At 41.3% G+C, this 72,089-nt stretch overlaps 1 protein-coding gene across 3 annotated transcripts; it reads left to right on the forward strand.

The window, feature by feature from the left end:
* The first annotated feature begins 14,561 nt into the window (after positions 1 to 14,561).
* LOC148013044 (putative ABC transporter C family member 15) lies at positions 14,562 to 38,066 on the forward strand. Of its 3 annotated transcripts, none has more exons than XM_087667598.1 (11): positions 14,562 to 14,710; positions 15,371 to 17,769; positions 18,047 to 18,135; positions 18,320 to 18,964; positions 19,207 to 19,371; positions 19,504 to 19,798; positions 19,981 to 20,195; positions 36,087 to 36,392; positions 36,505 to 36,568; positions 36,910 to 37,149; positions 37,377 to 38,066. In XM_087667598.1, exons 2-11 carry the CDS (start codon positions 15,417 to 15,419, stop codon positions 37,484 to 37,486), a joined length of 4,482 nt encoding a protein of 1,493 aa, XP_087523724.1. In that variant the 5' UTR covers positions 14,562 to 14,710; positions 15,371 to 15,416; the 3' UTR covers positions 37,487 to 38,066. The 3 variants fall into 3 exon arrangements, with proteins under 3 accessions (XP_087523724.1, XP_087523723.1, XP_087523725.1); XM_087667597.1 differs by lacking the exon at positions 14,562 to 14,710 and adding an exon at positions 14,717 to 15,073; XM_087667599.1 differs by lacking the exon at positions 14,562 to 14,710 and adding an exon at positions 14,717 to 15,073 and having other exon boundaries at positions 18,329 to 18,964.
* The last annotated feature ends 34,023 nt before the right edge of the window (positions 38,067 to 72,089 follow it).

The raw sequence follows: 72,089 nt of genomic DNA on the forward strand, positions 1-72,089 counted from the left end.
TTGACCTTGGAATGTATTACACCCCATGAGGCATGGAATGGCATGCAGCCCTCCTATGATTACTTAAGGATGTTTGGCTACTAGGCATTTGTACGTATGCCACATGAGCTTATGTCACGTAGATGTATCCTCCTTGGTTATGGAGATGGTGACTTTAAGGCCTACAGGTTATGGGATTTGGATGCCCATTAGGTCATACGCAGTCGTCATCCTTTTTTCTATGAGACGCAGACACCTCTCAGGCCTCTTGATGAGCATTTAATACGCTTTATGGCTAATTTTATAGCAGCTATAGTGCCATTACAACAAGTTGTTTATGCTGAAAATGAGGCACTTATTGGCCCAGATGGCATAGCTATGCATAGTAGTCAGGGTCAAGATGTTGGTGGTCAGTTGCTAGACCCTTGGAGATTCATGAGAGTTGTTTTCTTGTAGTTTTGCAAGCTGGACAGCCAGCCATATGTCGGTTTTCCACTTCACCGAGGCCACATGTAGTCTTGAGACCCCATTGGATGAGTGTACGGGATGTTGGCTCTCTTTCAGTGATTGACTCTAGAGAGTTTGACTGTTCTCTGCTATCTTGTATGCGCCACGGTGATGCTATGCGCGACTTTGATGCTTTACAACCATGCACTGATGAGTTGTGCTTGCTTCATGAGAAGCATTCTTAGATTGCTCCATTGTATGGAGCTGCAGGATCGCTTATCTCCTAGATCTCATGGACTCGGGGATGCTTGACTCTTCTTCTGCAGAGGTTCCTGACACTTCTTGCACTGCTTGCTTTCCGATTGGGTGTTGGGTGAGATGTCATGATTCCTCACCTTGTCTTTTTTTTCTTTTCTTTATTTTCACTCCCCATCCACATTGGCCTTTTAGTGGGAGGTTGTTGGGGTAAAAGGCCTCTGGGCCTACCCGTGTACACTGTGACCACCCATTCTTTATTCATATATAATATGATAGTGCAATAAGGCTGTCAGTTCAGTTGGATAGCATCTACATTGTGTGTGCTCTTCTCTCCTGCATCTTTCTCTTCTCCTCCATTGCCATTGCATATCCCCTTCACACATTGCAAAGGATTGTTACAAGAAGCAGGGAAATATGAAGAAAAAGGGCAAACAGCATGGACACTATGCATCTTCTAGCGGTACTCATGATGAGTAGAATAACAGATTGTTTGCCATGCAACATGTGCCTAAGAATGCATCTAGGTAGAACAGAGATGAGAGATGGTACATTGATTCAGGGGCTTCAAATCATATGACACCCCATGGAGAATGGTTTGATGAAATGGTGGTAGGTTCACATGGTTATGTGTGTATTGGGGATGACACCCAACATGGCATTTAGTACACAGGAATTGTTTCGTTGTTGATGCTTGATGGCAAGAAAAAGAGCATGCATGATACACTACATGTACCTACAACAACCAAGAATCTTTTGTCAATTGGATAGATGGCAGAACAAAATCTGCGAGTGAGATTTAATAGAGATGGATGCTTTGTTGAAGAATATGGTAATGGCTACAAATTAATTGCTAGAGGTCGAAGAGATGGCAGAATGTTTACTCTTGATGTATCAATTCGAGAATTGAAAGCACTCATGTTTGCACATGATGATGGTGCTATACGGGATGTTGAGATATAGCATAAGTGGATTGGCCATGTGAATGTACAAAAGCTGAAATCTATGTAGTAGAGAAGATTGTGCTTGGATTGTCTAAATTCAAGTATCATGACTTTGGACATGTATGTGATGCATGTCAGTTTGGAAAGCAAACAAGGTTTCCATTTATGAGACATGTACGGAATAGTTGTATGTCTATGCATGTCACAACCCTTGTAGTTGGTACATTCAATTGTACGGGGTCTGTCTCATAATGCTTCATTTGGTGGTGCTCGTTACTATGTATCCTTCATTGATGATTTCAACAGGAATACTTGGCTCTAGTTCCATACTTGAAAAGTGGTATCAAATCTACATGATTTTGATCTATTTTCAACCACTTTTTATATCCACTTTATAAATATTTTTCTCAAAAAATCTATTTCACCAAAGGTACAGTAGGTATTGGCCTTGATCTATGGTGGATGGTAGTGACTAACAAGACTTCTACATAGGGTAGTTGACACCATATCTTGTGCCATTTAGTAGAGCTTTGGAGTTTGGTGACATCAAGATCAAAATAGTAGCTCGTCATTCCATTAGATGAAAATTCTAGATTACTTTGATGAAAGGTCTAAAGGAGCTAGACAACATTGAAACTGTAGTTATGTTTTTAATGAGAGATCCTTCTTCTTCTTCCTTCCAAGCTTTCATGGATTTTTCAGCAACAAATCGCTATCAGCAGTGATAGCTTGGATAATGAGTTGGGCATTTCGTCTATTATGACACCTGGAGCAAGGCAGAGTCGTTAAGCTTAGTGTGAGCCACAGTTATGGAGATCTAAGAGAGTCGAAAAACCAGTTGACAAGTTTACATACACTAGTTATTCAGCCTGCCATTATACATTTATGGCTAGCGTGACGGGTTACAAAGAACCTACAAAGTTTGATGATGTAGTTACAGATGATAACTAGTGTGCTGCCATAGATGAGGAGTATGCATCCCTAGCTAAAAATGAGACATGGGAATTGGTTGAGTTGCATGAAGGCAAAGTCCCCATTGGCTACAAATGGGTGTACAATGTTAAGTGCAAGTAAGATGGTTCATTAGAACGCTATAAGGTCAGGCTGGTTGCAAAAGGGTATGCACAGCAATATGGCCTTGGCTATAAGGAGACTTTCAGTCCGGTGGCTAAAATGGTGATAGTCAAAACTATCATTGCTTTGGCAACATGCAAAGGCTAGAAATTATGGCAAATGGACATCAATAATCCTTTCTTGAATGGTGATTTGGTTGAGGAAGTATATATGGAGCAGCCTGAAGGCTATGTTCACCCGAACTTTCCTACACATGTATCTAAGCTGAAAAAGGCTTTATATGGGCTGAAACAGGCACTTAGAGCATGGAATGCTTGAATCAGCAGTTATTTACAACAACATGGATTAGATTGGGTGATGCAGATCACAGTCTGTCACGAAGAAGACAGATCATGGATATGTGTTTCTAGTGGTCTATGTAGATGATCTTATCATCACTGGAGATGACGAAGAGGGCATTGCTGAAATTAAATCATGTTTAAAGGCTGAATTCAAAGTCAAAGACCTTGGTGAACCAAAGTATTTTCTTAGGATTGAGATAGTCTCTATGCCTCAAGGTATATGGTTGCTACAAAAGCAGTATGCTCGTGACATGTTATAGAAGTATGGTATGGCTGAATGCAAGCCTATGGAGACACCTCTTGATCAGAATGTCAAGCTGCAGATTGATGTTGGGAATGACATAGAGAATGTGACAATGTATCGACAGATGGTGGGCAACTTGATATACTTGACTAATACCCATCCTGACTTATGCTATGTAGTGGGGCTGATTAGTCAGTTCATGCAAAAGCCTCACAAACCACATTTAGATGCAGTCAGGAGGATCATCAGATATGTAAAGGGTACTTCAGATTATGGGTTGTTTTATGCATATGGAAAATCTCTTGACTTGATAGGTTTTATGATGTTGATTGGGCTGGTTGTGCCTATGACAGGAGGTCAACCAATGGTTATGAATTTGGATTGGGCAACAGTATGATTAGTTAGCAGAGTAAGAACCAGCCTATTGTTGCATTTTCTAGTACAGAAGAGCTAAGTACAGAGGAGCTGCCTTAGCGGCTTGTGAAGCAGTTTGGTTGATGAAACTGCTGAAAGACTTGGGAATACAACTGGAAAGTAGAGTGAGATTGCATTGTGATAACCTTAGTAGTGTTATGTTGGCTAGCAATCCTATCTACCATGCTAGGTCTAAACATATTGAGGTTCACTACCATTTCATTAGAGAAATGGTTCTTACAAGCCAGACTGACTTGATTCATGTGAAGACTGAAGACCAAGTAGCATATATATTTACCAAGTCTCTTGGTAAAGAAAAGTTCATATACTTCAAACAACTACTTGGAGTTTATTAGATGGTTTGAGCTTGAGGGGGAGTGTTAGAATATCAAGCTCCCGCTACTCTTCAGTTAGTCTATCTTTATTTGTGTGATTGACATTAGCTGGATACAACTGTACACGTGTGTGACATTCAATAAGTTGGTGTAGTCAGTGACTTAACCACAATTGGTCAAGTCATACCTATGTGTGTAAGTCTCTTTTAGTTAGTATGATGGAAGAATAATGAAAGAAGAATAACAATTGCTCATCTTCCACTCCACTCTATCTCTCTCCCTCTCTTCCATAAGAAAGGGTGAGGGACCATTGGAGAAGAATTTCTCTAAATCTTGTTATATTCGATTATTTTTCTCTTCCTTCAGAATCACTTGGATCATAGTTTGATCAAGTGGGACCTATGGTGTAGTGGATTAGGAGTCATCCCACTTGGGTTGTGGAACCATTTCTGAGCCCATTGAGCAATGAGGACTACAACACGATAACTTGAATCTAATATTGCATTTTTCCTCCTTGCAAATTAACTACTAGATTGGATAAAGAAGGAGTGGTTGCCAAGCTAGGTGAGAGATTGCAAATTAGTATGAGTACTGGATTGGATAAAGAAGGAGTGTTTACAGTGCTAGGTGAGAGATAGCATAGCCAACAAGGTTGAGGATTTTGAATGAATAAGAGGTTTGCTGAAATCCCCCCTTTGAGCAAAAGCCCAACATTAACTAGCTCTCTCATAAAGCCACATGAGATTTGGTGCTTGGATACAAAAGTGTCACACATTAGTACTATATGCATCAAAATTTCCTTATGACAATATAGTCAAAAGGAACATTTGGAACCTCACTTCTTCCTTCTAGTCTTTCTGCTTAATCCAACCTCTCTTCTTTCTTGTCATGCTACTTATGGTTATGGATTCTTTGAATGAGAATGATGATGAGGGAGACAGGAGGGCATGTATTAAGTTTAAGAGGAATAGAATTTAGCAACATCAATGTGGTGGGAAGGGTGCAATCTTCATGTATATATATTACTGCTTGCATTTCATAGATTACAACAATAACATGAAAAAATCCCTTGCTTAATAGCCATCAAAGACACACACAATCAAGCATTGCATACAATGAGGTATGTTCTAAGGCTAAACCCTTCGCCATGGACCTGACACTGAGGAGGGGGGGTGTTTGTTTTGGGGGCAAGGACAAAGGGAGAGTAGAGGCATATAATCATCATGCTCTCTTGTTGTCTAACTTTATCCCTATAGTGAAAGTGATGGTGGGAGAGGTAGCAGAGATAATGAGACAATGAGGTGGAGAATGAATCACACACTTGTTGAATTACACTTACATTGTAATGGCTGAAAGTATACACACACACACACACAAGAAATATGTGGATATGGTAGGTTCTCCTGCCGAAGTATCCTCTACATGTTCTAGATCCATCTTATCTAGTTCTCCTACATATCTAGATATCGTCTTTCTATATATTCTCTAAGTACATGTTCATATGAGTACATCCCATCATTCTAACATTCCCCCTCTCTAGAAAAGGTTAAAAATATCTTCTAACATTCTTCCTCCATTCTCAAAAGAAAATAGTATTTTATTTTACAGCATAAAGACTTTCTACCAATCATCTTGGCTACGAGAGAAGTAGGATTACAATGATGAGTATAGCATGGGACCTTGTCCTTGTTGTTGCAAAAGATATACATCAAGCTTTGCTTGCAATGATTCGAGTAATGTAAGCTGATGGTGAATATCTTTGGACTTTGGTTGATGGATACCTTGATGAAGAGCTGATCACCATAGTTTGCTTTATAATAGGCTTGACAAGAGATGAGCTCGTAACATAGATAGATAATGTATTGCAATTGCAACTTGATAGTGGTGGAGTAAAATAATGGTGAGAGAAAATAATGAGATATGATGTTTGTAGATGGAGAGATGGTCCCAGTGTCACTAGATACCATAGTAAGAGTGAGAGGGAGAGACATTCATAGACAATCATTGTAGTAGTGACCCAAAGCTATGTAGAGGCAATCAACCGCCAAGACCCACGGACCGCTTATTGTTTCAAGCGTTCCAAGCCGAGAACTAATGGCTACCTCTTACATAGCCAACGCGCTATCTATCTCCGAGAATAGTGAGCTTACCTCCATGCCTAATCGAGTTGCCTCCTCTCCCAAGCACTCCAGTAGCTCCACGATCCAAGTGCAAGCTTCCTCAAGCTCCACGCTCCAAGCTCCATTGCCACGAGCAAGAGAAGAGAAGAGAAGAGAAGAGAAGAAGAGAGGAGAAGATGGAGAGCTTCTCCACCACGGTCCCTCACCCTCACGCACTCATGCACTCACTCCCTCACACTCTCACACTCCCTCTCTCAACCACAAGCTCAAGCAAGCAAGCAAGAATTATTATTATTATTATTATTATTATTATTATTATAAGAGAGCTCCTTTTGGCCACACACAAGAACGAGCTTCTCATTCACTTTTCAACTTTATATACAAAACCCTAAATCCCTTTTGGGCAGTTATCCCCTTATCCCATTTTTTACATGGTCGCACGTGGCCTAGGCCCTTTTTCCCATTGTCCTCCTATCTTCCTAGCTTCCTTTCTACCACCCATCTACCTTTACAATTTGCACGGGGCGCTCTTAAAATAAATCATAATGTGCCTACTCTTTTACAAAAGTATTGACTTGTACTTTTTCTTGTGCGCCTTTCTCCTTGATTTAGGACTTTTCTACACTTCTTGTGTTTCCATCTTTTTCTTGGCGTGCCTTTCTCCTTGTGTTTCCATATTTTTCTAGCTTGTTAGCCGAATTTTCCACCTTGTTTGTCTGAGGGTTAGCAAGCTAGAAAATGCTTGGATGGATGAGTTGAGAAAATGAGAGAACAAAATGGAAGAGTCATGAGAAAGAGAGGTGGATATGAGGGGTCTTCATCTGGTAGAGGATGGCGTCATCCCATCGAAGAATTTTCTATGTATTCCACTAGTTTACATAAGAGAGTGAACAATGGACTTAATGAGGATATAAGGATGGAACATATGTGTTGCATGATGTGATAAAAATGTTTTATGATGAAAGATGATATAAGAGAAAGACTCTAAAACTCATAGTTTAACAAAAGAAAAGAGAGTAAACATGTGGCAAGGGCAAGGGCTATGGAAGTGTATGAAGTCTATGTATGATGCCACAAAGTAACAGGGTGCTCTGTGTGAGTGAGCATAAGATTAGAGATAATGCAATGATGTGGAAGTTGGACTAGGATCATAAAGATATGAGGACAAAGAAGATTAATGATGTCTTAGATGTAGGTGAGAAATAAATGGAGCATAGATCTAGGGAGAAAGTACCTTGAGGTTAAGGTTGGGTGCCACTTGTGGGGATGGATACCTCAAGGATGAGTGGATAAGATTGGGTGAGAAAGAGATAGTAATGGAGATGTCACCAACCAATATGAAGAGCAAGCTTGAAAAATGTCAATGATGATTGGTGTAGGACCCAAAGTCTAACTTGGAGAGAATGGTATTAAGAACCTTAATGAGGTTGTAAGCTTCTTGTTTAAAAGCTTATTCTGCAATCGCTAATGCTTGGAATGGTCAATGTAGACATCACTGAAGACTAAGTATGCAGTTAGTTGTTGATGCTAGGATAGAGCCTAAGTCGGCAACTTAATTAGCACCATTGATGTTGCTAGTAGTGCCAAATATGATTTACTCTTGAAGTGCTACCTTTTGCATTGACTATGAGTTGGACTTGCGTGTTGCCAAAATTGTGTTGGTTCTCATTGTTATTGTCACCTAGGATGATCTTTAACACAATGAGAGCCCATGATTATCACTTTGGAAGTTGGCGAGTAATGATGATGCCGTTGATGTTAAGCCAGCTCAAGAGCTAGGTGAGATGCAGAATGTATTGGATGTGCTGATGTGAGCTTAATGTCATCAAGCATGAAGCTTGCTAAGGTGGTGACTTCTAGTGATGAAGAGGTTGGAGCTTGGTGGGATTTGTGCACTAAAGATCCATCAATGGGAATTAAATGTTGTCTATTATGCTTGTTGATGTGGAGCTTCAATAGAAGCCATTGGTGATCACCATTGATCATGTTTGTTGTGCTCTAATACCATGTAGTGAAAGTGATGGTGAGAGAAAGAGGGAGAAATAATGAGACAATGAGGTGGAGAACAGATCACACACTTGCTGAATTACACTTACATTGCAATGGTTGAGAGTACACATATATATATAAGAAAGTTGTGGATATGGTAGGTTCTCTTACTGAAGTATCATCCACATGTTCTAGATCCATCTTATCTAGTTCTCCTAATTATCTAGATATTGTCTTCTTAGATATTTTCTAAGTACATGCTCATATGAGTACATCCCATCATTCTAAAACTCCCAACATCTTTATATTTTGATCTTATTGAACATAATTTTTTCTTAAACTTTTGAGTTAGAAAGTCATATTTTCTTCTTGAACCTAAAAGTCTCCTTGCATTGTTTAAGGTCTTTAAGAGCACACAAATAGGGTTGTGGCAATGTATATGAAGACCCATAAGCAATGCCTTTTATAATGCTCTAACAATGGACTTTATTTCTTGAAATTAATACATTTTTATTATTGTTGGATTCAAGAATACACACGAGTAGAGTCATAGCAATGATTGTGTAAGTCCACTATGATGCCAAGCTATTCACAATGCTCTAGAAAGAGTTTTGGAAACAAGGTGCATAAGCAATAATGTTTTTAAGAAAACATTTTCCTTGTAAGCTCTATTTATTTGTTGCATAAAATGTGGCTTCTCCCTCTAACAATCTTGTAAGCATCCTTCAAAACATCTTACTTAGGCAAGAGTGATTACATTAAGGGATGTTCGGTACTCTTGAACTATTTTCACATATTACTCAATGCTAATGACCTTTCTTCATGTGCTATTAAACCTTCTAAAAATATGCACTCACCAAATTTGTGATTTCCACAAACAAAACATTTGATCTTTAAACTTCAAATAAATATGCTAAAAGGTGCATAACATATGGTTACGTCTTAAAGGTACACTACTTTCCCATTTGTTTGAGATGATAATAGAGGCAATGATCACATTCGGCTCTGTGTTTTCGCCAACTTGTGTAGTTGATTATCTATATACAAGTACCTTGTGTCGATGAACATTGAATTGCAAGCATAGAGATGAAGCGACAAGGGAAGTTGCTATGCTAGTGCACAACTTCACTCAACAATCCATTTTTCCTCTTTCTGTCTCCTCTTTTCCCTCTTTGTTTCTAATTTTTTTATCCTCTCTCTCTCTTCCCCCAATTCCTTGTCTAACTCTCTCTCTCTCTCTCTCTCTCTCTCTCTCTCTCTCTCTCTCTCTCTCTCTCTCTCTCTCTCTCTCCTATTTTTTCTTTTTTTTCTTCTCTTTTAAAATTTATCATTCCTCTCTATAATTCTCTCTCTCTTCTTTTTCTTTTTCTTCTTCTTCTTCTTCTTCTTCTCAAAGTGTATGAAAACCTATATCCAAAACACTTTAAATTTAAAAAACTTTTAAAAATGTTTAATTAAAAAGAAAGTTTAATCGAAGAGAGAGAGAGAGAGAGAGAGAGAGAGAGAGAGAGAGAGAGGCTTTTGATTTAAAAAGAAGTTTGATTTGATTGATTGAGAGAGAGAGAGAGAGAGAGAGAGAGAGAGAGAGAGAGAGAGAGAGAGAGAGAGAGAGAGAGAGAGTGTGTGTGTGTGTGTGTGTGTGTGCCCTACACATGAGAGAAAGAGGGGGAAGGAATTTAATTAAAAAGGGGACGGGGAAGAGAAAGGGAGAGATTACAGGTGAGAGAGAGGGAGGGGGTTTTAGAGAGAGAGAGAGAGAGAGAGAGAGAGAGAGTTTAGGCCCTACAAAAGGGGGTGGGGAAGGGGTTTTAATTAAGAAGGGGAGGGGAAAGAGAAAAGGAGAGATTACACCTTGAGAGAGGAGGGAGGGGGTTTTATTTAAAAAAAGGGAGAGGTTAAGATGTTTTGAAAAAAAATAAACAATTTTCATATAAGTACTCGGATGCTCCCTTGAATCTCATAATAGTATTAACTAATGTTATTGTGTTGAAAATGGCTTCTCAAAGAAAAGCTTTTGTACCCCAACATAGAAAAACATTATTCTATGCTGCCATGGTTTGTTGTTGAAGGATGTACGTTGCATTGATTCATGTGGTGGTCCCACTTTCCAGAGCCTCCTTAGATGGATGAGCACAAGCTATAAATGCATGTTATATATGAGTACTTGTTTTTCATTTAGGGTATATACCAATAAGAGTTTTCATCTTGTGCGAGAGTTTACTCCCACTTACTCCGATGCCTTCACTAATTATATTTGCTTTACATAAGTGCTCTTTTTAGCTCTAATTGAAATGACCTAAGATTGAAACATGCTTTTGTGCTTACCATCAATTATGTTTTTGGTTATACAATCCTTTTGCACAATTGATTAGACAAAGTGGACAATAATATTTATAGTGGTTACTTTATCTTTGAAAAAGTAAATTGGAATTGACTATGGAATCAATGATTCTGATTTACCCTTTTTATAGCATCTTGTTTACTATAATGCAAATCATGCATTTATTTGCCTTGTTTGTTATCGTTAATGATCATTATAACCATCACACATTGCTAATAAAAGTGAACTTAGCAATGCACTTTTACTTGTGGTACTACCTCATGCATAAGAAGTTTTTCCTTAGAGGGTATGCTCCATGTAAACCCTATATATCACTTGCGCTCAAGGCTTCATTGGAAAACCCCATATTTGTTGATTTTTCATGAGAGACATACACCCTCTTTCTATGCAATTATGGATACCCTTCCAAATATGCAAAAATGAGTTTTTAAAAATCTCTTTTATTGAACCCACTTGATAGAGTGACCGCACCTAGTGTTTTCCGCCAATCTCACTCATCATACCTTCGATATGCAAAAGTAGAGTCATTGAGAAGATGTGGGAAGTTTTCCCTTTGTTGCTGCACTTTTGGTACGTTAAGCAAGCGACATAAAATCAAGATCCTAGAAGGTTCTTATTTGAGATCTAACCTTTTAATTTAAGTTGATTATTTTGTATCATTATGAGATCCAAAGCTCCTACAAAATCACACATTCTATGCCATGAAATGCATATAGGATGCCTAAGCTTTGATAAGAGTTGGACATTGAATCTCCTCCATGAAAAATCCAATATGGGGTTTCCCTTTGTCCTATGTAGGTTCTTGACATTCATCCAGTTATGCTAAGAACCTGTGCTTGTTTGTTGCAGCACCATGGTCATATGTGGAAGTAGAAGCATTGATGTGGTCAACACCTACTTATTTACTAAGTAACACTGATATAAGAATATTTTCCTCGTAGTGATTAAAGAACTAAGAACAATATAACATGGCATAGACCTGGACTACTTATATCACATGTTGTGGTTTCATCCAAGATGAGCCCATCTAGAAACGTGTGCATGTGCATGTGTTGTGTAGAGAGAGAGAGAGAGAGAGAGAGAGAGAGAGAGAGAGAGAGAGAGAGAGAGAGAGAGAGAGAGAGAGAGAGAGAGAGAGAGAGAGAGAGAGAGAGAGAGAGAGAGAGAGAGAGAGAGAGAGAGAGAGAGAGAGAGAGAGAGAGAGAGAGAGAGAGAGAGAGAGAGACTGTGTGTGTGTAGGGTGTATGTGTGCATGCACACTTGATCAATTGCATACTTCTACATGTATATACATTCAAATATAATACCCATAGTAAGTTATGCACTTGTACACAAACATGTCAACTCTACTAATAAAGGGTATATAATGCTTTTATGACTTACATATTCAACATATCTAGTATGTAGTGCCAAATATGATAATATAGCTAGATTTGGTGAACAAGTTCACAATTCCACCTCCAAGTTCAAGAGCTTTGAAAAGTTTGTTTACACAAGATTTTCTTTTAGAAATTCATTTGGAATTCTTTGTTTTATTACACAATTTTTTTCCAAATTCATTTTGGAATCCTTTATTGCATCACTTTCAAATTTCAAAATTGCTAAACACTTCTTTTGTTCAAGTTAACAAGAACAAGATGTTAAGAATCAAAAAGACACAAACTAGTGTAAATTTGAGGTGTTTTTGCATAATCATCTTACCATGTTGAGTTTGAAAAGTGAGCTAGTTGCGGGGGGATAAGTCCCACCTAAGTGTTTTGCATGGGGGTAGGGATAATGTGTTAAAGTCAATACCAATTAGAATGGTGATGAGTTGATACTTGTAATATATCACATAACACTTTGTTGTAATGCAAAGTACATATGCCCAAGTTGTTCACATGGACATGATCTTAATAGGTTAGTAAATAACTTTAGATCTTTATACATAAGATGCTCAAAAGGCTTATCACAATAAATAGATCTCTATAGAGAAGAAAACACCTAAGGAAAAGTTAATGGGAGCTCTCTTTTAAAATTTAAGGGAAAAACTTCATTTCTATGATATCATTGATTAATAGATGTTGTACATTAGTGAATATCAGTATGGCTTGGCACACATGGTTCAACTTGACACGAATCTAGGAACCATAAAAGTAAAGTGAAAAGTGACAAGACAGTGGAGAGTTGAGGACCATGGAAGATAAAAATCAATTTGTGAGGTGGATGTTTCTCCTCAACATTGTGATTGCATGTGAGAGGGGAGGGGTAAGTAGAGTTCCTTTTCCCCATCAAATGGGAGGTGAGAAGAGTGCTTAAGGATATAAGAAGCTAATAAACCTCTTTGTCCACATTGACATAGAGCTTTTGCACCTCTTAGCTAGGGTAGTTATGCTTCTTACATGCATCCATGTCCTTTTATGATGCACATTTTCCATTGCATGCACAATATGTCAATTAGCCCAGAAGAGCTTTTGTTCCTTTTGAGTCACAATGCTTTGTAAAATATTTGATGTATTTTTAATACAAATGATTCACAAAAATTTCCATTCACATATCGTTTGGCTTCTTCCCAGTGAAAGCAAGCATGCTTTGATGTGACTTAAAGGCTCCCCTGTTGAGTCAACACTATGCTTTTCACCTTTTTTTAGAGCACAAAACTCCAACAATAGATTCTCAAGTGAGTAGGGCTTTTCCTCTTCCCTTTCCATTACTTGTCTCTTTAGAGAGTAAAGGCATGGCCTATCTTTTCTTGGAGTAGAATATGGTTTGCATGCATACAAACAAGATAAAGTGAAAAATGATTTTGCTTGAAAGGCTACACTTGTTCTCTTATTAGAATTCAAGCAGAATCTCTCATAATCGTGGAATATGCCTTATGCACCGTGGGATCATTTATACCATCTAAAAAGTCTTCTTCATTCTCATTCTCTCTCTCTCTCTCTCACAAACACACACACGCACACGCACACGCACATGCACACGCACGCACGCGCGCGCGTGCACACACACACACACACACACACACACACACACACACACACACACACACACACACACACACACACACACACACACACACACACACACACACACACACACACACACACACACACACACACACACAATTTACTACAAGCCCCAAGGTAAAGTTTCAAAAAAAAATGCAAATAGGGCTTGCATGCTTACACAACATACATTTGCTAAAACAAACCTTATGGTAACATTCACTATTGTGTTTGTCATAGAAATGTTGGTATGCTTGCATGTCATTAGGTTCCCCCCGCCCCCCCCCCCCCCCCCCCCGCTCCCCCCGGCCCCAACCAAAAGATAATGCTCTATTCTTTCACTTTGGTTATGCAAGGTCTCATTTTCTTCAAATTGTAATGGTTGTAAAGCACTTACATTCAAGTCCTTTTTATTCGTCATGCTTGGTCTTTTCACTATTTTGCAAGTCTAGACAATACTTAGTCACCACCTTATTGATTATGAGGCAGATAAAACTTTTTACGAGTTATTTGACTCTCTGTTTTGAACATTTTTCTTGGATTCTTGTACCTTTTAACCATTGAAATCATGAAGAAGAATCATAGATCATGCTTACATGACTTCAATGTGTTGTTGTATGGCTATATGATAGCCAATCTTTGGCTCTAGGATAGCAAGTTGTTTTCAATATGCTCTCATATGGCTCTAGGACAGTTGATTTTTGGCTCCTGTTTTGGTTGCACAAGGACTCTCGAGTCTTGAGGTTAGGGTGGCTAGGGAGAAAACTCACACCCACCAGAGATTGTCCAAGTTGAAGGTGTTTGAATAGGTTATCGAAAATGTCGTGTGCGCGGGGGGCGGGGCCCACAACTTGGTGGTGGGGCACCTAGGGGTCCCATCCAACATTGTTGGGCGATGATGATTGGGGGCCACATGGGGGGGATTCCACTCGGAACAGAAAAAGCAAAAAAAAAAGGGGTTTAGTTTTTCGCAATATTCAAAATAAATAAATAAATAAACAGCAAAAAAATCGACATGTTATGCATAAGCTGCGTTATGATGAATAGCAGAGAGAGAGAGAGAGAGAGAGAGAGAGGGGGGGGGGGGGGGGGGGAAGAGGAACAGGCAATTGCACGTAACACTCCTGATGGAAGTGTCATGAAGTACCGTCGAGTGATGACATTCGTATGATGATCAAAGCAAAGTTGGGTCTCTTCCCCCACACAAACAAACAGAATTCATCTCATAACTTCATTTCACGTAAGCCCATATCGACTGCTCTCTCGCTCTCTCTCTCTCTCTCTCTCACTCAGAGCTTCACCTGTCAGATTTTCATTACCAGGCATGTTCCTGTTACATGGCCAGAATACAATCATAACCACATCATTACAATTTTTGAGCTCTTTGAAACATTTGATTACACAGCCAGCCATGATGAAGCTCATCCCTTTGCCAATCGCTAGTTTGCTGTGATCGCCAAAAAAAGAGTGATGCTTTGCAGCTCAACTAATCATGAAAGCTTTCCATTTGTGGCTGAGCTTCCGATCAACTATGCAGCCTGCCAATCAGCTTCACCTGACATCCATGTAGAATAGCTATGTACATTCACATGTGTGCTCGCAGGTGTGTGTGTTTTATATGCTTATACAGATACATGTATAAGGGGAAAAAGGATGTGTGTGTGTGCACGCGCTTGTAATACTTATATGTGTGTATACTTTAAACAAATATATAAGGGAAAAAAAAAGTTCCTTTGGGATGTATATGATTTTACTATCATGTGTGCTAGCATAGCTCCTTTGGAATCTAATGTTGTGTGCTAGCATGGCTCCTTTGGAAGCTAATGCGTCACTTTCCATCGGTGCATGGTACAATTCAGCCCCATGCACAGAGAGTGCTGACCTTGGTTCTAATATGCAGTGCCTGAGAACTTGGAGGAACTCCTTGTGGCTACCTTGCAAAGCTCATGGATCATAGTGGGTACCGAGAACATTTGTTCTGGCATGATGTTTTTGCAATCCGAGGCCTGTGTCAACACTTACCTGTAGCTGGTCCCTGTTTCCAGTATGTCTTGGCACCAGCAGTTCACCTGCTTTTTCTGTTTTCCTTACTGGTAGTTGCAGTGTGGAAGAAATTCAGGGTCCCAAAATGCTCCACACTTGGCTCACCAATTGATCAGCCTATTACTGCCGGACCTCTGTACTCAGCTACTCTTGCTGCCTGCGTACTCCTTTGCCTGGGACATTTCCTTACCACACCATGGAGTTTGCATCATGGTTCAGGCAATGGATGCAACCAGGTCCTTTTGCTGGCTTCATCTGGATTCGTTCAGGCAGTGGCATGGCTTCTCATGTCTGCTGCAACTGTAAGCACAAAAGCAACAAAGAGAACTACCTTTCCTCATCTGTTACGTGCATGGTGGATCGTTTCTTTCTTTCTAGCTGTTTCGAGTTTGTTTTCAAAATACATTTTAGAAGGAAGACACGGGCGAACGCAACTCGACACTTGGTTCGACATAATAGCCCTGCCTCTATCCACGTTCCTATGTATTGTTGCAGTTTATGGTAGGACAGGTCTTTCTCTAGTTGCACTCCATGATTTGCATCAACCACTTTTGAATGTTTGCTCTGACAAGCCAGGAGTGGCAGAGAAGAGGGTGACACACTATGGCACAGCAGGCTTCTGGAGTCTACTGACCTTCTCTTGGTTGGATCCTCTGGTAAAAGTTGGATATCAGAAGCCACTTGAAATCGATGACATACCTCAGCTTGCACAGCTGGATCAAGCATCTTCTGTGTTCCAAATTATCAAAGCCGCTTGGGACAAGATTGAATCCAAGAGCTTGTGGAGATGTCTTATCATGTCATTTTGGAAAAGAGCAGCCTTAAATGCTTGCTTTGCAGGGACAAACGTATGTGCTGCATATGTGGGTCCCTATCTCATTGATGACTTCGTAGAGTATATAGGGGGAAGAAGACGCTTTGCTAATGAAGGTTACATTTTGGCTAGTGTATTTTTTGTGGCAAAGTTTGTAGAGACTCTGGCACAGAGGCACTATTATTTTGGTGCACAGACATTGGGATTGTATGTAACTGAGGGACTCAGTGCCTTGATTTACCGCAAAGGATTGATGCTGTCGAACCTATCACGCCAGAACCATACAAGTGGCGAGATAATTAACTATGTCAGTGTTGATGTTCAGCGTGTAAGTGATTTTTCATGGTATCTGAACCAATTGTGGTTGCTACCTTTTCAGCTCTGTTTGGCCTTAGGCATTCTTTACAAGAATGTGGGCATTGCAGCCCTTGCAGCCCTTGCAGCCACAGCATTGACCATGCTCCTCAACCTGCCACTTTCGGCTACTTTAAAAAAATCTCAAAACTATATCATGGAATGGAAGGACAAGCGCATGCGGGCTACAACGGAAGTTTTGAGGAGCATGAGGATACTCAAATTGCAAGCCTGGGAACTTAGATATCTTAAGAAAATAGAAGACCTGAGAAAAGCAGAATGTGGATGGCTATCTAAATTTCTTTACACTCAAGCAGCTGTAGCAGCATTATTCTGGTCTACACCAGTTGTCGTTGCTGTTTTCACTTTTGGTACATGTGTTCTGGTTGGCATACCTCTTACTGCAGGAAGAGTCTTATCGGCACTTGCCACCTTCAGAGTTTTACAGAACCCAATATACGGAATTCCTGATCTGGTAACGATGCTAGCACAGACAAAAGTGTCACTGGATAGAATCCAAAGCTTCCTTAAAGAGAAAGAATTGGATGCCCATGCTGTTGATCAAGTTCCAACAAAGGACGGAGATGTTGCTGTGGAAATAAATGATGCCTGTTTCAGCTGGGACGGTTCTCCTGAGAAAGCAACCATTACCATATCACAGTTAGTCATTCATAAGGGTATGAAAGTGGCAATATGTGGGGAGGTTGGTTCTGGAAAGTCAAGTTTAATATCATGCATTCTTGGTGAGATTCCAAAGCTCTCAGGTTATGTCAAAGTAAGCGGAAGTAGAGCTTATGTTGCTCAATCGGCTTGGATACAGACTGCAACGATTCAAGATAATATTCTGTTTGGAAAGCCCATGGATACAGAGGAATATGACAAAGTGCTAAGGGCGTGTACACTTGAGAAGGATCTTGAGATTTTTGCACATGGAGACCAGACAGAGATTGGTGAAAGGGGTGTCAACTTAAGCGGTGGACAAAAACAACGTTTACAATTAGCTCGTGCTTTATATCAAGATGCTGACATATATCTGCTTGATGACCCTTTTAGTGCTGTTGATGCTCACACCGGCTCACATCTGTTTAAGGAAAGTGCATTCTTCAAATGTTCTATTGTATACATGTTTAGAAAAAGAAAGTAAAAGTGTGCCCATACTAATCATAGAGCTATGTCTGCAGTGCAAGTGAATCCATAAATGCACTGATATCTTCATGTGCAGGTGAACCCATAAATACTGTTATGTTCTTGATTTCATGAATATGCTTGCCATATCGGTCTAAATGATATGGAAAATAGTGATGATATATGCTCAGTGTTTATACAATTCTAATCTGCATTCATATTGTTTATGGTTTCCTCTGTAGGAATGCGTATTGAACGCACTTGGCTCCAAGACTGTGCTTTTTGTGACCCATCAAGTGGAGTTTTTACCTGCAGTTGACCTTATATTGGTAATTATCTTCTGCACTGCATGTTTATTAGACGTTTGTTTTTTGGGGGTGTTTTGTCCAATGTCATGATAATGATCTACTGCATTGCATGTTTGCAGATGGGTCCCTAATGACCCATTATATCTGCTCATAAAATGTCCATGCCCGTGCACAATGTCCAATCCTTACTGACTGGATTCTATAGTGTTTTCAGGTTCTTGAAGATGGGAAGATTGCTCAAGCGGGCAAATTTGATGATATCCTACTGGCTGGTAGAAGTTTCAGCAGATTGATTGATGCTTACACTAAATCTCTTGGATCCATCGATTTAACACGGACTGGTGATGTGCTTGACAAGAGCAGTGAAACAACAGACAAACATGATTTAGAGCCAAGGGACAACAGTACTTTAGCACAGGAAATGGATGGCAAAACCAATGATCACAAGTCTGGAAGACAAATCATACAGGAAGAAGAGAGAGAGACAGGAAGAGTTAGTGCTGCAGTATACTGGTCTTTTTTAACTGCGGTATACAAAGGTTATCTTTTCCCAATAATTCTCCTGGTTCAAGCCTTCTTTCAGTCCTTACAGATATCCAGTAATTATTGGATGGCCTGGGCAACCCCCGTATCTTTTGAGAAAAACCCCAGGTTCAGTAGCAGAGTTGTTTTTCTGGTCTTTATTGGGCTTGGGGCTTCAAGTGCACTTTGTATCTTTGCCAGAACCTTCCTTCTTGCAATGGCTGTTATTAAAACATCACAAAAATTCTTCACAGACATGTTACATTCTGTATTCCATGCACCCATGTCATTCTTTGATTCAACCCCAGCCGGCCGTATCTTAAACCGGGTAAATTTGGCTTGCACTTCATCTTTTAATGAATGGTATGTGAAGAGGAAAAATAACTTCTATGAGTGGGTTTGTTGAAGATTCAACACTTGCTCGTGTATCAAAATAGTTACAAATTGTGCTTCTCATTTAGTAGCTTTTACTGTGTAGGCCAAAGTTTAGCCTCTAGATTTGATCTCATGCTAGTTGAACTTGTATACCAACAGGAGACTTCTTACATGTCTGGTCTTCTGAATACACAGGCATCAACAGATCAGAGTGCCCTTGATTTAGAAGTGTACAGTCGGTTGGCAGGTCTTGGAATCTCTATCATCCAGCTTATAGGAATCATTGCTGTGATGTCTCAAGTTGCATGGCCAGTCTTCTTTTTGTTCGTCCCAGTGATGGCACTTTCTATATGGCTCCAGGTTCGTTGTCTCATTGGATTTCTCTGGACTCAAGCTGTTTTTATATTTGCCTCATGTATTTGTCAACCGAGGCTTGCTGATCAGAGCTTTCATGTCCCGAGAGTTGACAGCGTTTTAGTTATATATGTGCAGAGATATTATATTGAATCTGCTAGGGAGCTTGCAAGATTAGTTGGAATCCGCAAGTCACCAATCATTCACCATTTTGAGGAGTCGATTTTTGGAGCTGCTACAATCAGAGGATTTGACCAAGAATCCCGCTTTATGGACATGAACTTGCAGTTAATTGACTGTTATGCTAGACCTCTCTTCCACAATTTTGCAGCTATGGAATGGCTTTGCTTAAGATTAAATGTCTTGGGAAACATTGTTTTTGGATTGGCATTGCTATTAGTTGTAAGCCTGCCTGAAGGCATTATTGATCCAAGTATGTTTTACTGAACCTTTTCATGTGTTGGATTGGTAGAGTGATTAGTCAAATCTCACATAAGAAACATATCAATGTTTATTGGATCACTTGGTTAATAACTGAGATGTAAAGGTCGAAATTGGTAAAGATAACCTATATGCACAATGCTTTATGTACATTTATGCTGGCATGCTGTACAGGTATTGCTGGACTTGCGGCAACATATGGGCTCACCTTAAGCTATTGCCAGTATCTAGTTGTATGGAATCTCTGTAATCTGGAGAACAAAATAATATCTGTAGAACGCATTCAACAGTACATACATATTCCTAGTGAAGCCCCATTAATCATAGAAAAGTTTCGGCCTCCACTAAGTTGGCCTTATGAGGGAAACATTACTCTCCAAAACCTACAGGTACGCTACTTAGATGTGGATCCCGGTAAAGGTAATTATCTCAAGTTTTTCTTAAACATGAATCGGGCATTTCATTGTAAGTGTTTCTTTCTAGAGTGTAGCAGAAATATCATTTCAATCCAAAAATGTAAAGCAGTTCCTTGAACCCCTTGTCCACCCTCCCTGCCTCCTGAGCTCTTCTTGCCTGTCAATTTCTTGGGTGTAGGATGGGTGCATTATTTCTGTTTTATATTCTTTTTCCTGTAGCCTGGGAGCTGACCTCTTTGTGACAGCACACCATCATGGGTACCGTGTGTTGGTTCTTCATGTGCTTAAGTGTAACTACCTTGCAGCATTACAACCTAGGTGCCTTTGTATAAAGGACTGTCAGTGCTTATGTCATTTCATGTTGTTCTGTGTCCATCTCCTGGTTGTGAGCCTCCATTTGAGTCAGATGAGGATGCTTGCTCTTGAATTTGCGCATCAGCAGTGTTCAATCTAGGCACATTAGATAGAGGCATGCAATCTTGCAATCCTTCAAGCTGTTGGCTGTTCAGACCTGTGTCTCTGCCACCCACCATGCCATGTGGAGCTCCCTAGCTGGCATCACATTACTGACATTGACTGCAGGTGGCACATGATTCAAGGCAGGTTGGCCTATTTATGACAGGGTAGCAATTTATGATCACTGTTGGTTTGATGGCAGCAGGTCCGGCCTGTTCTAAATTCTGGCCAGTATTTTTGTGATTTAATGGCAAGGACAAGATTCTAAATCAGATTTGCAATTGGTACATTGTGGGCCTCTTACATGGGCTATTTTAGGTGATGCCATTGTTTAGAAACATGGATCTTGCTATGGAAGTTTGAAGTCAAAGACAAGAAGCATGATGATTGAGACTCTTAGTCAAGTGAATTAGGTTCCAAGATTAATTACCGTGGACTCATAAACACAATCTTGAGTAGACAGACGAGCTGAAAGTACAAAGTATAATAGCATTCCTCATTCAAATGATTGTCAAGTATATTTTTTTATAGTTGTAGGATGGTACCACTTTTCTCATTGTGCCTATGGGATAAAGGCACCTTCTCCTAGGTGGTTGCATGTCCCTTGCCCTACTGCTCCATACAAAGAGGCTGTCTTAGGAGTGTGATTGCATAAATCCCAACACCCCTTCTCAATCACAACGATAAAAAGCACGGAGTATATAGAGGCTCTCATGAGTAGAACCTTGCTAAGTGTAGATATGGAAAGACCAATGATATAAAGCTAGAGGCTATAACAACCTTGTTAAGTGTAGACATGGAAAGACCAGCGATATAAAGCTAAAGGCTATTACAAGGCCTTAGTAAGTGTGCAGAGGCTGTAGTGCATAGGTTACATGAGGATTACAAAGCGTATGATTGGAGCATTAATGCAAGTATATACAAAGCTTAAAATATGCCAATCTGAATAGTGGGAATAGAAAGATTGATGAGGCTTGTCCTTCTCCTCTTGAGTGTATTCTTTTTTTTCTTCTTCGTAGTCTTTTTCTTCTTTGGTAGTTGCTAGGTAGGCCTTTTGTGATCTTTTCCTAGCATAACAAAAATTTTCAATGTGCCTAGTTCTTTTATAAAAGTCACAAAGAATATATTTCTTCCCTTTGTACATGTTGTTCACATAGAGTACTTGTTATTCTTTTGAAATGCTTGCTTCCTCTTTGCCTTTGAGCTTATTCTCTTCCTTAAGGAGTGATGCTTTGATGTCTATTAGCTTTGGATTTAGCATCTTAATTAGTATGATGGTGACATTATCAAATTCTAGAGGAAGACTCTTGAGCAAGACTCCAATGTATATGTATTTTTCCATTTTTAAGTTAATCCCTGCAAGTTGAGTTAGCAGACTTTCCATATAATTAAGGTGAGTTGCAAGGGATGTATTAGCCTTCATATCTAACCTGAAAAACTCAATCAACAATCCATATTTTGAAGATTTAGATTGGGCACCAAACAGTGTGTTCAACTGTTCCCAAGTGACCTGAGATGTATCACGTGTCTACATGGTGGATATAACTATCATCAAGCTCAAACTTGATGATTACTTGGGCTTTGTTATCATTCCTTTGCCATACTACTACAAGAGCAGCATCTTTGGGTTTCTTTTCTTGGCCATTGGTTATTGACCAAAGACCCTTCTTCATTCGGATCAACTTGATCCTTGTCTGCGGAGTGTAGAAGCTCGTTCCTTTGAAGCGGCATGATGGTGAATCTTTCTCCATATTGAATGGTAGGAGTAGCAGTACAAAAAATCTCAGATCAGACTAGCAAATGAGTTTATTGGATGTGTCAAGAGACACAAGTGCCAAGAAGCACTAATGAGTCTCAAAAGATACTATGCTTGTTGAGCTTAATGTTGAACTTTGATGGTTGAATTTGTTGAGAAACCCTTTATCCGTAGTTTTGCGTTTAGGGTTTCATAGTAGACGGCCCCAAAAAGGGGCTGTTGGGCGCCCATAGTGGGGCACCACCCTAGACAGTTGACGCCCTCCCTCCGGGCGCTACCCTAGACAGTCTCTTGTCTATTTATAAGCTATCTTTGTCACTCATTTGATACGGCTGATTAATTCAGTCTGCCACGTCCTCTCTAGCCTCTTTACTACCATCACACCTCTTCAGGAGGACATTGCAGTTCGTGGGTTGTGGTTGTCTTCATCACCATCCTTGTGCTATGGCACCCTTATTCCCTAGTATCACATTCACTCCATGATTTAGATATTCATCATTCCATTCATCAAAGTTTCTTCTCTCTTCTTTTCTCTTCTCAGTGTTTGCCAAGTTCACTATGTGTTCCTCTCTGCAAACCCTACTGTCTCACTGGTACCTCGCTTTTTGATAAAATCTTCGCTGATTTGATGTGGCAAACTTGTTGGAACTTTAGTGATATAGTGAATCAGAGTTGCAGTGGGTTATTTGAGCCAAGGGAAGTGAGAAAATGAAGGGAAAGATGAGTTTGAGTTTAAATGGCTATGGTGGATTTAGGGTTTCTGAGACATGTGTTTGGTTTTTTGTTTGTAGCAGCATGTAGACATGATCATTCCGTGTGATATTTGATGGGGGGAAGGCTCATGTAGTAAGCTCCAAAAGCCCTATCTTCACAAGGTAAACCACGGACTATGTGGGCCACATTAAGCATACGACTAGCAACAATGTAGGTTTTGACAATGACAACAAATTTTTGCAATGCTGGAGCTAGGGTTCACTAATGTCGGGCCATGATGCGACAGAGAGCTGCTCTAGGAGTAGACAAAAGTTTCCACACAAGAGAACTTGTGAAAATATTGCTTGGATGGAGAGATTTAGGAGCTCCAGCAAGGCGGGGTGTTGGCTGGCTATGACAGTCAAGAGAAAATAATGAAGATGGAGTGAAGAGATAAAGTCATGAGTTGGTGACCAGAGGTTGTGGGGAGTTAGAGAAACAATGAGCTGAGCTAAACCATGCTCACCATGGCTCTAATACCATATTCAAAAACACGAATCTTGAGCAAGGTTTAGCTATGGAGGTTTGAAGTTGAAGACAAGAACCATGATGAGACTGAGACTCTTACTAGGTTTGAAGTTGAAGATAACAAGCATGATGATTGAGACTCTTACTTAAGTGAATTAGATGCTAAGATTAATTAGCTTGGACTCATAAACACAATCTTCAGTAGATAGACAAGAATTGAAAGTACAAAATACAATAGCATTCCTCATTCAAATGATTATCAAGTACATTATTTTATAGTTGCAGGATGGTACCACTTTTCTCATTGTGCCTATGGGATAAAGGTAGCTTCCCCTAGGCTATTGCATGTCCCTTGCTCTATTGCTCCATACAAAGAGATTGTCTTAGGAGTGTGATTACATAAATCTCAATAGCTATGATAGGCAGCAGGTTACCTGTGGAGATATTACACGATTAGGTCAGGTATAGCACTCAAGCTATCATGTTTCACTAATGTGTTGTCAAAATAATAATAAGAAACATGAAGTCATAAACTCTTTTAAATATTACAATAATTTTAATTGTCAGTTAGGATAGATGCTTTATAAGGCCTTTAAAGGTGATTGGCTAGGTTGATATCATGGTAAAGTTGTCATCATGATTATGATCGATTCATGTGGAGATCTTGGATCATGGTAGTCATCCCCATGGGGAGACTTTAGTACGATTATCGGTGTTGAATGGTGCAAACATGAGTGAGAGGTTCAATAGTGTGAGTAGGAGTGTTTGTGGTTATGCAGGACCAAGTCAAGGTTGATTGTGACTATTTGAAAGATTGTCTTGGATTGGGCAAGGATTTGCTCACAGATCATAGTATAGGAGTGTGCTAGATGTTGCAAGGGTTGGAGCACAATGCGACTACACTAGCCGCAACCTATACCTTGTGCACATCCATATTACTACTTTGACTAACTCTTCCACCTTTTGGGTTCTCTCATCTTTCTTAAGTTGTGCATTTACCTAGTGTCTTACAGTTTGTATCAATGTCAACTTTTGAGGACAAGATAAGGAAGTGATTGGAGTTGGAATATTCCAAAGATTTGTTCTTTTTCACAACGATGCTACAAGAATTCTCTACCATGGGTGCTTCACATGAAGAGCTTGTAGTGCTTGTGGAGGTAGCACATACAAATGCATAGGCGATGCGCACAGAGTTAGCAATTCATTGCCCGACACATTTTTTTGCAAAGCCAACTGAATTCTCTCCCATTGATAGGGCTTGATTGTCCCTTCCTCAGTTGCTTTCTAGTCCAGGTGATGTGTGTCAGAGTGCAGCGGTGCGGAAGCGTAGGAGTGAGAGAGAGAGAACGCAGAGAGAAAAGGGAGAGAAAGAGACAGTGTACAATGAAGATCTGCTGTATAAAGAATGCTGAATACAAAGATATACACGGGCGCAGTACGCTGGACTGCGTGTCTCCACCTCGACGATGCGACCTGCTGTCCACCTCGAAGTCTGCTGCAGTCTGCTGTCTGAAATCTGTGAACAGAGACAGAAATCTGCACGGCACCGGTCTGTAATCTGCGACAGAGAATAGTGGCCAGACTGCTGAAAACGTCAGCAATAAATAGGCGAAAAATCACCTAGAACGGGGCTCAAAAATGGGGCGCAGCCTGGAATAAAATGGCTGCAGGCAGTCGGACTGCCACGTGGCAGTCCGACTGCTGCAGGTCCGACTGCAGCAGTCCGACTGGACCTGCAGCAGTCCGACTGGACTGCACCAGGCTGAAACCTGCCTGGCTGTGATCTCTCTAACACCCCCTCTCAGAGCCTGGGCAGGGCAGAAGCCTGAGGGATCTGGAATGTTGCCGAAGTAGAGCCTGAGGAAGCGCCTTCGTAAACAAATCCGCAAGATTGTCCTCCGTCTTGCAATACTCCACAGTGATGGTCTCATCCAGAAGCTTTTCTCGGATAAAGTGGTACTGGATCTCAATGTGCTTCGTCCGGGCATGAAAAACAGGGTTCCTTGCCAAGGCAATGCAACTCTCATTGTCACATCGCAGCAATGTAGGACGAGTCTGGGGGCACCCAAGCTCCTCCAACAATCTCCGAAGCCACACAACCTCGCATGTGGTGGAAGATGCGGCCCGATACTCCGCCTCAGTAGACGAAAGGGCTACTGTGGGCTGCTTCTTGCTACTCCATGAAATAACACCTGCACCCAAAGTAAAGTAGTAACCTGTTGTAGACCGCCTGTGGTCCACGTCACCGGCCCAATCCGAGTCGCTCCAACCTGCAAGTACAAGATCTGACCCATCTGTCCCTGCGGGGTAATGAATCCCCAAATCAGACGTTCCCCTCAGATACCGAAGTATCCGCTGAGCAGCCTGCCAATGCATCGTCTTAGGTTCACTCATGAACCCTGCCAAGAGCCCAACAGCAAAACATAGATCAACCCTCGTGTTGAGAAGCCAAATCAAAGACCCTATCAACTGTCGATAGCGGGAAGCATCCGCCAAAGGAGAAGCTGAGTGGGAAGTGGCCTTCCAGTTCGGATCCATAGGAGTAGAGAGGGCCCGACAATCTTCCATCTCAAAAGACACCAAGAGCTCCTGTACATATCTCTGTTGGGAGAGAAAAATCCCCCTCTGAGACTGATAAATCTCATGTCCTAAAAAGAAATGGAGTAGCCCCAAATCCGTCATCTCGAACGTCCGATGTAAAGCTGACTTTGTCTCCTGGACCTGCTGTGCATCATCACTTGTGACAATCAAATCATCAACATATAATACAAACAGCACACAACCTTCCCCGGAAGTGTGAACATACAGCTGCGGATCGGCCTTGGACCGCCGATATCCCAACTGAGACTGGAGGAACGAATCAATCTTCTCGTTCCAAGCTCGCGGGGCCTGCTTGAGACCATACAGGGCCTTCTTCAACCTGTAGACTTTCCCATCTGAGGAACCAAAGCCAGGAGGCTGCTCGACGTAGATCTCCTCCTTCAAATCACCATTCAGGAAGGCCGACTTCACATCCAGTTGATAAACAGGCCATCTTCTATGGCCAGCCAAAGCAAGAACAGCTCTAATGGTTGCCATATGAGCTGTAGGGGCAAAGGTGTCATGACAGTCAATCCCTGGGCGCTGGGCAAAACCCTTAGCGACAAGGCGAGCCTTGTGCTTATCCAAAGTACCATCACTGAGATATTTGGTCTTGAAGACCCACTTGACTCCAATCACCTTCTTCTTCGGGGGGCGTGGCACAAGTGACCAAGTGCCATTCCTCTCAATAGCCTCCAACTCAGCTTCCATAGCTTTCTTCCATGGAGCGGACTGTAAAGCCTCCTTCACGGAGGTGGGCTCTCGATCCTGCATAACTCGGGACATCAAACAATAATTGGAGCAAACAAGCTCCGAAGAATGCGCATGGTGCCTCCGTGACCGCCGCGGACCATCCTGCGGTTCCCACTCCTCAGGAACCCCCTCGATCCCTGAATCATGGAGTGTGTCACGGGCCCAGCGAGGAGGAGGCCGAACCTCCCCTCGTCGTTCTCCATCAGTAGAAGACTCTGGAATGTCCACCGGTGGTAAGTCCTCAGAAGGATCCGGTGGAACAGTAGACTCTGTGTCAGAAACAGAATCATAATCAAAAGGCACAGGCTCCAATGGAACTGTAGAAGGAGCCAAACTCTCCCCTGGATCTCCAAGAACGGGATGCTCCTCACCCGTTGAAGAAGCCGGAACCTCCACAAACCGCACATCACGGCTAGTATATACATCCCGCTTGACGGGATCATACAGTCGGTAGCCTTGGGATTGGGAGCTGTAGCCAACAAATACCTGTTTTCGGGAAGCTGCTTCAAATTTGTCACGGTGAGCTTTGGGAATGTGAACATAGGCATCACACCCAAAGACCCGAAAGTAAGAAACATCTGGCTTCGTTCCAAAATACGCCTCAAATGGAGTCATCCCTTCCACGGCCGAAGTAGGGGATCGATTAAGGATGTGGACTGCAGTAGCCACAGCCTTGGCCCACAGAACCTGAGGGGTCTGTCGGTGCTCCATCATGGTGCGCGCCATCTCGATCACACTGCGGTTCTTCCGTTCTAGAATACCATTTTCTTGAGGAGTATTGGTATTGGCAAACTCCTGGTGAATTCCTCTATCTGCACAAAACCGAGCAAATTCATTAGACACAAATTCACCTCCCTTGTCGGATCTCAAGGTCTTCAACTTCCGGCCTGATCGGTTCTCCTCAAAGAGAAGCCAATCCTTGAAGTGTGAGAAAGCTTCTGACTTTAGTGCCAAAAAGTAGGCCCATGTCATCCTGCTATAGTCATCCACGATCAGCATGAAGTACGAGCTCCCACGCAGGGACTCATTCCTCATAGGGCCACATAGATCCGTAGATACTAACTCCATCGGTGAAGTAGACCGCCGCGAAGCGGTGTGGGGAATGGCATCCCTATGCTGCTTCCCCCTTATGCAGGAGACACATGGCTGTTGGCTCACCACTATATCCGGCAACCCTCGAACAAGCTGTCCCCGTGACGCCTTCCGAAGATAGTCATAGTTCAGGTGACCAAACCTAGCATGCCATAACTCAGACTGTGACTGTGAGGTAAGAAGAAGAGTAGAGAGGGCAGTGGAAGACTTCAGTTTGTAAATGCCGTTCTCCTCATATCCAGATGATAGAACCTTCCTCGATTCACGATCAAGGACACGCACAGTAGAACTGTTAAACTCCACCAAAAGACCAAGGGAGCAAATCTTATGGACTGAAAGGAGATGGTACCCTAATCCTGGTACATGCAAAACCTCTGAGGTATGGGTGCCACCTCGTCCATCCGGAAAAAGCTGCATCTTACCCCGACCGGCAATAGAAACTGAAGAGCTGTCTCCAATGAGAACCTGCCCATGCGAAGGTCGCAGCTGGGCAACACCATCTGATGAAGGAGTCATGTGCCGTGAGGCACCACTATCAATAATCCACTCTCGAGATTGGGGAGCCGCCATCGCAGCATCAGAAGCATTCGGTGAAGCGTCCTCAATGACAACTAGATGTAGAAATGCAGCTGATGAGGGTGCAGCCACCGCTCCAGAATCCTTGGTTTCCTTCTTCTTGGTGTCCTTCGAGTCTTTGTTAGGGCAATCCTTCTTCCAATGGCCAGTCTTTCCACAAATATGGCATGTGGAGTCTTTGTCCTTGTCCTTCTCCTTGTCCTTCTTGGACTTGTTATCCCCCTTCTTCTTCTTTTGGTTCTTCCCCTTCTTCTGAGAGGCTTGACCTGTCAACGCCTCCGTCTTGGAAGCATTCTGTCCCTTTAACTGTTCCTCTTGGTCCAAGACCATAGGAACCAGCTCTTTCCACCGAAGAGTAGACTCTCGCCCCGAAGCAATAAGGGCAGAGTAAAATGTACCGAATCGTGGCGGCAACTGGGACAAGAGTGTGATCGCCATGTCTTCGGAGGAAATTGGCTTCCCCGCATTCTGAACCTGCATCTGTAGCTGCCTTAGCTTGTTAATGTGTTCCCTTAGCGAAGAAGACTTATTGACGGACAAGGTCCGCATCTGTACCTCCAAAGAAACCCTCTTCATCAGGGTCATCCGATTGTACATTTGATCAAGCTCCAGCCATATCTCACGAGCCACCGTCAAGTGCTCGATGTGAGCGATCACGGCTGTAGTGCATGATAGAAAGAGAAAGGATCGAATCCTGGCATTCAGTTTGTCCCAATGAGACTGGGCCCTGGCCAACTCCGCACGAGCATCGGAAGAGAGTTTGGACTCATCTCTTACCGAAGGCCGGTCAATATCTTCCTGTACCAACTCCGCCAAATCATAGGACTCAAGAATGGCCAACATCATAACGCGCCAAATGCGGTAGTTGTCGCCGTCGAGCTTCTGATCTGTAGGAAGAGCCGGTAGGACAGGCACCTTCCGGTCCATAATCGCCTGGAACTCCAAGTCCATCTCTGTAGACATCTTCACCTGCAATGCCTTCTCAAACGCAAAAGTAGCCCCCTCTGACTGAGTAAACTCAGCCTGCTAAGGCTCTTCCGCGTCCCGAAGCTTCTTTACCCGCCGGAGGCGATGAAAAAGCAAAGCCTGCACTTTTAGGTTGAAAACTCAAACTTTCTCCGCGTAACACAGCAGTAAACAGCAGCAAATCCACCACCTGTACTCCTTTCCTGTGCGCCCACACTCGTTTCAGCCTTGTTCCAAGGCGCAGCCCTCCTGTCTGCCCTTAAACGCAAAAAACGCAAATTTGTGTCGCGATGGAAACTCCTTTTCAGGTTGATTCTGCGCTCAGTCAGCCCTCAAACACTGCTCTGATACCATGTCAGAGTGCAGCGGTGCGGAAGCGTAGGAGTGAGAGAGAGAGAACGCAGAGAGAAAAGGGAGAGAAAGAGACAGTGTACAATGAAGATCTGCTGTATAAAGAATGCTGAATACAAAGATATACACGGGCGCAGTACGCTGGACTGCGTGTCTCCACCTCGACGATGCGACCTGCTGTCCACCTCGAAGTCTGCTGCAGTCTGCACTGTCTGCTGTCTGAAATCTGTGAACAGAGACAGAAATCTGCACGGCACCGGTCTGTAATCTGCGACAGAGAATAGTGGCCAGACTGCTGAAAACGTCAGCAATAAATAGGCGAAAAATCACCTAGAACGGGGCTCAAAAATGGGGCGCAGCCTGGAATAAAATGGCTGCAGGCAGTCGGACTGCCACGTGGCAGTCCGACTGCTGCAGGTCCGACTGCAGCAGTCCGACTGGACCTGCAGCAGTCCGACTGGACTGCACCAGGCTGAAACCTGCCTGGCTGTGATCTCTCTAACAATGTGGTCATCCCTCATAACTCTTTGGTGCCAGAGAGGGAGTGAAAGGGTCGTGAGATGGGCAGCCACACCTCATCCATACAGGTACATAGGTGCACATGTTTCCAAGAGGGATGTTCGTGACGCATTGATCAAAGTCTGGCAGGTTCAAATCCTGGAGCTAGGATTGACATCTAGGTTCATGATGAGTTGTTTCTTTGATAGAGAGTGGGATTGGCTCCTAGTCTTGAGCTCACATGAGGGGACACTTTGGTGGCCGTGGCCAAAGGCAAGGAATCCATGGTCGCATATGTTCAGAGGCATTTTTGATAGGATAGTCTTGTATGCTACTGCGAGACATTGTTGACAGACACAGAGATTTGTTATGACCTCAGGTTCTCTTTGAGGCATCTTGGTGGTGGCTTGATCACCCACTACTTGGATATCCATGGTTCTACTCTAGTGATTCTTTGTTGTATATGATTATCCTTGTATCATTGTATTGTATCAAATCACCCATGATCTGAGAGAGGGTGTTAGCAGTCTAGTTAGCTCATGTGAGTTTGGGCTAAGCTTGATATTATCGGGTAATTTAGGCATCTTATAGTGGTAATTTAAGTGATTATTTAGGCATTTATTATTGGACAACCATCATTAAATGCTGGCCGACCATCATTAAATGTTGGTTGACCAGCTGCCATATTTGGCATATTTTGGCATATTTATTCAGTGGCTTCTCCTCCTCTCATTCAATTATTATCATTCTTCAAGCGGTCTTCTTGTTGGAGAGAGGAGCCAATGCTAGTGCCCACATAGCCAGTGACTCACTGTTGTATGCATCACTCTCGTGTTTGGTATATGGATTCCATTTGCTGAGCACATCTCTAAGTTCTGTTTCTTTGCAGTTTTCTTTTGTTCTTTTGTTCTTTTGTTTCCTTTCTCTTCTATCTTGTACTCAACAATTTATTTCAGCACTTGTCTATGCTTCCATTGCTACACGACTTCTAACAGTGATTGGGGGAGGTGAATAGGTGTCTCAAGTGTAAGAAAAGACATTATAGAAGTGTCCATAGACACAAGTTTAACGGGTGTGTCAGTTTATGACAATTATAGTGACTCCATGCGAATTTTGGTAGATGTTGGATAGAGGTACATGAGTTCTAAATGCATGGGTTTGATATATGAGGTGGTGGCATCATTAAAGTTGGAACTAAGAGTTGCGACAACTTGAGTTTAGCACTCTAGAGCTTCAATTGAGAATGTGTTCTTTGCACAAGAACCATAGGTGGTGGGGCATTGGTAGCATGTAGATGGCATGGAGCTAGAGATGTTGCAGCATGGCGCTTCTTTGATAAAGATTGATTTTGTGATGGGTTTCTTTAGGGATGATTAGATTGCTCAAATGGATAAGTTTGCAAAAATAGATGTGGAATTTGCATCTCTTATGAGGGTACAGGTAAACGATTCTCTTTAGAGGGTGTGCTTAGCCCTAGTGAGACAAAGAATTGGGATCTAGTTGTGCCAGCCATGGGGTAAATTGAGAGTGGTCATTTCTCAAGCTCATTGGTGCCCAAAGCCTAATTTATGGGCAGCTCTTTTTGGAGAGTTATCCTACCTTTTTGTTTATAAAAGGAGGATATATGGCCTTATTTGTTGTTTTGCTTCTTTTTATTGCAAAAAAGGGTGTGTTTAGTTATAATACTGAGAAGAAAAATACAATGATGTACACAAATGCTCAACAATCAAACTGGAGCTATCTACAAATTAATAACCACTCATATATACAAGTTTCTCCACGTGGTTTGCAAGGAATAGGGGGATAGAAGCCATGGTTGAGTACATCATCACTAAGGGTGGCTATCTTGCATGGTGAAAAATAGACCTTGGCCACCCTAAGTGTGAAGAAACTAATGCCAAAGCTCTTGTTAGTGTCAAGAGTCTCCCCGTAGTTGCTTCTAGTGGCCATAGAGAGAGCGGATGATGGATTACTAGTTGTGCCAAGGTGGCATCATTGAGAGATTCTCATAGCTAAAAGTCATCTAGTAGCATGCCTTCCAAATGTGCCACCCTACGAGGCTCTTGACGAGCTCCCATACCTCTAATGGTGGTGTGTGGTAGCCTTTAGTACTTGGCGGGTGGGCAAACCCTCCAGTTTCACCATGGCACATGAGCTAGCCTCGATGATGATCATATATTACATTCTTGCTTTATAAGTAGGTGGCGGCCCTAGTTGATTGATTGCTAGCAAAAGGACCTCCATAAGATAGACCCTAGGCTAGGCATTGCCTAATGGAATATACAGCATGGACCTCTCTACACTAGTTGCACCACCTCACATGACCAAAGGCAATCCTTCGGAGTCTCCAAGCACTGTAGTGGCTAATGCTTGTAGACTCCATCTTGCTGCATTTGGGCCAACCACTTGTTGACTGTTGGAGCACCATATGCCACTAGCCATAGGAAATAGGAGATCCTCCTTGGCTGCCAAGGTTCAACTATCCTAGAAGCGTAATGAGAAGGTTTGATTGAAATCATCCATGATGTTGTGCTTTGTCCAATGTCTACTACATGATGGGGACTGATCCATGTTGTTTTGTATCACGACGTGTCTATGGATTGTGTAAGCAAAGAATCTCACTAGCTTTTGGGCAATTGTGGAAGTAGGTAAGAACTACTCTCCTAGATCCCAATCCACCTCATCTAGGGGCTTGTCCTCCTAGGTCTAGAGTTGCCGCTCCCTGATGTCTAATCATGCTATGTATGGGTCCAATCGCTGCGACTTTCCTTGGAGGCTTATGACTTTGATCCTCCTCCAATAGATGTTAGGGAAGGGAAAACCTTATTGTGTGTTGTCCAGATGTATTTGGCCACCCTCTTGCACGGAAAAGGAAGTGTATGGAGGGGCTCCTCTAACTTAGCTTGCAACTTGCATTGGGGTGCCCATAGGTGAAAATTATGCTACCCACCCATATCTTAGCTGCATAGGCTTTTAGTGAGGAGGTCTAGCTAGTCCTTTGGAATCATTACAATCAATCCCTTTCCTCCTAGTCTCTATCCCCCATCAGGAACCTGCCATCTAGTGAAGTACCTTCGGATTTGAGCCCTTGTAGATTTCTCTCCACAACCTGATGGAGTGAGTAGGGCCAGCCTCCTTGCCATTGCATTGGACGTGCATACACTCTCAGAGTTGCATCTTGTCATGATCTTGGACCTATGAATTTTAGTGGATGATTGGTTGTCTATCAACATCCTCCTACCACATTGGGCCCCTTTGCACTAGGATCTTCCACAAACTCTACCAAACTTGTAGCGAGTTGCACTCCATAGTGTGGTCGGTGGATGTGGTGAAGATCCACCTTAGAGATTCAATTCCCTCTTAGTTTTGGAAACCCTCTTGAAGGAGTTCTCAAGTCTAGTTGTTTGTAGTGGCCTTGAGACCATAGGCTTGCCTAGTAGGGCATAACTTTGGAACTCTTGATCGATGATCCCTAAGCCCTCCTTTGAGTGGTATGGATGATGGTTTGCTAAGCAACCTTAGCATAGGAGTATTGAGGCCTGTTTGAGTTGGACCTCAAGAAGTCCGGACTAAGATGTGTAGTTGAGCAGCACATGTATGATGGCGAGAAGCACCAACAAGGCTAGATACTAGGTCGTTCTCCATAGGACCTCATTGACCACTAGAGCTTTGTGAGCAAGAGAAGGGCAGGCTGTGCTTCAATAGTTCAACTTTTGCTAGATGGAGTCCAATGTTGGTACAAAATAGTGGGATGCTATGATGTCAAGTCCCACTTGGAACCTAAGGTATTTGATCGTCTATCCTTGCTCACCTTCGTGAAGCCCGAGTGAACTCCCCAAGATTAGTTTTGGAGTCGGGGTCTGTAAGAAAACCAACTACTAAGAAAATCCTAGATGGGCCATGGTGCTCTCCCAAGAATTCCCAATCGACTGTGCCATAGGTGTTCTCAAAGCTGAGGAACATTGCAACCCATTGCTCACTATGCTAGGTCCACTCTGTTGCCTTGAAGAAAGTGAAGATGTTGTCCAAGGTGCTTTGACCTTGGACAAAGCATGTTTGAGTGTTATGAATTATGTTTGGAAAGATGGGTGAAGTTTGCTACCAAATATCTTTGCTGATGCCGTATAAGGCATCGACAATAAGGTGATTAGGTGCCACTAGGTGAGCTCCTAACAAATCCCCCCACCAAATCCCTCCCCCCTCCTTTTATGTTAGGGAGGAGATAGAGTAGACTAGCAAATGGACAATCTGGCATCCTTGTTGAGCTGAAGATCCCTTAAAAGGCCTGTAGTAGGGGAGCCTTCACCTTCTCCCAATAAGTGAAGAAAAAAGGCCCAAAGAGCCCGTTCTCTCTTGGTCAATTTTGCATGTTGTGTGACTGAAAGGCATGGAATATCTACTCAATGAATGGTGTAAGGAGTGAGCGGCCCATTGTCACCAAAGATGGGATGCAATTATGCATATGCTCTTTGCAATGGAGTACACAATATTGTCTCCTATTGAAAAAGTCGTCTATAGAAGTCAATGGCGAGTCCTCTCGCCTCCTCAAGACAAGATTTCAGGTAGATTGGTGCACATGAAAAAACTCAACACGATGTCCTCTTTCCATTCTCAAAATGTGGCTAAGGTGGATTGACATCCTGAGAGCTCGAACTGTATCGTGCCTTGGGGTATATGGATTCCATTTCCCGAGCAGATCTCTTCTGAGTTCTTTTGCTCTTTGCGGTGTTTCCCATTCTTTCTGTGTTTGTACAGTATATATTGTGGCACCCTATTCTGACACACTTGTGCACCCATGGTGCTTAAGAATATTCTCCTGCTTTTCTAGGGCATAATAGCTTGAAATCCACTCATGTGAGTGGTAGCTTTTCTCTGATAAACAGGTAAAACAGACTCCTTTTCAGCTTTGGAACAGGGGTTAAAAAGTCTCTGCTTACGATGCACATAGTCGTGAATGCTTGCTGTTTTGCATTATGGTCAGCTTGGTATTATCACCTGAAGTTTATCAAGGAAGCTGCCTGTTTATGTGGTGCATGTACGGGACTTAATGGGTTAATCTTACATAAACTTAAACCAAAATAAGCAAGACTGAGCAGTAAGGGATTATTGTAATTATGAAAGGTTGGCATATTCAAAGGGCTAGATGCATATATGCTTATGTACATGGAGGGACCACTCACATTCTGAGATGGAGTGGTTTTTTTGGCTGCATACACCTGCATTTCTGCATACTCTCTCTCCTTTCTAGCCACGGGTTGTCAATCGTGGTTATAAGAAGCTACAGAGGGCAGAAGAAATAACAGAAGAGTTTGCTGCTAGATTGAGCAGAAGGCTACTCAAGGTCTATGTAAGGCTTAATTAAACTCAGGGCACAAGGCAAGGTCTTTTGAGCTGTAGGGTAAAAGCATCCATTTCTGCATTTTTTGAGGAGCAAAATCGATGATTTAATGTAATGCAGGTATGGTATGATGCTATATGCCACTGGTTCTTCGTGGAATCACATGCACCTTTTTGAGAGGGAAAAAGATAGGGGTGGTAGGCGGCACTGGTAGTGGAAAGTTCACTCCATTTCTGCATTTCTTGAGGAGTAAAATTGATGATTTAATGTAATGCAGGTTCGGTATAATGCACATATGCCACTGGTTCTCCGTGGAATTACATGCACCTTTTTGGGAGGGAAAAAGATAGGGGTAGTAGGCCGCACTGGTAGTGGAAAGTCCACTCTCATTCAAGCCTTGTTTAGGACCGTAGAACCAACGGCAGGGAAAATATTGATTGATGGCATTGACACATCCAAAATTGGACTGCATGATTTGAGGACCAAGTTAAGCATCATACCACAGGATCCAACAATGTTTGAAGGGACCATTCGCCAAAACCTAGATCCATTGGCCGAACATACTGATGCAGAAATCTGGGAGGTACAGCCTGAACATCTATTTATCAAAAAGTGTAACAGACCCTCTTGTAAAAAATCTCTATTTCTAATCTCATCGAAGTTGATGGTGTGAAGTTCTATGTTTTGCACAACAGGCCCTTGACAAAAGCCAGCTTGGGCCAATCATCAGAGCCAAAGAGGGGAAACTGGAAACTTCAGGTACTGTTCATTTTTCCGATCAGTGTTCCTTGCTCGTGGGTAACCAAGAGTCTTTGATGATTGAAGATAATGGTGCAGATGTGATTTTTCTACAGCATTTTGGCTAAGACTGTTTATTTTCAGTTATTTATTGCATTCCGTTTCTAACTGTGCCCTACAGTTGATCATCCGGTTCTTTCCTAAAATAAAAGCTTCTTTGGGTCTCCACATCCTTATGAAGATTGATTGTGTACTTGAACAATGGTTTTCCCCCCCTGTAACATACCAATTGAGAGGGTTATTAAAAGAAACATGGTTCTCAATGAAGTGTTGATGTTTGTCAAAACTAATCCTTTATACAGTGAGTGAAAATGGAGAAAACTGGAGCGTGGGGCAACGGCAGCTTGTGTGTCTTGGTAGAGCTTTGCTAAAGCGAACAAAGATCCTGGTGCTTGATGAAGCGACTGCCTCTGTGGATACAGCAACTGATGCTGTGATCCAGGACACCATCAGGTCAGAATTTCCAGACTGTACAGTGATCACAATTGCCCATCGCATTCCGACCGTAATCGACAATGACTGGGTTTTGCTATTGAGTGAGGGTATGTTGCAAAAACTCTCTTACCTTCTAGCCAGTTTTTGCTATTAAGTAGCAATGGTGATGACTAGTTGATGCCTTAGTCTTTCAAACAGTATGTCCGGACTTCAGTTGTTAACTGGGTTTCTCTTTGAGATTCACTGCCTTCAAAAAAGTTATATTCTACTCATGAGCTTTAGGCATTATCATATGATTTAACAGAACTTTGGGTTGTATCTGTGTAATCTGCAGGAAGAGTTGCAGAGTACGACACGCCTGCACGGCTTCTACAAGATAGATCATCCTTATTTTCCAAGCTTGTCTTCGAGTATACAACAAGGTCAGGAAAACATAGTTGCTGATGCATGGTCTTCTTGTCTGGTGAGCTTTCAGTGGCAACCAAGAGGGTCCTTTTGTCACTGGAGGTCAGCAAAGGCTGACTCAGATGATCATTTTCTTCTTCTTCTGAGAGAGAGAGAGAGAGAGAGAGAGTGAGAGAGAGAGGGGCACCCTGCAAGACCTTGAGAGTAACTGCTTCAACCTCTCAAAAAGCATCAATGAGAGGCAGTGCGTACATATGGCCAGCAAGGATGGGCATCTCTCTTTTTATGTATATGTTTCAAGACTTCAAACAAGTAGGCTGGAATCAGGCTGGTTACACACTGCCATTGCCGCCCAATTTGCGCCCAGTTGGTGGGCACAGGAAAAGTTGACTTGGGCGGTCACTTGTCTGTCACCTGCTTATACACTGGGCGGCGGACACTTTTCATGGTCATTAAGTGTCCGTCCATCTTCCGTCTGTAATCGTTTACACACCGGCCATCACCTATGCACCGGACACTTCTTGACTCATGTGAATGGAGGGATGCTATGGATGTTGATCTTTATTGATATAATAATTACTATTTGAATACCTAATTAAACACAATCATTGATGCTAGATTTTAAAAAAATGACTAGTAAAATTGAAAAAAAGTGATTCATAAAACTAAAAGCGTTACAAAACTATAAAAAAGTGACTAATAGAACTAAAAGCATTACAAACTTTAAAAAAATGACTTATAACACTAACACAAATTAGTAATGAAAAAGAGAGTAGGGAAATTGAATCCCTTCACCATGCTATTGAGACATGGCTTTACCTAGCTCTTTGCGGAAAGGTGGAAAGAGGGAAATTTTTTTAGCACACCACCCCTCTTTCCACCTTTCCAACTGCACTGCAAACGCTACTGAAGTTTACTCACCATTGTCTTCGTCGTCGATTTCCTCTGCGGAGTCAGAATCACCAAAAGACTGTTTTCACATTTGCATTCTCTCTCTCTCTCAACATGGCTCGAGCAATGTTGTCTCTTCGAGATGCGTCCCCAAGATAGCTTACCTCCGGTGTTAGCTTCGCTGCTTGAGCTCCTTGTATTGCTTGCGTAGTACCTGTGTTAGTTAGTGTAGCAACCTTTGCTAATCCATTCCTAAAACTATTTTGCTAGTCCATATCTTGATGAGGTGCATTACTTTCTCTCTCAAGTTTCGATGTTGCTTCTTTACGTATCTATGCATCATCAAAACTATCTCCATGCACAATGCATATATTATGTAGAACAAGGCATGCTGTCACCATCTTTGGGATATTTTGTAAAAGCATGTCACATCTCTTCAATAAAATACGAAATCGTGCTTTAAGGATGTCAAATGTCCTTTCAACTGGTATACGAGTACTTGATTGTATATGATTCCAATGATTATGTTCTGAAGATAGTCCATTCTTACCACCCTTGAAAGAAGGAAGCATCTAAAAGCTTGTAGGATAAGTGCAATCACTTAGTAGACAGTATTGTTCCAAAGCTTTTTTTATGTATGGTTTTCCTAAGTCTGAATGTTGAAAAACATTCTAGTCATACATAGAACTTGCCCAACCGACGTCATAGTCCCAAACAACACAATTGGTTGTCACACTTATCTGTAGAATAATTGAGTGGAAGCCCTTCTTATTAAAATAATCTTCATGGTTTTCTCTTGGGACAATGATGAGAATATGACTACCATCTATTACACCAACATAAGGTATACCTCGAAGGGCTTGAAATGCATCTGTATTTTTTTGCATTTGTTGTGATGTTGGTCACTTTATGTACATATCATGCAATCCACATGTAGCTAGTGTATCGCAAAAGTCCAGAACAGCCTTATGTGTAAACGAAGTTGAGATTTTATACAAATCAGCTATGAGTCCCAAATTTAAGCCACTTGCTAAGTGGTGTAGAGCTACACAGATCTGCTTCTCCATAGGTCTTGCTCTTCGATAGTTTGTGTTCTTACATCGCATTTGTGGTGCTAACTTTGCGACGAGATATTCAAATATACTCCTGCTAACTTGTAACCTGCTTTTGAACATTTGGTTTGAATAACTCCCTAGAAGCCCTTGCTCCATAAATGTTTGTGGTCTTGGATAGGCTTAGCATGACCGTCGATCGTGCCTTCGCTAACCTATCCTAGCTTGATGTGCAACGTAACCACGAGCCATGCACTCCATCAAAGTATGCAATTGCATATTGTCATCGTCTTCGTCATCCAAATCACTTAACAATAGCTGAAACATTGCTATGACAGCAACTAAAATATCGATGACACATATTATTAAAAGACTTTCGTTGTCCATTCACTTGTTAAAAGATTTGATGAAATTCTATGAGACAATTGAATAGAGATGTATAGGTAGAGTTAAAAATATTTTTTAAAAAGTTTCAAATTCATCTACAGCTCAAACCATCATTTCTTTTTAAGACTTTTGATTACATCTAACAAACTAGATACAGAGGAGGCAAGTGTATCCATGATAGTGAGCTTGCGCTCTTCAAATGCTTTCTTTTCCTCTAGGTTTGATTTTTGGTTAGCTAACATAGATCGAGTGGTGCTAGCCATGTTACTAAGGGACTTCTCTATCTTTCTACCCTTCTTATTGCGTGCTCCTTGGTTGGTTGTTTGATCTTGCCCAATCTTCGAAGGCTCATTGGATCCAATGTCTTCATGGGTGTGGTCACATGGATCATTGGAGACAGATGTAGTATTGTCTTCTGGAGAAGACAATCCACCAACAAATGAGGCATGTGCATCGTTGACAACATTCGTATGATTTCATATATATTCATCCACAAGATCATACCATTGATAAATGATCCTGCGATCATTCCTTGATATGACATTGTGGGCCTTATCCTTTCTATATAACTCATAAACATGTTCCCAATGTTTTCTACATGTCTCACCATCTTTGTCGAACTTTGGAAATAGTGATGCTAGCTGTGTGGCTACCTTCAACCATATATCCATTCCTTGCTTCGGTGGCTTTGAGAACTCTGCACTCATGGATCCTCGGATGTGAATGAGTTGTACTGTCCATACGTCCTTCCACTGCGCAAACTGTTTTCTTGTGGTTATTGAATGATCTTGTGTCTCAGGTTCATCATCATGATTCTTTCCTTTTCGCACCCTCTTTGCTTTAGGAGGTTTTGGCACATTGGACTCAGATGAGGTTCACCGTGGACGTTGCTTGTTGGCATTCTCAAAAGATGGCATCATTGGTTCTTGAGTCTGAACCAAGTCAAACTCTTCACATGTGTCCTGGATTGCATCACAGGAACTTATTGCTTGTGGTTCTTGTTGTGGTGGTGCCGAGGGGCCATATTGAGGACTATGTGCAATTGGACGATGAATTACATGATTGTATATTGTTGTGGGTCCCTCTACACCTGAATGTCTTGGTCGTTGGAACAGTGCAAATTGAGGAGGACGAGGACTGGTCAAAGGAGGGCGGTTTGGAAATACGTTTACGGGAATACTGCCAATCACACTATGGCTTGGAACACCCAAACTTTGGCTCGAAAAGTACATAAAGTCCTTATTGCATATTGCATCCTGGCTCATTTGAGACATGAATTGATGAAACTCCTCCATGGGAGTGCTCTCTTAAGAATCCATTGAGCTTCACCTTATGCATGAAAATTATCCATAATTTATTACAATACGTAAATGAACAAATAGGTTTATTGTTCAATAACTTTATTCTATCCATAACTATGAATTGTAAACTTAAAATAGCTTTAATGAAAACTAACTACAATATGTCAAAACTTATCAAGTAAGTAGAATGTACTTAGGTTTTTACAAAAACATAATTTACTTTGCAAATATGTTTTATGAGCTTGGCTAAACCATGATGTCACTTATCTAATATTCTTGTATAACTTTACGAGACACATATTCTTAAGAATGTTGTTAGCACATGCTTATGAAAACGCTTGGAGTCATCATTCCAAAAGGTTTGTCGTGGGTGCCATTTTCCTTAACCCATAGTTTCTACCAAGGTTGCATCTCTACGCTTCACATGCATGCCATGTTGTTCAATGCCTTCTAAAATATCTTTTATGTATAAAGATAAGATTATCTATATTGCTTGACCGCAATTTAGAGCACTTACATAATGGCTAATGTTTTGAAATATCATTTTTCGCCTAGTTTAAATTCAAAACAAGAGCCAATGTTGTCATAGGCCCCACCAAAAGAGTATCCATGAAATTTTTGTCTACTTTAAATTCAAAACAAGAGCCAATGCATAATCCTACAAAAATATGTTATTGTGATAGTCAGTGTGTACCAAAAAATTTAACTGTAAGTGATAATAAGTTGTCTTGTGAGCTTCATGCACCAAATAATCATTCATGGCTCAATGGGCTAACAACATTCTCATGAAAACCTTTCAAATATGTTGAAGTTATGGAGTGGCATAATATCGATATCCAAAAACCCTAGATTGGTTATATTTCATTCATGAATGATGTATGATGCATTGCTCTCTTGTGCAGAAAAGAGAGAGTGAGAGATACCATTGATGCATGATGCATAGTTCACATTCATGGCGTGTGCAATACAATCACGGCATGATTATCATGATGCATCATAGTGCACGTTTAATTAAACTAGAAATTCAGAGTTCATAGGTTACAGACACAAGGAGCAATGAAAGATATGCTGAGCAATGAAGAAGATGATGCATGTTTAATTAAACCATAAATTCAGATGATGTATAATGGGGGGCGTCATTTTTTCATTTTCGCCCTTCTGATTGGAGTTCACATGTTAATTAAACCAAAAATTCAGAGTTCATAGGTTACAGACATGCTGAGCAATGAAGAAGATGATACATGTTTAATTAAACCATAAATTCACATGATGTGTAACAGGGGACACCCTTTTTTTTCATTTTGGCCCTTCTGATTAGAGTTCACAGGTTAATTAAACCAAAAATTCAGAGTTCATAGGTTACAGACATAAGGAGAAATGAAGGACATGCTGAGCAATGATGAAGATGGTGCATATTTAATTAAACCATAAATTCATATGATGTGTAATAGGGGGTGCCCTTTTTTTCATTTTGGCCCTTTTGATTGGAGTTTCCAGGTTAATTAAACTAGAAATTCAGAGTTCACATGTTACTTAAAGGAAAAATTAAAGCAATCGAAACAATGAAGGACATGTTGAGCAATGAAGAAGATGATGTATGTTTAATTAAACCAAAAATTCAGATGATGTGTAATGAGGGACACCATTTTTTTCATTTTTTCCCTTCTGATTGGAGTTCATAGGTTAATTAAACTAGAAATTCAGAGTTCACAGGTTACTCAAACAAAAAATCAAACCAATTGGAAAGACCAAAATGAAGGACATGAAATTAAACTAGAAATTAAACCAATTGGAGCAATGAAGGACATGTTGAGCAATGAAGAAGATGATACATGCTTAAACCAGAAATTCAGATGATGTGTAATAGGGGGCGTCCTTTTTTTCATTTTTACCCTTTTGATTGGAGTCCATAGGTTAAATAAACCATAAATTCAGAGTTCACTACTTAAACCAGAAATTAAACCAATCGTAAGGGCCAAAATGAAGGGCATGAAATTAAACCAGAAATCGAACCAATCGAAGCAATGAAGGACATGCTATGAGCAATGAAGAAGATGATGCATGATGCATTGCTCTCTTGTGGAGACGAGAGAGAGAGAGAGAGAGAGAGAGAGAGAGAGAGAGAGAGAGAGAGAGAGAGAGAGAGAGAGAGAGAGAGAGAGAGAGAGAAGCATACCTTGATCCGCTGCAAGACGTCCTTTGTGCAGGCATGTCATCTCTCTTGTTCATGTTTTTATACAATAGCGATCAGCAAACAATGATGATCATCACCCAAAGAGCAGCAAACAACAATGGTAAGCAGCGAACAACAAAGGTGCAACGGACTTCTTGCTTGACTAATAGGCAAGCAAGAAACAGAGGATCCCCCCTCACCCACAGATGAGATTGGACGGGGGAGCCCCCCACCTCGTGGAACAGGGAAACAAGGCCGGGGGGCCATTCAATACCCCCTTGTGACTCCTACGATCGGGCGCCCTTGATGTGTAACGAGGGAGGGCCTTTTTTTTTCCTTTTGGCCCATCCCATTGGCTAGTTCACCCTTAATTGGGCGGCCCCTCCATGATGTGTAACGGGCCTCAGCATCGAGCAACTAGACCATATGTATGCTATGTCACAGTGAAATATATAACACTAGTAAATGGAGAGATTCATCCAGTACATTCCATCACATCGATACATGTACATATAATGATGCTGTTTTCATCCACCAACCCATGCAATTGTTCCTAAATATGCACATTCTTATAGAAGTATGCACAGAAACACAATTACATTATCTATGGCTTCACACACACACACACACACACACACACACACACACACACGCACGCACGCACGCACGCACGCACGCACGCACACGCACGCACGCACGCATGCACATTGCTTGTTTGATTATTTATGGCATCCCCATATTATCTATGGCTTCTCTCTCTCTCTCTCACACACACACACACACACACACACACACACACACACACACACACACACACACTGCTTGTTTTATTATTTATGGCATCCCCACACTATAGATGATGCCTTTATTGGTCATGAGAAATCTATGGATGCACACCTTTGTCATGGGACCGGATGTGTTTTTGGCTAGTTGTGCACTTTTTCACATTTGTTGGAGATTAATTTACTATACATGGCATCTCCACACTATAGATAATGGCCTTATTATTCGTGAGACATATGGGTGCACACATTGGTTGTGGGACTAGATGTGTTATCGGCTAGTTGTGCACTTCACATTTGCTAGAGATCAATTTATTATTTATGGTATCTTCACACTATAGATGATGGCCTATTAGTCGTGAGTTATATGGGCACACACATTGATCTACGCTTTTTCACATTAGTTAGAGATTGAGATTGATGGATACAAATTCAAACTTATTGAAGAGTGTATATGCAAGCTCTGCCAACTACAACTAGAGATTGAGGAGCATTATGTTTGCCATTGTTTCACCTATTATGAGATTCATGGGTGTTTTCGTTCTCTCTTCAAAGATAGGTTTTGGCCACTGTCAAGAGCTATGAGTGGCATTGATCAGTGACATTGTGATCTCTTTCTGCTTGAGATAGGACATCTTAGAATCAAAATGTAGCTTATATATTTATTCACAAGGAGCATCCATGTAGCTTCTGAGAAATCTTAGCTTTTATTCGAAGGTACAAGGAGATCTAGTAGCACAACTTGAGCTTGTATCTATTTGAAGCCCTATTGATTGATGAAATGGTTCAACTTGGTCGATTTAGATATCCTAGATCCCAATTGATGCATTGGTAATGAATGCATAGAAGGATACAAGAGATCATTGCTTGAGCTAGAGCTTGATCTCTTAGATTTTTGCACATGGGATGGAATTGAGGCTATGCAATCATGATTGATGATGGCTCTCCTAGGATGATATGTATCTTTGTAGTATTCGTTGGTCCAATCTAAGGATTTGATTTTAGCTTTTAGTTCTTTCTCGGACCATTATATAATTTTACACATGATTGTGACTCATGGCCTTGTACATTATTTTGGCCTTTTATTGACAATAAAAATCACTTCATTTCACACACACACACACACACACACACACACACGCACACACACACACGCGCGCACGCACGCACGCACGCACGCACGCACGCACACACACACACACACACACACACACACACACACACACACACACACACACACACACACACAATAAGAGGAAAACTTCTCTAAAAAACCACAATGGGATTGCCGATACATAGTTTGTGTGCTCAACACTTTTGAATGGATACCATTGAAATATAACACTATATAAACATATCCATTAATTTGTAATCTTGAGAGATACCACTTCATGTGCTATCACTAAACGTGGTAAATATATTTAAAGAACATGTTATTTCAATTATAATGTTTCCAACATTATGAAATTCAAGGATAATTACACTTAGAATAGATTGCTTCATTAGATTCAACATTTGAAGAAGGTTGTGTTGGAGTCCAATCTCATAACATTATGTAATTTGTGTGGAGGTGGAAGAGAGACTTAAGCGGATTCAACATTTAAATAAGTTGATTATTTTTAAAAAATAGGTGGGATTGCTAATACTTAGTTTGTGCACTAAGCACTAGTAAATGGATACCCTTCTAATACAACACTATATAAACATATCCATTAATTTGTAAGCTTGATTTATATTGCTTTATGTATCGTCAATAAATGTGGTAGATATATTTAAAGAACATGTTATTTCACTTATAATGCTTCCAATGTTATGAAACACAAGGACAATTATGCGTGAATATATAGCTTCATTGTATTTAACATTTAAAGAAGGTTGTTGTGGTTTGTGTCCGATCTTATAAAACTATGAAAATTATGGGGAGGTGGGAGAGAGACTTTAGGGGGACATATATCCTCATGGCATGGTTAGTTTCAACCTTGCAAATAATGTGCTTGACAAACTGTGCCTACTTGGACTTAACCTTGTGTGCACATGATTCGTATGTTCTCACTTGCTCTTGCTACATAATGGTAGTCGATGATTGTTGAAGGGTTTAGAATCTAGATGTGTGTGTGTGTATCTCTACACACATATATACATGCATGCATGCATGTATGTATGTATGTATGGATAGAGAGATAGTGTGTGTGTGTGCATGTATGTGTGGAGTAGAAAGAGGTAGAGAGAAGAAAACAATCATTAACTCCTCTACAATGCCTCGAAGTTATATAGGGCATAAAACCATACCCCAATATTTTGGTTACAATCATTGGCACAAATCAAAATCAACCAAAGAAACTACTAGAGTTACAATAAATGCCATGACCCTAGAGTAGCTTGATGCTCATGCTTTTGAAATTGTATATGTAAGCTTTTTTGCTTTGATTAACTACCAATTCGTTCTCTTTTTTGTATATATTCGTCTTTGGGATCTTACTTGGTCATGCTTTGAGTTATGTTGGCATGACTTCATCTACTATCCATTCTTTGATTCACTTGTTTGGATTCCTTTAGTGCTTCAAATTTAGCTTGTATATTTCAAACACAATTCTTGATTATCTCCTTATGCTGGGTGATGTGCCATGGGGTCACCCACTTTGACTCTTTCTTTTTAAATAATGGTCTTTAGTGGGTATGACTCCAAACATTTGTGGAAATTTTCATTATCTAATTCTTCTTATGCTTCTCCACATTGCTTAGTAGGAAGGCCATGCTAAACATACATGGGATTCAATCTTCTTTTGCCAAGTAGCTTCATTGACCATTTAAAAATAGTGTCTATCACATCTTGTTTGTATGACTCCTTCCTTGTTTTGATTTCATTATGTACATTCTCGTCATTGATTTATTTGATTTTATCTTCAATCTTCTTACTAGTCATAGGTACCTTTGTATCCAAGTTTTTCTCTAGCTTAATCAAGTGCATGTGCACTTTCGTAATCAAGTATTTCAAGGTCATATTCTCCACTTTTGAGTTTTGAGATGCTAGCATAGGTATTCTTCCTATGGACTTGGCTCTCAAGTAACAATGTTGCTTGGATTGTAACTAGTAGAGAGGCTTCACTGTAATAAGCATTTGGTGATGTACGTTTCTTCTAATTTTCATTTGTAAAATTGGGCTATTGAATTCAATCACGAATTGCCTTGGTCTCTGAGGATTACCTTTATTGCTTGATGAATTTCTTTTAAGCATAGGTCCATTTTGTAATTCAAAATTAGCATCCTCAAAAGGCCTATCTAGTAAAGTTACCGATGCGTGAGTTCTTGTTAAGTGGGATGATTTATTCATGCATCTATAGTCCTTGCAATCATCTCTAAGTATGTGTGATTGGTCTCTCTCTCTCTCTCTCTCTCTCTCTCTCTCTCTCTCTCTCTCTCTCTCTCTCTCTCTCTCTCTCTCTCTCTCTCTCTCTCACGCACTCACGCACGCGCACGCGCACGCACACGCATGCACACGCACGCACGCACGCACACACACACACACACGCACACACGCACGCACACACACACACACACACACACACACACACACACACACACACACACACACACACACACACACACACACACACACACACACACACACACACACACACACACACACACACACACACACACACACACATACACACACACACACACACACATAGAGAGAGAGAGAGAGAGAGAGAGAGAGAGAGAGAGAGAGAGAGAGAGAGAGAGAGAGAGAGAGAGAGAGAGAGAGAGAGAGAGAGAGAGAGAGAGAAGGTATTAATATCTACATAAGGCGAATATGGCCTACAAGAAAAAACCAAAGTACATCCATGTTTGATGTCATCTCATCAATAAGGTAAAAGTAATATTCTTTGTCTGAGGCTAGTATCCAGAGAACTATAAAAAATAAATGTAAAAAATTGTAAAGTGTATCTAAAGCTGTATGTATGAGGTATCTAGAGATTGCAGTTGTCTCTTTTGCTCTCAAGGTCAATAGTTGGTGCCCTCTATGACATGGTCTATGACCTCTTTCCTGATGTGCATAGGGACAAGTCTCCAATGTCTCACAATGATGGCTTTGATATAACCATGTAATGAGCCCCTTGTTCGTCGTAGCTCTAATGGTCAAGGCCCACATGCTTGACACAGTGTGATGATCCAATGTAACTCCACCATGTGGGGTCGATGGTGTCTTGTGGGGTAGCTCTATCTCTACTCGACTAGTAGTGCATATGGAGTCTAATATATGGAAGGAGTTTGTTGTTACTCTTTGTATAGTTCTCTCCAAATGAACTAGTCTCCTATCTCCTAGTAGTGCTTTGTGATGCCCTTGAAACTCCAAAATGAAAAGTGCTAACATCTCTAGTCCTCATAATCTATGATGTGATGAAGAGGCAGCAATACCTTCCTCATATGCCATAGTACATTGTCTACATATATAGTGCTCACATCTCAAGCTCTTAGCCACAAAGTTGGCATAACTTGCCCTTTCTACATCTATCTTTCTCGATCCTCATCATATGAGGAGAGGTTCAAATCTATCCAATAGCAACCCACATACCTTGGGAGAGATGTATATAAATATCTTTGGCCAAAAAAAAAATTGATTCTCAAAGAGATGTAGGAAGTGGCATTGATAAAACTCTATCCTCGATCCCAATGGGGATGGCAGCCAAATCCATGTCCTCTTTGTCTCAACCCTTAAGATATTAATTTTGATAAAGTGAGTGTTGAGGTAAAGGCGAATGGCCTATAGCCGAGGGGGCACCCCTTGTCTACATACACAATGTATAGTCATATGTAAGTGAAGATAATAAAGATTAAGGGCACCATTCATTTTGTACCCACAGAACTCTCTCATATTCTTCTTCTCTCTCCCCCCTCTTATACCCCATAGCTTCTAGCTCACACCCACCATCACTTCCCTATCAGCTAGTATTAGAGTGGTGTTTGATGTTTGTGGAAACTTGTCCTTGGAGTGAGAAGTATGAGGAGTGAAGCTTCTTTGAGAAGGTCAAGGATTAAGATTCTTCTATGGCATTGATGCTTACTGTCTACACATTGATAGAGGTACTATTCTCATCAATGGTATCTAGATTTGCATCACACAAATAATTGAGCCATTGACACTAGATTTGGAGTTGCAATGGCCCATTTTGGCATTGATTTGGGTATTCATTTGTGGCTAAGTTTGAAGCAAAACATCTTGGCTTTCAATGCTCAAGAAGAAGAGATCTTAGGACATGGTTTTGATGTATGTAAGCATAGGTGCTGCTTGCTTAAGCACAAGGGAAACTTGTTTTTCGGAAGCAAGGGGCATTCTTTGATCTTGCAGGGGGACTTGCTTAAGCTCACACTTTTTTTGTTTTGAAGTAGGAGTCTACTTGTGTTTGTTAACAAAGAAATAGAAAGAGAGAGAGAGACTTGATGATTTGCCGAGATAGTGATGTCTATGGGATGTGATGCTGATAAGGATGCTCTAGAATGCTATTTATGATTAACAAAAAACATGAGTTGATGCTTTTTAATGATTCTTTCTAGTCACTAAATTTTTCCACATTTCTTAATTATCTAGAAGCTATAAGGCATCCATTTTACCACAAAAACCTTTCTATAAGATTTTAAATATTGCTTAACAGTGCTAGCTTGTACTGGTAGGCTCCCAAATTACTCTCGACTTTGGATTACGCATAGATTTTGATGGATTTGTCAACTTGGAGGATTTTCCATATTGTTTTATGGTCACTTTGTAGAGATTATGTAGGTTGAAATTAAATTTGTGAAAGTAGCTTGCATGTACATGGTCTTTGTGTTGGTTGTTTTATGCTTAGAAGATAATCGAAATACTTAGGATAGCTTAAGGAAATTCATATGCCCTTGGAAGTGCTAACATATCATTTTTACATCAATTTTATATTGGTTTGATGTTTGGATAGCCATTTCTTGGCTTCATGGGGCATTATGTTTGTAGTTCCATGGGTCTATTTTAAGCTTATAGTTGGGTATATCTTGTTGTTTTTTGTGTGTAGATAATCTTTTTCTCATTATGGATTTTTTACCAAGTTCAAAGAATCCATTGCCCAACATTAAAAATCTTGATGGTACAAATTTTTCATATTGGAAAGAGCAAGTATACAATGTATTAGTCCAGAAGAAGCATGTGCCAATTAATTGTAATGGGATTAAGTTTAAGGACATGGATGAAAATGTATGGGAGGAATTGGATGAGTTTGCATGCTTCACTATTATGTTGATGTAAAATATTACACGGTGCAACGAACAGAATCTGAGAAAGAGATAGAGAGTACACAACAGATAAGAGGAGAATCAGTAAATTCTTTAACTCCAAACAACTGATACAAAGATGGCTCTGTCCACCCGTGCGCTTCCACTGTGTGAAGCTTAGATGGCGATCTAGACAGAAGATAGGTGAAGAGCTTAAGGCTAGCTGGAACAACAACTCTGACTGGGTGAAAGATGAGTGAGTGATGGCTGTGAAGGGGTTTAGCTTTTATAGCCCGTGAAGGTCATTAGGTCGGCCTGCTGACCGACCTACCATATGAGCCTCCACTAGTCGGCCAGGGAATATTCCAGGGAATATTCCCTTTACCATCGGGTCGGGGGCGCTGCCCCTGGACCCCCGCCAGGGGGGCCGCTGGCCCCCCTGGGACCCCCCAGCCAGGGGCTGCTTTCGCGGCCCCCGGACCCCACAATAGGGGCCCCTTTTAACTCCCTTACCACGCAACTCAATGCAATGTGCCTCGAGTTGCTACCAGCTTAACCACTCCGTCTAACCCAAAGATTAGACCCACAACAGTCACCTTTTTGCCATGCGGTCACATAGACCTCATCTGATATACAAGTCAGGACTCAACCAATGTCCGGGCTCACATTTGGCTTCTCCTCATAATGGGGGCCTTACATCTTTGAGCACCATGGATCATTGGTAGCACCTAATGAGGGTGGGGCATTGATCATATCTAACACCCCCCCTCAATGTCCACCCATAGGTGAACTATCTCCTCGGCCCAATGCCGAGTCTCTGAAGATGAACTTGAAGCAGATCCTTCGTAAGTGCTTTGGTGAAGATATCTGCTCCATTCTCCTCTGTTGGACAGTAGACCAATTCCACTATCCCATCCTCCATCAAATCACGCACATAGTGATACTGGATCTCTATATGTTTGGTGCGTGCATGAAACACTGGATTTTTGGCAATGGCGATGCAACTCTGATTGTCACATCTCAGCACAGTTGGTTCTTCATCCTGCACTCCCACATGCCATAGAATCCTTCTCAACCATACGGCCTCACATGCAGCAAAACAAGCTGCCTTGTACTCTGCTTCGGTAGAAGACAATGCCACTGTTGGTTGCTTCTTACTAATCCAAGAGAAAATTCCTGAACCCAAAGAGAAACAATAACTAGAAACTGACTTCCTGGAATCAATGTCTCCTGCCCAATCTGAGTCACAGTTCCCCACAAGAGAAGTTCCGAAACTGTATGTGATACCATAGTCAAGAGTTTTCTTCAAGTATCTGAGCACCCGCATCCCAGCCTTCCAATGACTCTCATGAGGCTTGTTTGAGAACCTGCTCAAAACACCAACAGAAAAACTGATATCTGGTCTGGTGTTACACAAGTAGATCAGACTGCCGACCAACCTCCTATACCTCCCAATGTCTGCTAGTGCTGATGTATCCTCGACGGATAACTTTGCATTCACCTCCATAGGTGTAGCTATCTCCTTGCACTCGGTCATGCCAAATGCCTTCAAGATCTCCCATGCATACTTCTTCTGAGAGATGAAGATCTTTCCTGGCTCCTGCCAGACTTCAATCCCCAAACAATAGTGCAGCAAGCCCAAGTCTATCATTTCAAACTCTGAACTCAAAGCCTTTCGAGTTTGGTTGATCATATCTTCATAGTCACCTGTAATAAGAAGGTCGTCCACATATAGGACAATCACTACAGACTTTTTACCATCCCTGTAAACATACAAGTTAGCATCTGAGGCACATCTTTTGAAGTTTAGGTTTAAAAAGAACCTATCTATCCGCTGGTACCATGCTCTGGGGGCTTGTTTCAGCCCATACAATGCCTTCTTCAGTTTACACACTTTGTTCTCAGAATGGGGGGCCTCAAACCCTGGTGGCTGAGCCACGTACACCTCCTCCTTGAGGTCACCATTCAAGAATGCTGACTTAACATCCATTTGGTACACTGGCTACTTCTTGTGGGCAACCACTGCAAGTATCGTGCGAATAGTGGTCATTCTGGCAGTTGGGGCAAATGACTCTTGAAAATCAAACCCTTCAACTTGTGAAAATCCTTGGGCAACCAGTCTAGCTTTGTACTTTTCTAAGGTACCATCAGCCTTGTACTTTACCTTCCAGATCCACTTGGTGCCAATAACCTTCCGCTTTGCTGGTCGATCCACTAGCTCCCAAGTGTCATTCTTCATTATGCTGTCATACTCCGCCTGCATAGCAGCCTTCCATGATGGATCTGCAAGTGCTTCTTCTAAGTCAGTTGGCTCCTTTACTTCTCTCATAATCTCAACCATCAAGGCCATATTGAATATGTGAGCAGAAGCCCTCCTTTGCTCCTCTATTCTCTGAGACCTCCTTGGTCCGTCTGCCTTCTCCTCAACAGATGCAGGCATAGGATTATTGTGGTCATAGAGCTGCTTCACCCAGCGCGGCAATGGCTTTTCCGATGGGGTGATGTCAGGTTGGTGAACTTTTTCCTCATCATCTGAAGATGATGCTTCCTCCTCCTTAAGGATAGGGATAGCTCTCGGGATAGGTTCATAGTGGACTACTTCTTCGCTTGATGATAAAGTGGAAGAAATTGCCTTCTCCTCCTCCACTGTATGCGGCTCCTCCTTGAACACCACATCACGGCTCGCGATGATCTTCTTTGCCTCTTGGTCATATAATTTGTAAGCCTTCTGCTCATCACTATAACCCAAGAAGATACATTTTCTGCTTTTTGGTTGTAACTTGTTTCTCTTCTCATCTGGAACATGTGCATAACATTCACATCCAAAAATTCTGAAATGTGAGACAGATGGTTTCTTACCAGTGTAAGCCTCATGAGGTGTTTTTCCCTTGAGAGCCTTTGTATAGCTCCGATTTAAAATGTAGACTGCAGTATTAACAGCTTCAGCCCAAAAATGGTTAGGCAATCCCTTGCCCTTTAGCATGCATCTTGCCATCTCCACAATGGTGCGATTCCTGCGTTCCACAACACCGTTCTGCTGAGGTGTGTGAGGCTTCGTCAATTGACGCTTGATCCCTTTGCTCTTGCAAAAACCTTTAAACTCCTTTGAGTTGAACTCACCACCACCATTTGTTCTAAATTTCTTCACACTTTTCCCTGTTTCATTCTCAACAAGTGTTAGCCATTCTTTAAACTTACCAAAAGCTTGAGCCTTATCACGAAGGAAGTACACCCACATCTTCCTACTGTAGTCGTCGACAATCAACATAAAATAAGAAGATCCCCCCAAGGCCTGTGTAGGCATCTTACCACACAAGTCAGCATGCACCAACTCTAGAGGAGCCTGTGCTCTATTCTTGCTTTCTTGTGGAAATGCCTTTCTCTGTTGCTTGCCCATCATACAAGCTTCACATGGTTCCTTCAATTCAGTTATTGTAGGTAGGTGAGCAACCATACCTTGCTTTTGCATCTCCTTCAATACTGCAAATCCGATGTGTCCAAACCTTTCATGCCAAAGCTTACTTGTGCCCACTCCAGCGGTGGCTGTAAGAGCACTTAGCTCATACAGGTTGTTCCTTCTTTCTCCTTTGCCAACAATTGTGCCAGCACTATCAATAATTTCTGCACCTGTCTTCTTGAACCTCACTTCATGACCAAGATCAGTTATGGCAGCAACTGATAAGAGATTTCTCCTGATTTCGGGAACATACAACACATTTGAAAGCTTTTTGACTTCACCATTTGCAGCAACAAAAGAAATAGTACCTGTGCCCACAGCAGGGCATTTAGCATCATTTCCAACCGTCACAGTGATGGATTCTTGTAGAGGCTGCATAGAACTGTATAGACCTTTCTTGTTGGTCATGTGACGGGAGGCCCCACTATCCAACACCCATGAGTCAGTGGTAGATTCTTCTTGCGCCGAGGAGCACACTTCCTCAATGGTCGCCATGAATAATTCCAACTCTGCTTCAGCCGTATTGGCTGTCTCTTTCCCTTTACTTTTAAGGGTACCATTCTTTTCATCTGCCTTCTTGACACGACAATCTGCAATTGCATGTCCTTTCTTCTTGCAGTAGAAGCACTCTCCTTGAAACTTCTTCTTGCCGCCCTTCTTATTTTTGTCACCATCATTTTTGGTGGAGGAGACACCTTTGCCTTTTGCATTGGCAGAGAATGCAGCATCTCCATTGTTGCTTCCTTCTCGGGCTTTCAGCCTCAACTCCTCCTCCATTAATAATGCACAAAACTCCTCAAAAGTCAAAGCTTGAGGTCTCACCTGAGTATTAAGGGCAGTTACTAGTCCATCAAACTTTTGTGGACAAATCCGAAGACACCTCCGAGCTAGCTCTTCGCTAGTCTTTTGTATCCCAGCGCCAGCCATCTGGTCGCGCAGATTCTTAATCCGAGTGATGAATGCTTCAACCGTCTCTCCTTCAGCAAACTTCTCCACTGCTAGTTGATTCTCCAAGTTTTGAATCCTTGTTTGGTTTCGTGTTTCATACTGACTCCGTAGTACATTCCAAGCCTCTGACGCTTTGGTTGTATGCTGAATCAGAGTCAAAACACTGTCAGAACAGCTTGTAACTAAGGCACACAATGCATCTGCATTCCTTCGTTTCTAAGCTCGTAGAAGATCTGCATTCGGAGGAATCATCACACTAGGATTTGATGGGTCGGGGGTAGGCTGTGGTTCTGCGTCAGTCCCCAGCACAGTCTCCAGAAGCTCATAAGAATCAAGGATAGTTGTAATTTTGAACTTCCACAAGGTGTAGTTTGTACCATCTAACTTGCCTTTGCTGAAGGTTGGTGGACGAATCCTCAGTGTTTGAATAGCCGGTACAACAGCACCACCTCCTGCACCGCTTCCTGATGCGCCAGAACCGCTTCCCGGAGTCGACATCGTTTCTCTTTGCTGTTGAAGCCTTTGCCTCTTGCACGCTCTCCGATCTCTAGAGCCCCCTGGGCTCTGATACCATGTAAAATATTACACGGCGCAACGAACAGAATATGAGAAAGAGATAGAGAGTACACAACAGATAAGAGGAGAATCAGTAAATTCTTTAACTCCAAACAACTGATACAAAGATGGCTCTGTCCACCCGTGCGCTTCCACTGTGTGAAGCTTAGATGGCGATCTAGACAGAAGATAGGTGAAGAGCTTAAGGCTAGCTAGAACAAGAACTCTGACTGGGTGAAAGATGAGTGAGTGATGGCTGTGAAGGGGTTTAGCTTTTATAGCCCGTGAAGGTCATTAGGTCGGCCTGCTGACCGACCTACCATATGAGCCTCCGCTAGTCGGCCAGGGAATATTCCAGGGAATATTCCCTTTACCATCGGGCCGGGGGCAGCACCCCCGGACCCCCGCTAGGGCGGCCGCTAGCCCCCCTTGGACCCCCCCAGCCAGGGGCCGCTTCCGCGGCCCCCGGACCCCACAATAGGGGCCCCTTTTAACTCCCTTACCACGCAACTCAATGCAATGTGCCTCGAGTTGCTACCAGCTTAACCACTCCGTCTAACCCAAAGATTAGACCCACAACAGTCACCTTTTTGCCATGCGGTCACATAGACCTCATCTGATATACAAGTCAGGACTCAACCAATGTCCGGGCTCACATTTGGCTTCTCCTCATAATGGGGGCCTTACAACTTTGAGCACCATGGATCATTGGTAGCACCTAATGAGGGTGGGGCATTGATCATATCTAACAGTTGATACTCTCAAATTCTATGTATTTTAATATGAAAGACACGACATATGTATATGGTGTATGGAGAAAAGCTTGGTGACCTATATGAACAAGAAAGTGTAGCCTCGTAGGCTTATTGGATTAAAAAGATCATTGATATCTACATGGAGGAGCTTCAATGTCTAATCACCTCAATGAGTTCAATACTATTTTTAGCCAAGTGAGATATGAGAATATTGTCTTTTATGCTTCAATGAAGGCCATATTCTTGTTAGTCACCTTTCTTGACAGTTGGGATACTTTTAGGACTACCATTAGTAGGTGGTGTTACAAGTATTGATGTTGAGAATAGTTTGCTCATCGAGGAGGTAAAAAAAAAAACAATAATGTAGGGTCAAAGAGCTCTAGAGCACTTATGGTGAGAGAAATGTGAAATGCTAGGGAGAACTCTCGTGAGAGAGGAAAGTCAAGAAGCAAGTTGCAACAAAAAGAATGTAGAATGCTTTTTTTGTAACAAGGTGACATACAAAAAAACGAGTACTTCAAATGGAAGAACAAGCAAAAAAGCCAGAAGGTAAATGATGATGACAGTAAAGAGAAAAACAAGGCAAGCATTGAGGAAATTAATAATGTGGTATCAATGATGGTGATGTTTGATTTATATCTTCTTTTGGTGATTCATTATTGGGTGGCTACTGTGGATAATGGCATGTGTCATAATTGACTTATGGATTCTAGAGTATCGTTTCATGTTACTCCATGTACAAAGTGGTTCTCTACTTATGATGTTGGAAAAATAGGATGCGTTCACCTTGGTAATAATTATGCATACAACATTATTGGCATTGGAAAAGAGGATGCATTCATCTTGGTAATTACTATACATGTAGTATATTTGGCATTGGGGATGTACATTTTTCATTGCCAAATAGTTCCTCTTTTGTCTGGTGGAATTTATGGCATGTTCTAGAATTTGACAAAAAAATTGATCAATGTAGGGTAGCTTGATGATTGTGGCTATAGAGTGATATTTGGTGATCATATGTGGAAGATTGATGAGAAATTCCTTGTTGTGGCCAAAGGGACTAAAATTAGTACTTTGTATCCTTTTTTGCTTGTTCTATTTCTTTATGGCATTGTTGTTTGGGTCATATGCTACTCACTAAAGTGAAAGCTTTGTGTCACTTGAACTAGTATTGTCTATGTTTTTTTGGCTTTGGTTTTTGTGAGCATTCTCGCTTTGGAAAGTAAAAAAAAATGTTGTAGAAGAGAGGTAGTGGGAGTAGAAGATTGGAATGCCTTGATTTGGTTCATAGTGATTTGTGTGGGCCAATGCCCATGGCTTTATTGGGTGGAGCATTGTACTTTGTCACTTTTATAGATGATGCAACAAGGAAGGTTTCAGCTTATCCTTTCACAAGAAGAGTGATGTATTGGATGCATTTCAAAATTCCTGGCATTTGTAGAGAACTGGTTAAGCATGAGGTAAGGTGAGGGGAAGTCCACTATAGTTGAAGGTTGGGAGCCAATAAATGTCGAGTTCATGCACTTAGCATTCCCTCTCACTCTCCACCACCAATTGTCAGGAAGAGTTTAATGCCGATTGGCAGTATCCCTGATGGCAAAGCTCCCATGATCTATGCTGGAAGTCATTGCTTTAAGAATTAAATCAAGCACCATAGATGCTTGCCCTAGCTTTGCTCTAAGAATGGAATGTGGAGGAAGGGCTTACTCCTAACTATACACATCGTGTTCAATGGCCTCTTCTTGCTATCATAGCCAGCATTGTAGTATCTCTCTTAATGAGGCTACAAGGAGAATGGAGATTGCACAGAGAGAGAGAGAGAGAGAGAGAGAGAGAGAGAGAGAGAGAGAGAGAGAGAGAGAGAGAGAGAGAGAGAGAGAGAGAGAGAGAGAGAGAGAGAGAGAGAGAGAGAGAGAGAGAGAGAGAGAGAGAGAGAGAGAGAGAGAGAGAGAGAGAGAGAGAGAGAGAGAGAGAGAGAGAGAGAGAGAGAGAGAGAGAGAGAGAGAGAGAGAGAACTATCTTTATGGTACATCTAATAGCTCTCTTTTGTAAGCAACACCTTATTATCACTCAAATAATAAAGAACAAGTGTGTACATGTATAGTTAGGCTTAGTGAATAAGATGGGTAGTTGATGATATTGACCTATACCCCAATAACCTCCCACTTAAAGGCTAATGAGCCTTGAAAGAAGAAAAAATAATAAACATGCGTGAGGTGAATACATGTGAGTTACCCTTACCTAATGCCCATCCACTCCTTGATGTGCAAACTTTTCAGAGCCATGCCCAATTCTCTTGTCCTTAAGCACTGTTGAATGATATGGTACCTTACTTCTATATGCTTGATTTTTGCATGAAGCAATTCTTTGCCAAGATGATGGCTCTATGACTATCACTATGCAACAATGGCATGGCTACATCAAGTACCAAGTCTTCTACTAGACACGCAAGCCATATGGCTTCTTTGCATGCCTCTATGGCTATAACATGCTCACCCCTTCAGTGATAGATAATGCCACACATTTTTGCAAATGAGGCATCCATGATATTACACCATTATGCAAGATAAAAACATATCTAGTAATTGAATTTATGTGGTCAACATTTCTTGCATAGTTTGCAGAGCTGTGTATCCAAGTACACTACTACTACTCATCTCAAAGCATATACATATATCTCTTGTATCACTCAAGTACCTCAATATACCCTTCACTACTTCCCAATGCTTCTTACTAGGATTTGACATATACATGCTCACTACTCCCACTACAAAAGAAAATCCTAAGTGAGTGACGATCAAAGCATACATGAGACTGTGCACACATGATGAATATGGAACCTTGTCTATTTTTGTCTTCTCATCATTACATTTTGGAAAATTGTTAGCACTAAGTTTCACATATGGAGGCTATGGAGTACTAATTGCCTTGCCCTCTCTATATTGAAATACTTCAATACTTTGTTGACATAATTATTTTGGGATAGATGGAGAAATATCTTTATTCTATGCCTAATTATGCACATACCAAGAATGTGATTTGCATATCCCAAATCATTCATATTAAAGGTTTCCATTAATCTTTTTCTCAAGAGATCAATCTCATGCTTTTATAAAGATAGCTACCAATATATCATCCACATAAAGGCTCAATATATAAGCAGTGGCCTATCTCACTTCTCTTGTAGCCATGAGACTACATAAAGACATCAAACTTATTATTTCATAAAAGCCTCTAACTATTGCATGTAGATCTTATTAGGAAGGTCACCATGTAAAAATAGTATCTTGACGTCCAATTGTACAAGGTCGATTCATCCTTAGCCACCAAGGCAAGCATAATATGAAGAATAGTAAATTTCATTGTAGGTAAAAAGTTATCATCAAAGTCCACATCTTTTTCTTGCTTAAAGCCTTTAGCCACTAACCTTGCCTTGTTCTTTGGTTCATCATCACACATGTAATCTTCAACTTGTAGATCCACTTGGATGGCAAAGAATTTTTGTCCTTTGGCAAAGGAACCAAATCCCTAGTTTAATTCTTTATAATGAAATTTATTTCATATGGCATAGCTAGCTCCTATGAAGTTTATCATCATGATTTATGGTCTCTTTATAACAAGAGAACTCCCCACAATCTGTCAATATGACATAGTTAACCCCAAGCTAAGATTTCTCAAGGTGACAAGAAATACAAGTAGATTTCTGTAGCACAATGGGCTAACTTAGAGTGAGAATTTCAAACTCTAATCGTTTTTCTTGAGGTACCATAGGGCTCTCAACTTGTTGCTCACTAGATCTTGTTGCTTCCTACTCACTAGCAGAGACATCATTTATGCCCTCTTTTTGCACGCTTGGTGCAGTAGCGCCTGCCCTACATGGAAAAATAATAGGTGGCATTGCTTCTTGGAAAGTAATCCTTTTTGTTTCCACTTCCTTAAGATGTTTCTTATGCATCTTTTTCTAATTGAAGATCACATCATGACCACAGACAATCCTTCTATCTTTTGGATCCCAAGGTTGCAGCCCATCTTGCCATTGTGTCTATAGCCCAAAAAGATGCATTTAGTGGATTTGACTCTAACTTGTTGCACCTTTCCTTTCACATGCATATAATTTTCACGGCCAAAAACTCTAAAAAATGATCCTGCTCCACCATGCCTTGTCAAGAATACCATTATCCAAAGTACTATTAAGTGACATCTTTATTAAATGTATAGTAGTTGCCATAGCCTCATTTCCAAATCCTTCACTGGGACCAACATTAGATAGCATACTTAGCATAGTTTCATTTCTTGTCCTTTTCATATGCTCTATAACACCATTTGGGTTAGGATTACCAAGTTTAGAGAGAATTCCCTTTTTATTTTGTGTTTCATAAAAAAATTTGAACTCATGAGAGACATATTCTCCACCATTATCGATTTTGAGACACTTCTCTTTGCGAGACTAACTTTCTACACCATGAGAGACATATTCTCCACCATTATCTATTTTGAGACACTTCTCTTTGCAAAACTAACTTTCTACAAGTGCTAGACATTTTTGAAAACAGGAAAAAGCCTCATCTTTCCTACCCATTGTGAATACTCATACTTTCCTAGTTGCATCATGCATAAATAAATGTGATAATATATGGTTACCCCCCCCCAAACCCCCTTATAAACTTTGTAGGCATAGACCCACATCTATCAATGTATGCATTAAGTCAAGGGGCTCAATCCTTTTTTTGTTTGACTCTTTCTTATGGGCTAAATGTACATGTTTTCTATATATATAATGCTCACAAACAAAAATATTAAAAAAAAAGAGAAGACAAGTAACCCAAATGACATAACATGTTCATTCCTTTTTTGAACATATGTCCCAAGTGGTGATTTCACAAAGATATATTTGGTTGATTGGTTACGAGAATCACATGATTTTTGATAGAAGATACACTAGGCGTTCTAAGCCTAGTTTCCTCCTAGTGCTTCATGTTGGGGCTAGTGCTACACGCCAGCTTAAGTTTGGTACTTCACACTAAAATAGTAAGCACTACTATTACTATTTGTTAACACATGTTTTTATAAAATTTTTTTAATTTAAAATAAAATTTTAGTTTATGACATGTTTTATGGAGAGAGAGAGAGAGTAAATCTTTTAATAATCATCATAGTATATTGTCAAATAAGCTAATAGGTTGCATGATTAGGTAATAGGCTCAACATGATTCAAATCTCACCATGGAATCCAACATTGATGATAGCATTAGCATTGACTTGGATATGACTATCCCAAAAAACCTCACAAAGTGGAAGGCCTATGAGGACACATTGTCATCTTTCATATTATCGTTCATCTCCCACGGCAACCTTGATGATACCAATGGAAATATGCCTAGCCACCCTCAATGTAACAAAGGCCTCATCTCCAAAGAAGTAGATAGCAATGCCAGCTCTGCAAACTGGTGAAAATATCTCACTTGCTTGATCAGTATGATGAGTGATACCAAAATTGTCAAGCGGTCTTTTTGTGACGATGATGTTAATGAGGATGTGTGTGATCTATACTGGGTTTGCCTATCATGGCACCCACCTACGCATGATCTTGATTCTCTTTATCTATGTTTGGTAAGGACAACTAGCCTTCATGACCACCACCTCTAGCAACCATTGTTGTCTCCTCCTCCATCATCTTCTTTAGCTCCTACTATAGTTTCCTCCCATGGCACCAGCAACAACAAATTTAACTTCAATACCATCGCCTCCTCTGACAACCTCTCCTTCTTCTAATAGGCTGACTACTTGCAAGAATCCATTACCCACATCATCCCATCCATGCCCCCCCCCCCCCCCACACACACACACACACTCTCTCTCTCTCTTTCCCCTTTTTTTAAATTTCATTTTATTGTAATATCTCTTTGTCTTTCTCTCTCTCTCTCTCTCTCTCTCTCTTTTATTAATTTGGTAAAAATCTCTCTCTTTCTCATTTCTTTTTCCTTTTCTAATTAAACACACACACACACACACACACACACACACACACACACACACACACACTCTCTCTCTCTCTCTCTCTCTCTCTCTCTTTTCTCTCAATCACTTTTTTCTCTTTTCTCTCTCTTTAAATATATGTGTATACAATTCTCTCTCTTGTGCTCCTCCATACTCTCTATCTCTATCTATTCAATCATTGTTTCTCTTCTCTCTCTCTCCCTATATATATATATATATATATATATATATATATATATATATATATATATATGTATGTATGTATGTATAAGTACTTATTTCTCTTGTATTCCTCCACTGTCTCTCTAAACCCTCCATCATCATCATTGTCGTCATCATCTCCTCTCTCTCTCCTGTTATTTTATATTAATATCCTTTCTCCCTCTTTCTCTTTCTCTTTTTGTTTCCTTTTTTTTGTTCACACACACACACACACACCCCACTCTAAAAAATTTTATTCACCAACATTTCTAAGGTATATCGAGATTTTGAAGGTTCTTTCGCCATTCATGCGAAACAAATATTGAAAGAAATATATTAAATTCACCACAATATTTATAAGTTATGGGATGTATATAGAAACATTTACCACACGTACATATGTACTCATACACATAGTACATACATAGACACATGTCACATAGTACTTATCCTTGCTCCTTCTTTTTATACTCAAACACATGACTCACACACACCCCTCCACACACACACATTACTCAGCATTACATATACTCTTGTATTCATACATAAATATATACAATTCTTAGTACCAAAATGTTTGAGGTACTCATGGTCCAATAACTTGAGGTAGTCAGATCTTTGAAGCATGCATCTTAAAAGTTGCAAAGCAAGATAAAGCTCTACCTAAAACCCATAAATGCTAAGGGACTTCCCCTCTTCATAGACTTGAGCACAAATAATACCTCCCCTTCAATGAATGGTTTATCCAAGAGCAAGCTAATTTTAGCAAGGTGCCAAGGACTCTCTCCATTTCCACATCCAAGATTTTAGCAACACATTAGGACCAATCAACAACACTCTTAGGCTCAACTTCAGTTAGCATTGAGTGATGCTTGTGAAAAACATTAGCATATCCTAGTCATTTGTAAAGGTGCATCTATTTTCGTTCTAAATAAATGTGATAGTCTCTCTTTGATACTTAGCTTTGAGAGAATTGAAGTAAAATTGATATGGAGCATCTCTCAGGAGGTCCCACCTAACCTAGCAAGAGGAACCAAATTGAATGTTTGAGCTGCTAACAAACAATGATAAGTAACAATGTTGATCAAGAGGTTGGGACCCTCAAGGTGGTTAGCTATGTGCAACTCCCTCTTGAGTAGGGTTTTATACAAGAGGGGGTGATGCTCTAACTTTGGGTGTAGACCAGGTTACATGAGAGAATGATGGAGAGAAGAGAGACGTTGTTGCAATGAGTTGGATTTGATTGAATTGTTTTGGTGGTACATTGCTACTCTACATTGCTCATGATTTGACAATCCCTACATGCACTGTCAACTCGATGGATATACAATTTCATCTAAAACGGGCATTGAGAGTTGCATTTTTATCTGATTTTGTTGACTTGGGATTGATCCAAAATTTCTGTGGCAAGTGCACAGCTAGGGATAAGCCTAGGCCATAAGTGCTCTAGCGTTCTTCTTGGGCAACATCTTTAGTATGACTCATCATGATTAGTAGTTGCATGGGGCATCCTTCAATATGTATAGGCATGTGGTTCACAAGCAAGCGCATGAGGCCTTGATTTTTAGGAAGGATGTTCATCATTTTTTCCACATTGGCCATTTGGATTGAGACAAACTTTTGCAGAGTACTAGGGAAGTGCCTTCTTATGCACATACTTCAAGCTAAGTTGAGTAACACCTTAGTAGGTTTGAGATTCATGCTCTATTCTAGGGTGATAGTTGTGCGAACATAAGAATTTGTAGTACATGGTGCAAGTGAAAATCATAAGTCACTACATGGTCTAGGGACTAAAATAGATGTAGCTAGTTTTCGAAGTAGCTCAACAAGATAGAGGTACTCTGGTATTACCTTTTTCAATGACATTTTTATACATGGTGGTATTACTTTTTGATTATCAGCCACTTGTGGATGAGGGAAGGAGAAAATTGACACAAAATAAAAAGGCTTGTAGGTGATAAGTCTAGTAAGAGATGTTGAAGACTTTTAGAGCTAGCAATGTGTGGGTCGAGGGCTAGAAGTTGTACTTTAGGTGCAAATCACCGACCTGGGTGCATAGAGCCGAGTAAAAGCATTTACTAGTCTAATTTTTATGTGAAAAAACCTTGCATGACTATTGTTCTCCTAATGATAGTAACTCCATGGCTTCTCTATGATCAAAGGTAGAAATATCTTCTACATATGCTTCCTATGGGCCTTGGAGTGTAGGAGCTCATTTCCAAGTGAGTTCCAAGTGAGTAATACTTATACATGGCAAAAGCAATGATCATGGTGATGCCATTTACTGATCATCTTGAAATGTGGTGTACTCTCTCAAGTGCCTCTTATTGGATATAAGGAATGACAACAATAGCAAAAATGGCATTTGAAATGTTGTGTAGTTACTCCAAAGCAACATTGCACCTTATTTTCCAAAAAGTGATGTTTATGTAGATTTTGATTATACAAATGCAAATGATAGGCAAGAGAATGTTTATGTAGATTTTGACTATACAAATGGAAATGATGATAGGCAAGAGAATGTGGTTGAGTTCAAAGCTTCACAACAAGAGACAAAGTAAGAATTTTATGAGCTAGATTGCTATTTCTAGATTATGGCAGCACAATTTTTGATGCATTTCTTTTGAGATAATGAATATTCCCATGTAGAGTTGCCACCGTACTTTTATCTAAGTGTGAGTTGATAAGGTTTGATGTGGATATGAGATAAGTGCTCAAGTACTGGTGAATTCCAAGGAGCGCTCCCAGTCCAAATCCTCAAATTCATCGAGCCTAGTGGTGACCTGGACATAAGAGTGCATCGGAGGCTCTGAGGGGAAAGGACCCTTTGAACCCGTCATTGATTCATCTGCAACACGCTTGCTGCACAACAACTAGCTAATCATCAAAACCCAGCACCATTTCCTTAGTGCAAGGAACCATTTCCTCTTCCTCGTCAGCTATTGAATCTGGTCCGAGGGCTGGTCATTGAAGGCTATGTTCAAGTTAGCCATCTCTCTCACTCCTTGATGCACTAGTCAAGATTGTGGGAGAGAAGGAAGGAGTCTCACTTGTAGCTTTCTTGCTTGCACAATGGGGGAATACACACAAGGGTGGAGGCTGAAAACAGTTTTCCTCTTCTTAGTTGTGGAAGCCAAAATGAACTCTCTTACAAAGAAATAGAAGAACCCTGTATATATGGGTCTCAAACCAAACTCAACTAACTAAGGTGGCATACTAACTGAGCCACAAACTAGAGTAGATAAGGATAGCTATCGTGTAGCTATTATTCAGGGGCGGTGTACCAACCGCGTCTGCAACTAACACGTCGGTGACATAAATGCACAACGGTCACCCTGGCGTATCACGAGTGGAGCTCGATATGTCAACACTTGTAGTAGTGGGCATGATGGTCTTTTTCTCAATTGCAAGCTGCATAGCAGTCAACCCAGGACCACACACTTGCCTATAGTAAATCCTCAGGTCTCTATAGTAAATCCCTAGTTCTCTGCACTGTAAACCTCTCTCTCTCTCTCTCTCTCTCTCTCAGAGAAAACAACCACACTTTGATTGCACATGATTGGGTTGATTGCAAAGTTGTGCTTCTGTACCGGGTCTCTTTCCTCCTCCTCCTCCTCCTCCTCCTCCTCCTCTCTCTCTCTCTCTCTCTCCACTTCTCCCTCTCAGAAGAAGCAACTTAGCCAGGCAATTCCAAGCAACTCCACATAGCAACAACAATCTTCCTCGCTCCCAGCAGGCAGCTCAGCTCCATGTAGTAGCAAGTGAGTCACACACACACACACACTCTCTCTCTATTGAGCTCTAGGTGGTGTCAATGTCTCCCTCTCTCCCTACATACTAGTCACTGGTCATAGGTCTGTGGCCACTACCACTCTATTTTTCCATTGTGTGCTGGTCTCATTGGTTGCATTGCATGCAAGTGAGCATACGATCACATTGGTCTCATTGCGTGCAAGTGAGCATACTATCATTGGTCACATTGCACGCTTGACAATAGTGATAATAGATTGCATGACTCAATAGGCCGCATGTCCAGTAGCTGGCAACACGTACGCTCATTGGTCGCATTGCACATCTGGAAATAGTGGTAACAGGTCACACAACTCAGTAGGCCATAGGTCTAGTAGCTGGAAACACTGCAGTCTATGATGCAACTAGTAGGAACTTAGTAGGCTGGATGTCCAACAGATGGCAACACTGCAGTCTGTGATGTGACCAGTGATGTCATGCACATGAAAATGTCGTGATGTCAAACAAGTAGACAATGGACATCGTAGGTCTAGCAGCTGGTAACACTAGTAACACTGCAGTTTGTGTGATGCAACCAATGATCTACGACCACATGGAAATGTCGTGCACTAGATGCGACCGGGGAGATGTCGTGCACTAGATGCATCATGTGACCACTAACGAGTGATCGCAGGCCCCCTCGAGATGTTGTGTAGATGTTGTGCACAAGGAAAAAGATGCATGCTCGTAGGCCACCACCCAAGTGTCAGCATACTGATGTAGTGTTAATGCTATCAGGTGAGCATAGTGATGGCGAGGCCCTAGACGAATGAGGTCAAATGAGGTCAAAATGTTAGGACAAATGAGGTTAGTGCCATTCACTTGGCCTTTCTATGAGTCCATGCCACATGGATGCTATTTTGCGCTTCACACAAAAAATGATTGGAGTTCTAAGTGTGCAGTTGATATTGATATAGACAGACAGCTCCTAGGAGGATAGATGACAAGATGGTCATGGTAAGCACCTCACAAATGAGAGGAAAGGAGAAAGCAATACAGATTCAGTATGGTTAATTTGCTAGTAGGCAAAAGATTCATGTGAAACTACTGAGGACCGCAAACAATATGTAGGCAAGTGACTAGCTAAGACCATAGGCTATTTTAGTAGTGAAGTAACGTGGGAAGAAAGCAACTAAAATCCATGTATGATCATTGATCAGTACTAAGTAGAATGGCCACTCCATCGACACAATTCAGCTGAGGGAGTAGGTAGTTGGATATGGTGGCCTGGTGGAGCTTTCATTAGAAGGTGCTCGAAACCAGGCCTATCCTCTTGCTTATGCATGAGTGCTCAGGCTTAGAATGAAAATGGAAGCATAGGATAGCCAGAGTTTTCCATTGATAATATAACAAAAAGAAATGTTTGCATTAGCAATAAGCTAAGGTTGGTAAATTTTTTGCAATTTTGAAAATGATGAATGGAAATGCATATATACATATACTTAAATAACTTGTGTGTGTGTGAGTATTGTTAGCATAAACTTATTCTATGCTGTTTAAATGTAAGGGACTCTTGAAACAACTTGAAGTACACACAAGAATTTTGAAGCAAACCACATAGGGATTGGATTGGGACTTAATGCTAATGCGAGATGGTGCTTAACATTGATGATAAGATACCTTACCACATGCCAATTGTTTTCAAGAATACCATTAAAAAAATATTAGAAAGTAGGTGGTATGGTGTGTATGGCAAGAGAGGCCCATTGATTGGCATGCATCGTGAATTTGGCATATGCATGTCATGAGACAATCCTTTCTTGTCACAATGTGTGCATGTATGTGTGTGTGTGTGTGTGTGTGTGTGTGTGTGTGTGTATGTGTGTACACATCCACGTGTGCGATAGGAGAGGCCATTTGATTGGCATGCACCGTGAATTCGGGAGATGCATGTCACAAGAACTGATAAGGAAATCCTCTCATATCACTCATTGTGCAAAGGCGTATACTCTTCACATGCACGTGTATGGCAAGGGGTCATTGATTGGCATGTATGCGTGTCATGAGATGGGTCTCTTGCCATGCATTATTTGTATCTTTGAGTCTTTGTGTATATGTATTTTGTAGTCACTTGTGAGATATGTGGATTGGCATGTGTCGTGTATTAGACATATACATGTCATGATACTTTTCTCGTGATGGGTGTGTGTGTGTATAGGGTTGAAAGGTGCTTGTCAAGTAGGCACTCAGTCGTAAAGTAGGCAAGTGAGTGCCTTTTGACAAGTATGTCACAATTTACTTGGCATTGTGTTGTGAACTCAACATAGATGTGTCATTTTGATTGTGACACCCTCCCTTCTCCCTTGGGTATGAATGGGCATTTGGTCGTGAATTCGGCTAGATAGTGTCTTGATGGGCTATAAATGAATAAATAAGTGATGGGAATTTGGTCGTGTTTTCGGCTATGTAATGTCTTGGACACGCTAGTTGTTTGGTGTTGCTTGATGGGATGGGCATTTTGAAGACTAAAATAGGTGCAAGTCCTAGTCCTGGTTCCACAAGACAACAAAATGATTTGTTGGGGGCAAGAACTATGTGGTGGACATTGAGGAATCACCAATGTGCACCAACAATTGGCATTCCTTTTGATGTAATCAAGCTAGGCAAAGACATCTGTGAAGGCTCCTTTGGGCAGTGTGTGGAAGCCACAATAGATAACATAAGTTATTTTCCTTCAGATTTGAAATTTTGTGCCAAAATGTACAAGGGCTCTAATAATGCCAAGTTACAATAGTTTCAAGTGGAGCGTGGGATGTAAAAGGTCAATGCATCGATTGTGCGATGCATTGGCTTCACTTTTGAGCCCCCTTGGGTTACGGTCTTCCCCTTTTTCAATGGTGGTACATTGAATGATGTATTGATGTGGGGTCCTTTCAAGGAATGTAGATATAGAAGAACAATTTGTTAGATATGATCAATGCCCCACCCTCATTAGGTGCTACCAATGATCCATGGTGCTCAAAGTTGTAAGGCCCCCATTATGAGGAGAAGCCAAATGTGAGCCCGGACATTGGTTGAGTCCTGACTTGTATATCAGATGAGGTCTATGTGATCGGATGGAAAAAAGGTGACCGTTGTGGGTCTAATCTTTGGGTTAGATGGAGTGGTTAAGCTGGTAGCAACTCGAGGTGCATTGCATCGATGGTAAAGGGAATATTCCTTGGAATATTCCCTGGCCGACTAGTGGAGGCTCATATGGTAGGTCGGGTCAGCAGGCGGACCTAACGACCTTCGCGGGCTATAAAAGATAAACCCCTTCACAGCCATCGATCATTCATCTTTCACCCAGTCAGAGTTGTTGTTCCAGCTAGCCTTAAGCTCTTCACCTATCTTTTGTCTAGATCGCCATCTAAGCTTCACACAGTGGAAGCGCACAGGTGGACAGAGCCATCTTTGTATGAGTTGTTTGGAGCTAAAGAATTTACTGATTCTCCTCTTATCTGTTGTGTACTCTCTATCTCTTTCTCAGATTCTTTTCGCTGCACCGTGTAATATTTTACACAATTGAGTGCTTGCACAAGCCATTAGTGGGATTCAACCCTAATCTTGACAAGGTGCCCAATGTAGAGGAGAAAGCTAGGATTGTGGGCATTATCAATAATATGCTGAACATTATTCATGCACTAGTGGATGGGATGAAGGCCGTGCATAGTGCCGACACATCATCCATTTAGACTTGCATGCCAAGAACATGGTACTAGACTTTACCAAAGAGAATATCCCTAGGGTTGACATCATAGACTAGGAGTCTAATGCTCATTTCTGGCATGACAAGATCGGCAATCAATTGTGGTGGTCCAAATGATCCCATGCACCTCATAGATGAGCGTCGGCGGAAAGGAGAGTTGAAAAGGAGAAGAAGACCTTGGATTGCACTTGAGATCTACGACCCATTGTGCCAGTCTACCTATAGCAAGGAGTCAGATGTGTATGCAATTGGCTGGCTCATCATCTATCTTGTTGAGTTTTGGCACCTAGGCCAAAACCATATCTCAATATACGTCTGACTGCATCCAAATGTGGCTTTCTAGGTACTTGCATAAACTGACTCACAAGACCAACAGCATAGCTCAAGTCTGGCCTTTGTAATGGTCATGTAGATCAAACTCCCCACTATCCTCCTGAACATAGTAGGGTCTTCTATCTCATCCCCAATATCAGCACTCAGCTTTACATTCTGCTCCAATGGGACTGAAAGTGGTTTGCATGCAGTCATACCATACTTGGACAACATATCCAAGCCATACTGTCTTTGGGACAGCCATATACCATCATCACATCTGATCACCTCAATGCCAAGGAAGTACCTTAGCTCACCTAAATCCTTCATCTCAAACTTCATCTTCAAACAACCCTTGACTTCAGCAATTCCACTATCACTATCACCTGTAATAATCAAGTCATCCACATAGATGACTATGATGACCAAACCTGCATCTCCCTTTCTCACATAAAGTGAGTGATTAGCATCAAAAACATAAAAGCCAATGTTGACAAGATGCTCTCTAATCTTGTCAGACCATGCTCTAGGTGCTTGCTTGAGCCCATAGAGTGCCTTCTTCAACCTACACACATACGTGGGATGCTCTAAATCTTCATAACCTGCTGGCTGATCCATATACACTTCTTCCTACAAATCACCATGCAAGAAGTCATTCTTTACATCCATTTGCTGCAACCTCCAACCTTTGGCTGCTGCCAAAGCAATCACACATCTGACAGTTGCCATCCTAGCAACTAGACTGAAGGTTTCATCATAATCTATGCCATATGTCTGGGCATAGCCTTTTGCAACCAGCCTAGCTTTGTACCTGCTAATAGAACCATCTGCATTGTGCTTAATCTTATAAACCCACTTACATCCAATAGCTTTCTTTCCCTTTGGCAATGATACTAGATCCCAAGTTTTATTGGCCTCTAATGCAGCCATCTCCTCATCCATTGCTGCATCCCAATGAGCATGACCAACAACCTCCTCAAAACATGTGGGCTCAACATCCTCAACTAGTTTCACCATATAAGCATAATGGTGAGCTGCATAACCCTCAAAACCAAATCTTTTAACAGGGTATCTCACCCTGTTAGATCTGCGTACCACTGGATCACTCAATGGAGTCTTTGCATTAACACGTGCTCTCTGCACACCTGGAGTCCTCACTGAAGGAATGCCAAGCTCATCATCCAAGCTCTCTGAGCCACTGGAGTCTCCATCAAGAACTGCATCAATGCCTTCTGACACTTTATTCTTTCCTTTGTCTTTACCTGTAGTGCTACTAGATGCACCCGAAGATGTAGAGGTACTCCTTAGTCTCCTAGACCAAGGACTACCAGATGATGTCTCTGGTCCACTAAGAGTTCGTGATTCTTGCTTTTCAGCCTGCACATGAGTGTCATGATCATCATCATCATCCAATGCATCACCACTAGATGCATACCAATTGCTCATTTTATCAAAGATGACATCCTTGCTCACTCTGAACTTACATGTGATAGGGTTGTAACAACGATACTCTTTCTGCTCTAAAGAGTATCCAATAAAGACACACTTTTCAGCCTTTGGATCTAGTTTCTTCCGCAACTCATCTGGCACATGAACATATGCAATGCAGCCAAATATTTTCAAGTGTGAAACATCAAGCTTCTTACCTGTAAAACATTCTTTGGGGATCATACCATGTACTGCAGCTGTGGGAGTTCTGTTCATAATGTAAACAGCAGTATGAACAGCCTCAGACCAAAAATGCTTAGGCATATTCTTTTCAGCCATCAAGGCGCGTGCAACTTCTGCAATATGCATGTTTTTCCTTTCTGCAACCCCATTTTGCTGTGGGGTATACCTGCATGTGAACTGTCTCTTTATCCCATGAGACCTCAGAAAATCACTGAACTCATTTGAGAGGTACTCTCCCCCTCCATCTCACCTCAGGCACTTTACTTTCAAGCTTGTTTCTCTTTCAACTGCAGCCTTGAAAGTTCTAAAGTGCTCAAACGCTTCACTCTTTTCCTTCATAAAATATACCCACAGCTTTCTAGAACAATCATCAATGAATGTGACGAAGTATGAACTACCTCCAAGAGATACATTTTGTGTAGGCCCCCAAATGTCTGTATGCA

The sequence above is a fragment of the Lygodium microphyllum genome, chromosome 26 (assembly GCF_053477565.2).
Source record: "Lygodium microphyllum isolate KBCC chromosome 26, Lygodium_microphyllum_v1.1.10, whole genome shotgun sequence".
NCBI classification, from domain to species: domain Eukaryota; kingdom Viridiplantae; phylum Streptophyta; class Polypodiopsida; order Schizaeales; family Lygodiaceae; genus Lygodium; species Lygodium microphyllum.

What these genes read in the sequence shown, in the direction of transcription:
- LOC148013044 (XM_087667598.1), top strand. Translation starts at nt 15,417, where the DNA reads ATGGATCATAGTGGGTACCGAGAACATTTGTTCTGGCATGATGTTTTT. An exon ending in TGAAGGCATTATTGATCCAA is followed by an intron (nt 19,799 to 19,980) that starts GTATGTTTTACT and finishes CATGCTGTACAG; the next exon opens with GTATTGCTGGACTTGCGGCA. An exon ending in GGTTTTGCTATTGAGTGAGG is followed by an intron (nt 37,150 to 37,376) that starts GTATGTTGCAAA and finishes TGTAATCTGCAG; the next exon opens with GAAGAGTTGCAGAGTACGAC.